Below are 60,948 nucleotides of genomic sequence, written 5' to 3' on the forward strand. Positions count from 1 at the left end.
ACATGGGTTAGAAAGAAATGAAATAGGAGCTAGAACTCAGCTGCAAGCAGCTACAGGAACACAAGAAGGATCTCAGCCTTCACATCTGGACAATTCTAAGTAGAAGACCATCTACAAAACTGGAGTCTGCTACATTCATCAGTGGAACAATGTTGATTGTGGGGATAATGGGAGCTCTTCACTGATGGGAGATGTCATTCTGTATATGTTTCTCATACTGGTTAATGAATAAAGCACTGTTGGCCAATAGGAAAGGAAGATAGGAGGGACTAGGAGACAAGGAGGAAGGAGGAAGTAGGAAGGAGAGTCTGGAGAGACTAGAACCACTAGCCGCCTCTCACTGGTAAGACCACGTGGAAATACATAGAAATGGGTTAATAATTAACACAGAGCTAGCTGATAAGAAACTAGTAACTGGCCAACAGAATTATATCATATACAGAGTCTCTGTGTGTTATTTGGGGCTGGCGCGGCGGCGGGACAAGACTGGGCGGCGGGTGGAAAAACCTTACTCCTTATACTTCACCTCTAGGTTTATAATATAAAACTGGTAGTTTTAATATCCTATACCAATGTCAGCCAGTATTTGGTTGAGGATAACTCTCTTAATAAGGATGGCTAGTGAAAGTTCCTTGGCAGCACACTCAGGTACTAGGATTTGGTGGATACCGTGCACTGCATTAATATAATAAAGCAAGAGAATATGGCTAGGATACAAATCTTATCTGTGATCTCCATTGACTTCTGTATCCCCTAGAAAACAGGAAGATGACACAACTAAGGGTACATTATTATCTCCAGTACCGCGTCCACCAGACCTCTCTGTGAGCCATTTCTAACCAACCTTAGTATTCCACATGGTTCTGGTGATCTGTGTGTTGAGAAACACAGCTCTATACAGTGTGTTGGGTAGTGTCTAGCAAACAACAAACACTGGCTAGATGGGTGGACACATGGTTTGTAGAACAAGCATGTGGAATAACCTTCCATACACTGTGTAAATTGTACTTGGTTTAATAGAGAAGCCGACTGGCCAATAGCTGGATAGAATAAGGTTGGGGGAGAACCAAACAGAGAATTCTGGGAAGAAGAAAGATGGAGTCAGAGGAGTAGCAAGCAGGAGCAGAGAGAGAAGCAACATGGACATGCGGTACTAAGAAAAGGTTCTAAGTCACGTGGTAAAGTGTAGATTTAAAATATGAGAATTGAAAATGTAAGGGTAGCTAGTAACAAGTCTGAGCTATTGGTTGGGCATTTATAATTAATATTATGCCTATGGTTACTTGGGAGTGACTTGCAGGACAGAAACTTCTGCCTACATGATAATGTTTTCTGTTGTGTCTTTTTTGTTTTACAGTTTCACTTTTTTTCCTATTAGCACTACACTTCCAGTTGAGAGGCTCTATTTTATTTTAGTGCATTATCATTGTAAGCTCTACTGCTCCCCCCTCAGTGTGTTGTTGACAACTGATCCAATTTGACAAATAGTTCCTGAGCACCCACTATATGTAAAGACCCTTGAGTGTTATGGGGTCCACACAGGTAACTAACTTGTACCCTTCCTTCACAAAACATTTCTATGGACCCCTTCTGATGTCACTGGAATTTTCCTTTAATCTTCTTATTAAATTCTTCTCTCTACCACCCCACTTAGAACCTTCTGCTTCTGAGACACAAACTTCCTAGATATATAGATTGTTACAATAGTTGAGACTCCAAATAAAACCCCTAGTGAACCTTAGGGTTGTACTCTTCTTCACTGAGCTCAAGCATGTTCATAAACTTGCTTTGCCAGTAGACACTGCTGACCGGATACAAGCCAGCTGAGGCTGGATACCCATCACACGATATATATCTCTCTCATGGGATGCTGCACTGCCAGGAGAAACTGCTCTACAATCTATGAAGGTGAAAAGTCATGGAAACATATCTCATTGTCTGTCTGGGATGAACTCTGCATTAGGTAGACATACATGCTGAATACAGCTGTGATAGGGCGCCAGACAAAACAACAATCCATCCCAGGCTACAGAATCATGCAATATAACTGTTGCTGAGATCACTGATGGTCTTGTGTACAGAGACAATGAAACATGCATCCTTTTTAAGGCTTTTCACGGGTCCATTCTACCAATGGGAAACACATGAGCCCTTCAGTTCACCTGATGCTGAAGACTTCTTGGCTTTGGAGCAATAATGCTTCCCTTCAAGTTCTCTGTGCTAAGAATAGTATTTGAATCTTGTCTTTCCCAGGGAGGTGAGTTTCTTGCTGACAGAAAACAGTTAGACCATTCTTTTGAATCTAATTAGCCAGCTCACATTTTAAAATAGAAAATTAAAGCCATTCACTTTTAGGGTTATTATTAAAAGGTATTTCTAACTTTTTCTACTTTGTCCTAGAAATTTGCTGGTTTACTGGGTTAATGATGTTTATTTCTGTCCTACTTCTCATTTTTAAAACCTACATTTCTATGAAAAATTTATTCTTTATCACCCTCTAATGCTTACAGATATATTCTCTCCACTCCCCTTAAAAATAATTTAGCTCCTTTTATTTTATGTGCATTGGTGTTTTGTATGTATGCATATCAGTATGAAGTTGTCAGATCTTGGAGTTATAGATGATTATTAGCTGCTAAGTGGATGGTTGGAATTGAAGCCAGGTCCTCTAGAAGAGCAGTCAGTGCTCTTAAGCAGTGAGCCATCTCTCCAGACCCCTATTTATTCTCTCTATATTATGTTAGTTAAAGGATGTAGTAGTCTCAGCAATTACTTGCTCCGGGTTTGAAAAACATCAGCTCATCTGACTGATACAACAGACAATGCAGGAAAACCAACCATGCCATCCCAACCAGAAAGGGAAATGACTAAGACTATGTGGCTCCTGTTTCATTTTGTTTTATCTTATTTTAATATCTAATTATTCTATTGCTGCATTTACGCTTGTATCTCCCTTAAGCATCTTCTGTGCAGTGATTTCTCCTCTATTTCTGATACCTAATCCATACCTTTTCCTTCTAACTCACACTTCACTTGCCATTTTCACTGTCCTCCATCCATTTCCCCCTGATTTCATTAGCTAATCACTGACACCCTTAGCCCTCAAAAGTCTATGTACACCATCAGTACCCTGTATCATGTCTGGGACACAAGTCCAGGCCACAAATGTCTTCCACTGCAAGTTAACCCCCCAAATCATTCAGACTGCTATTTCAGTCAACTTCCCTTTAAAAAGAACTAGGAAGGATGGCCACACGCATGACCCAGTTATATACTTTTGAGCACATCCTCAGAGAACTCTCAGCCCACCACGAAGACTTGCGCACATCAATGTTTATACCATGCTAATCACAGTATCTAGAAAAGGGAACCAGCCTAGATGACCATCAATGAAAGGATAAAGAAAAAGTGGCACATAAACCTAAGAGAATTTTATGCAGCCTTAAAGGAAAAGGGAAGTACTTCATAGGAAAATGGATGGAGCTGGAAATAATAATATAGTTGTATTATTACATTATTATACTTGGGGGGTTTTTTTTGTTTTGTTGTTTTGTTTTTGAGACAGGGTTTCTCTGTATAACAGCTCCTGGCTGTCCCAGAACTCACTTTGTAGACCAGGCTGACCCTGAACACACAGAGACCCACTTGCCTCTGCCTCCCTAGTGCTAGAGATTAAAGGCATGTGCCACCATTGCCTGGCCTTGGAAATTATCATATTAAGTGAAATAACCCAGACTTAGAAAGACACATACCTATTGTTTTCTCTAGATGTAGAATCCAAGCTTCTGGTTCTGTGTGTGTTTGTAGAAGGAGGATAAGTCATGAAACTAGGAAGGGGACCAAAGGAGGGGACAAACAGATCTGAGGAACACACCAAACAATAGTATGTGACCAAAAAAAAAAAAAAAAAACGGGAATGAAGGGCACGGACTGTATGAGAAAAGGGGCTAGGAGAACAGGGGTGGGGAGTGAGAGAGGACAGAAAAGTACATATAAAATATCATAATGAAGCCCATTACTCTATATACTAGTTTAAAAAATAATCAACAGTAAAATTAAATTAAATTAAAACAATCTTAAAGCTGGAAGATCCTCCAGTACACTTTCACTGCTCTAGACTCTAAGAGTTAAAGAGACAAGCAGACAAGAGACACACTGGCAGGCAGCTGCTCTGAGGAGAAAAGGGCTCCAAGGAGGAGGATGCGGCTTAACTGCAGCAGCACTGGAGAGACAATCACCTCACAGCACTCGCTCTCCTCACAGTTTCAAGGATGCAAGAGCACCTCTTGTCAGCTCCCCCAAATTCAGACTTGTGAGAGAATCCACTGCCCAAGAAAGCCCTTGACCAGAGAAGAATAGTTCCATAGTCGCTATGATAAACCCGTATGTTAGTTAGAGTTCCCCACTCATGTGAAGAGACACAATGACCATAGCAACTCTTATAAAGGGAAATGTTATTTAAGATGGCATACAGTTTTAAAGGTTTAGTCCATTATTATCATGGCGAGGTGCATGGCTGCATGTAGGCAGACATGGTGCTGGAGTAGTGGCTGAGAGTCCTCCATCTTGCAGGTAACAGGAAGTCAGCTGACACATAGTTGGTTCCCTGAGCATAGGAAACCTCAAAGCCCACCCACACAGTGACACACTTCCTCCACACCCACTCCAACAAAGCCATAGCTTCTGATAGTGCCATTCTCTATGGGGCCCAATTACATTCAAACTACCACACCCAGGCTGGCCTTAAGTTTGCAATCCCCCTGCCTCAGTCACCTGGTGTTGGGATTTCAGGCATAAACCACCATGCCTGGCTGAGTAACACTCTAACATGGATGTGTAAACTAATCACCATAGCAGTGATTAGTTCTCAGCATTTGGATGGAAAATTCTACAAAATATACAGTCTATCTTGCATATTGACACACAGAAAGCTGGCAAACAGAATGGACAAGTCATATGGTTTAAAGGTGACCAGAAGGGCTGATCCTCTCCTGTTTGTCTGTGTCCTCCACCTTTTGCCAAAGCTACTTTAACAATACTGCAATGAAGGTCCCTTTTACACCACTCCTTCCGAGGGCATTTGCCATGTGTTCTTTCTTTCTTCTCAGGTAAAGTGGGGAGGGCACTCAGTGCTTAAATCATCCTAGCCTGAATTATACAGGGGCTGGTTGAATTCTACATGCTCAACAGACAAAATTCAGGACTGCAAATAGTACCCACTTAGGCAGGAAAGCATTCCAAGAGTGAACACACAAACAGGAGCAAGTGTTTCGAGAAGCACCCATGAGAACTCTCCAGTTTAGAGAAGTCAGAGTAACCACCCAGGCTCTTTTCAGGAGAGCCCATCCAGAGAACAGGCTAGCAGCATTCACACCATGGGCTTGTTTTACATACAAGAGCATCTTTCCAGAAACCCTACTAACAAGGCCCAAGCTCTCTTTCCAATTCCCAGAAACCAGGTTATTTGTCCTGAAATATCTTTGCCAGGTTTGGTGGTGCAGATCTACCATCCCAACTACTTCAAACCTTTTCTGCATTACAGAGTACACTCAAAGACAGCTCCGGCTTAAGGACACACACGCATGCGCACACCCCCCCACACACACACACAAACACACACAGATAGACAGACAGACAGAGGACTAGAGATGTAGTTCAGTGGTAGAGCACTTGCCTAGCATGACCAGGAACACACACACACACACACACACACACACACACACACACAGAGAGAGAGAGAGATGTAGTTCATTGGTAGTGCACTTGTACTTGCCTATTGGTCCAGCTTTGTATGTCACTGACATGCAAACACGGAGCACTCGAGTCAGACTTCTCTAAAACACAGGCATTTGAAGGCTCAGACACAACCAAGTCAACCACAAACATACAGGGAGCCCTCCATTTCTCCAGGATCCCCTTCCCTAAGCTCTTCTGACCTCGTCTTGTCGAGGACTCAAAGTGGGCTCCAGGGGCACATTGAACCATTGGGATGAGGAGAACAGTGTGTGACTCGCAGAAAACTGGAGTCTTTGTAACAACCACATAACTAAAAAAGTCCCACCCTACCCAGCCATCTGAATTTTCTAAAAGCCCAGACAAGTGGCTATGGCTTGGGGCCTGACATAGTGGGCAGCCACTGATCTGAAACTCAGATTATGTGGATTGTCCATGTTATAGTCAGGGTGGGGATAAAGCCTGGCTTTTCCACCTTAAGACCTTCCATATTACTCAGTTTCTCAAAAATATTTCAGTCAAGAATGTGAGAGTTTATACTCACTGTGATGCATACCTATAGCACTAAGGGAGTCTGAAGCATGGAGATCATGAATTCAAGGCCAGCCTGGGCTTCGTAGTAAGACCTTGTCCCTAAAATTTCCCCTTCAGAATAAATCATTATGTGACATTGTCTAGTTATGGTTTCTAATGCTGTGATGAAACACCATGACCAAAAACAAGTTGTAGAGGAAAGGGTTTATTTGGCTTACACTTGCACGTTGTAGTCCATCATTGGAGGAAACCAGGATAGGAATTCAAACAGGGTTTGAACCTGGAGATAGGTCATGGAAGGGTGCTGCTTATTGACTTGCTCAGCCTACCTTCTTACAGAACACAGAATCACCAGCCCAGGGATGATCCCACTCACCCAGGGCTGGACCATCTCCCACCAATCACTAATTAGGAAAATTCCCTATGACCACAGCCCTATCTTATGGAGGCATTTTCTCATTTGAGGGTGCCCCCTCTCAGATGACTCTAGTTTGTGTCAAGTTGACAGAAAACTAGGCAACACAGACATTAACAATTTTATTTTTTCAGAATGGGGACAGGTTCCTGGGTCAAGTAATCTGAAGTGACAGGTTACATAGAGCATTTCAAGTGCACGACTATAAACCTGTGTGATATTAATGCACAGTGTGAGCCATTTCCAGAGTAGGGGTTTCAAAGTGTCCCAGGCATCCGTCTACAATAAGCCCTTTCCAGGGAAAGCCCAGCATGCCTCCATGGAATAACCTCTTGGAAATATTAGAGACCCTAAGTCAAGTCCTGTCTTCTAGTCTAGTACACTGCCACCAGGAAGCGAAAGCAAACCAGCAGGGCAATCCCTTGGCCACCATCACTGCATTAGCCCCCATGGAGCCCCTTTCCCAGGCTGCAGCTACTTCCCAGGTAAAGGACTTGTGTGGATTTTGTTTTGTTTCTTTGAGGGTGGGGCAAAATGGACTTTTAAATCTTAATTGCTGCCTAGTTTTTAGTATTAACTTGATACAAGCTAGAGTCAGCTGAATGGAGGGAACCTCAGTTGAGAACATTCTTTCATAAGATTCTGCTGTAGTTAAGTCTGTAGGGCATTTTCTTAATTAGTGAGTGATGAGAGAGGGTCCAGCCTATTGTGGATGGTGCCAGGCCTGGGCTGGTGGTTCTGGGAGCTACAAGGAAGCAGGCTAAGCAAGCCATGAGGAGCAAACCAGTAGGTAGCGCCCCTCCGTGGCCTCTGCATCAGCTCCTGCCTCCAGGTTCCGGCCCTGCTTGAGTTCCTATGCACCACCTTTGGTGAAGAACTGTGACAGGGGAGTGTAAGCAGAATAAATCCTCCCCACGTTGCTTTTGGTCATTGTGTTTCATAATAACAATAGCAACCCTCTCAAGAAAAGACACTTGTCAAAAAACTCTAAGAGTTGTACCTTAGATTCTCAATATAAAATAGCATTGTATAACATAACTAACTATAAAGCAAGATAGGTAAGATAGGACCAATTATTTGGAAATAAGAGCAACACTTCTCATAATCTTGTTCCAGTGCCTTATTGCTACTTGGTATCTCATTGCTTTTCTGTGGGTAGTTCACTGTCATTATCAAGACCGTTATATTCCAGGAAACCTTCCTCTGCTGCCCCTCCCTCTCTTAAATCGCTTCCCTGAAGTAGAGAATGAGAGAGCCACCATGGAAAGCATCAGCTGACATCTGTGTGAGTATGAGGATGCTCTCTTTCCTCCAGCCAGGTCCCACTTCCTCCTGGTCCACATTCCACATGATGCTCTCACATCCTGAATTGGTCATGGCCACTTCTTCATGTAGGTCACCATCCACACTGCTGCCCTCTTTCTAGACCAAGAATACTACTAGCTAAAATGGTCACAAAGCTTATGCAGTATGCGTCTGGGCATTAGCCTTCTGGATATAACCTTTTTGTTGGTTGTAAGTTGTTAAACTGGTGGCATTTTGTCCAACCAATTCCCTGCTATAGTTCTGGAAGATTCTGGATGAGGAAAACTGATCAGCTGGAAGTACTGTGGAGTATATTGAGGGGTGTGGCGATACAGATTACAACAGACAACTTGTTTCTGCCTTGCCTAAATCCTTTTTTTTTTTTTTTTTTTTTTTTTTTTTTTGGTAAAAGTTCTTTAGTCTTCCCTTGGGAATCATCTCTTCCTTTCCATTGATCCACACAAACTGGAAGAGAATAACATTACCATCCAGAGAGAACAGGATCCAGAAATAGTCCCAAGAATGCACTAGTCAGCAACTGGAAATGCAATTCTAAGGGAATTAAAACTAAACAAACATAAGCTAGAGAACAGAATACAAAGGCAATGTCTCCAGAGAAGGAAGATGTAGTAAGACTTTCTTTTCAGCCACCAGTCCCAAATAATGACACGGAGACTTACTATGAATTATCAAAGCTTGGCCTTAGCTTAGGCTTTTACCCAGCTAGCTCTTTAAATTTAAATTGATCTTTTTTAAAATTATTATTATTAACCTACATTCTGTCACATGGTTCAGTCACCTCTCCTCTATACTGTATGTTCAACTTCTTCAGTGTCTTGCTGGCATCTCTTGCTCAAGTTCCGCCCTCTGCTCAGAAGCCCCGTCTATTTCCTCCTGCTTAGCTATTGGCCAGTCACAGTGACACATCTTCGCACAGTGTAATCAAATATTCTACAATATTTCCACCTTTTTTTCTGAACAAAAAGAAAAGGGTTTAACTCTAACACAGTAAAACTAAGCATAATAAGAACAATTATCAGGTAAGAATTACATTCACAATGTTTAGCCCATTTCCATTCAGCAAATTCAGAGAAAATACCCTTATCTATCCTATCTTGGTAAGTCCAAAGTTTTGTAACCAATTTACTTTTTATCATAACTTGTATTATCAACCTAAAAATGTTTTTAGACCTTAAAGAGTTTTTATGTCTCTCAACTTTGTACATTTTATAAGTTTTTTAAAAAAAATTGTTACCAGGAATAGCAGTAAAACTTAGCTATTTATTCTTCAGACCATTTAGAGACCCAAGAAGGATATATTACCTGAATAAACAGGAAGTATAGAGCAAACAACCTCTAAAACTATAGAAAAAACAGAGCCATCTGACTGCCTGGACAGTCACCCTAGTTTCCTCTACAATGCTGGGGCATCCACCTTCAGCCTAAAGGCTTAGGCTATCTGACAGACTTTTCAGTGAAACAGGAAGTTTGAAGGACTGTCCTACCTTGCCTTGGCAAAGTTCAGCGGTTGCTCTCTTTTGTGTTTTGGCATGTGGATGGCATATCGTTAGCAGTCGAGGCAAGGGAAGTTTATGTAGGTCTCTGAAGTGTTTGAGGATCACTTACCTATCTAAAATATATTTCTGTTTTACCTTAAAAACATAACTAACATGGCCACTAATTTGATTGTTAGATGCCTAAGTAATATTCTATATTTCTTAATTATCCTAAATAGTTTGCAATAATAACTATCAAGGAATAGAAATTTACATTGCATTATTAAATGAGCTGCATTGGTACAATACCTCGGACAAGAGTGGAAACATATACAGTATAACAAAAATAATCTTAAATGTGTATCAGTATACAAAAATCCATACCAATGTAAAATATTAAGTTAGTAGTTGTTTTTTTAAATATATATTTTTTAATTTATTTACTTATATTTATTACATATACAGTGTTCTGTCTGCATATTTGCCTGCAAGCCAGAAGAGGGCACCAGATCTCATGATAGATGGTTGTGAGCCACCATGTGATTGCTGGAAATTGAACTCAGGGTCTCTGAGAGCAATCAGTGCTCTTAACCTCTGAGACATCTCTCCAGCTCCTAGTAGTTGCTTTTTTAGTTTAAAAGTAGATTCAATAATCTACCCTTTTATCCTGTCATTCCTATTTTCTTTTCAGAATGAGATCCCTGACTCTAACCTCCTTTGTTTAGGTTTTTTTTTCCCTGACCATGACCAGTAATAACTTGTAAGCAACCCTTCTAAACAATGACGAACATCTATAATCCACTGAAAGACCAAAAAAACACCTACCCCACCTCTTGGGAGTGTGGGTGTTGTGCTCTCTAGACTGTTTCCTGTTGTCTGGGGGCTACGGCACCTTTAGAGCCCCCGAGAAAATTGAGATAATGGTCAAGTCCTGAGAAAGCTAGCTGTTATTCAGTCTCCATGTGAAGGTGTAGCGCCCATGCTACAATCTGTCCCACTAATCCAGCAAAGGCCTAGAGATTTAAATAAAAGAGAAGACAGTGGGCTATTCGTTCAACAGGAATGCTGAATGTCGTTTATTGAGGGAAAGGAGCAGGCTTATATACTGACTCACAGCACAGAGGAAAAGGACCAAGGATCAAGTGTGCAAGTTCTCGGGCTTAGTTCCTCCCCAGCAGATGTGTGTTAACAAATCAGGCAGAGTACCAGTAATAACTCTGAGGCAAGATGTTCCAGCTAAAACTGCAGAATGTTCCAGCCAACAGCTCAGGCTTTCTCAAGGTGCCTCAGGAATCCATGCAGGACCCAACATGAAGGGAAAGTGCAGGGTTTAGCTGAAGACCTGGCTGGAGTGATCTGTGAGGGTGGACCATCTCAGCCAGCAGCTTTGAAGTTATTCTAGATGCAGATTTGTAAGGAAACTGCAACAGAGGCATTCTGAAAGGCTAGATCTAGATCACCTGGGCTACTTGCTTTCTTTAATGGTGTCTGGTCCTTTTTCCCCTGAAAACACACAAACCTGTAAAGGTAACATATATGACTGCATTAAGTATAGAATGTACAGTGTACACAAATCTGCTAAAGACGATTCGCTGCTCTATAGTTGAGCAGGTTAAAGGCATCTGACAACTTTATAAGTTCATTTGGACTGTATAACCAAACTGTAATATAAACCTTCATCTGTGTCACATGAAAGGATTGTAATAAGTCACGAGGACTCTGTAGCCAATATATATCATGTCTCACCCAGTCTTAGAGATGTTCCATTGAAAGACCAAAAAGTGAAGTTAAATGAAGGATGGTCTGACCTGGAAAGCTAACCAATATCTGTTCCTTGGAATTTGCTAGCTTCCTCTCACAAGGTCCTGAGATAAGAAGAATTCACACTGCCCCTCCTTTCCTGTGAGTCAACAGGTGGTAAATAGGGTCAAGAGATAGCTGTAACTCTGGTTTGCCCAGACAAGATTAATTAGCACACCTGAGACCATCCGGCCTCCAAGGGTCACATACTCAATGGACAGAGGGTCCCACCCCCCTCCCTAAGCTTGTGGGTTTGCCTTTAAAAACACCTGGGACCAGGGGAGGGGGCTTCTCTCTAGCCTGCATGCTGGAGGAGCCCGTTTGCCCAAACGTTTCCTGTTCATTAAAGCCTCTTGTGTTTTGCAGCAACTGGACTGGACATTGAGTTCTTGGGGTATCAACCGAACCTGGAAGACTACTCATTCTGAGGGTCTTACACCATGTAGAGGGATCAGCTTATACATCACCTGTCTTGTAGTTTTTCTTTTATGTCTGTAGCCAAGATTCCAGGAGGTCTCCCCCAGTCAAATCTGGTCTTTATTAACTTTGAAAAAAATTCATAGCTTTTTGTTTACTGTGGGAACAAAAGCACAACCTCTACCCCAACACAACCCATTTTCTGACTTCCATTCTAAAGTTAAGAATCCTTAAAATATACAGGCTAGGTTAATTCAGTAGTTTTGTTTTGTTTTGCCCCCTAAAATCCAATATCTCTCAACAGCTGTCATTTTGTTGTTGTTAGCATTTAAAAAATTTAAAGTCAACAAAACACCATACAGGATCTAGATATCCTGTGTATTTCCCATCTTCATGTGGCTTACTTTTGATACATTATTTTACTTTCTCTCTGACTATCTATACTCATTTTCTTTTCTTTCTTTAGTACCTAAGCACATCTTAAAACATTTTTAACCTGTTTGGAGATTTTTTTTTTTCCAGTCTGGACCTGACTTTTTGCATGCCTGCAGCCTTACACTTGCACGTTCTCTGATGGCAGGAGACAAATCTTAAACTGTCTGGCTACAATCTGGAGAGGTGCTGGTGGCTGCTCCCCCATTTTCTCCCCCCTTTTGCCCCGGTTCTGCGAGAGCCTAGCCTCATGCCAATGAGCATCAACCTCAGCTACATTCACCCTCCCCAGCTCTAGGAAGCTGCTGAACCTATTTTCTGGAATTCCAGCCGAGCAGCAGCCCACTGATATGAGCTCTTGCTGAGGGGCCAAGGTGGTCATTGTGGCAGCTCTGGCTGTTGTGACTTCTCTGTCCAGTAGACACCAAACATCGGCTGTCAGCCCCAAATAATGATACAGATACTTACATTAGCTATGAAAGTTTGGCCTTAGCTTAGGCTTTCCCTCACTGGCTCTTAAAACTTAAATTAACCTGTTTGATTTAGTCTACATTCTGCCTCGTGGCTTGGTTACCTCCTCCTCTGTACCATATGTCCAGCTTCTTCGGTGTCTGTGGCATCTCTTGAATGCCTAGATTCACCTAGAGTTCCACTCTGCCAGGAAGTCCTGCCTATTCTCTCCTGCCTAACTATTGGTCATTCAGCTCTTTATTTAACCAAATCAAAGTGATATATCCTCACACAGTGTAAACAAATACTCCTGCAACAGGGGGACAACAGTGAAGAAAGCAGAGCTAAGAACCGAAGAGAGTGAAATATGAAGACGTTTGAATCCTAGAATCCGCTATTCCTGAAGCTAAATGTCTGAGTGAATTTTTTAGGTAGAACTCACAAGTCTGAGTCAGTTTGTTGATTTCTCATTTGCAATTGCATTCTATCCAACTTCAAAGTCTGGGCAATGCAAGTTAACTTCCACAGTCCTGCCATGGTACTTCTGGATGCAAGACAGTCAATTGCCTACTCTACCATCCATGAAGTTGGCTCAATTTATCATGGCTAGTATGTGCCAGCTCAACTCATCAAGCCTGGGTATGTACCAGGGCTCGTGAAATATGAGTGCTTGGACCGTATTACATTTCATAATACACAGAACTAGGTTTTGTTCATCTCTCAATGAGCAAAATGAGGCTCAAGTGGACTTTGTAACTTGCTCAAATGCAGGCCTCAGCTATTAGATCCGACCTCACACTTGGGCTTGTCTGACTTTTTCTGCAACGCATTCCATGAGGCACCAGACTGGCTACAGAGAAAAAATATACGGGCATATGCAATCTCAAAATTAGACACAGATACTGTTTTCTTTCTTGGTGGGAATAGCTTTTCCTTACTGCTCTCTCTCTGGAAAATGAGCAGGGAGCATTGGCCCTGGCAGTTCTGACTCAGGCAGGGCTTTCATTCTGCCCTCACTGGCTAGAACACAGAGAACTTCACCCAGATGCCTGTAGGCCTCCTTTTAAACTCTGTCACCTTGTCACGGGGCAGTCTGACCTCAAGCTGTGTGCAGGTGCCATAGCTTGTATCCGGTCTGTTAGCTGAGCACATCCAAGGACTAGATGTAAAGATAAGCCCTGTGACTCACATTGACATTAACCTGTTAGATGAAAAGCTACTTTGAATCTACACGGAGAACTCAACAGAAAAAAAAAAAATCCAAATCTGAGGATATTGTTCAGTAAATGCTCTGAATACTGGTGTGGGGCACTCCATAGTCCCAGAAGAAACTAAGGGTCTGAGGGATGAGAGCCAGTCCAGTCTCAAGAAGCAAAAGGCTTCCCTCAAAACGACCTTTTAAAAAAGGCTTAAAAACAATGTGACCCTGAATAAGTACATGCATAGCCAGTACTTAATACTGTGAGTTAATTAATCAAGGTGAGACAATTACCAGCACGAATAATGCTAAATAAGGGATCCAGGGCATCTGTGAAAACAGGGCATAGAGGGTGTACAGGAGTCAGGGCCTCCCCCAGGAACTGCTAAAACTGAGGAAGCTCAAAATCAGAGGGGAAGGATGTGGCTTAAGTTCCCAGGCCTTCTGAGTGTCATCAAACAACACATTAAGGTACAGCCTTACTCCACATCTCTAAGACTTCACGGTCTTCCTTGATTGGTGGCCAGACATTGTCAAGAATTCCTTGACAATCAATGTCCTTATAGACCCAGTGAACACTCTCACTCATGTGGTTTCCAAGGCTTTTGACAATTAAGCCAGAAAGCATTTATTTTGCTTTCTGGGCATTTAAATATTTTTGCTCTTTGTAGTCTGCCACCAGTATCTCCCCCCCTCCACCGGTTTCCTGCAAACATTCTCATAGCTTATAAATCTTAGACACAATGCCTTCATTGCCTACTGTGCAAAACAGCAGTGACCCACAGAGCTCAAGCAAGTATCTAGGGAAGGAGTTCCAGGAACTAAACAACCTCAGGTTGCTTATCATAACTGAAGCTGGCTGGAACCCTTCGAACAGCAAGACAGGCAACCATCGCAAAATACACGGCCTCTCATATTCTTCCATGTAGACTAATGGAGAGTTTCAGGATGGCTGGGCACACCCAGACCCAGCAGCAGGAAACAGTACTGCCCTTACTCTTAGAATAACAGGCACCCTGCTACTCTGTCCTAGCCTTGGTGACTTGACACTCAAGAGAACAGATACGTAAGATCACCATGTGCCATCCTTAGGCCTAGAACCTTCATACTTAACATGGCATCTACCTTGGTCAGTTTGAGGACACCATTTCCATTTCCCCCCAGATGCAGCAGAGAAAAACTAACAATCCAATCAATCACAATAGTTTTTGAATGCAAGGTTCTTTAAAGGGTTGGAGATTGTGGGGAGAGGAGTAAAGTTATATCCTGAGCACGCTGAGAAACCCAGTGTCAGAGAAACCTAGGATGTGTTCAAACCAAGTACAGTCAGGACCTGTCTGGCCTCCAGGCTGGGTCAGACCATCTTGATAGGTAGAAGCCAAATATGACAAGGACCTAGAGTAGTCCTACATCCAGCACCCTGACAAAATGACAACTTCTGCTTGAGTAATGATGGCTTGATCTGTTTGATGTCAGACCCTGATAAGTCATTCCTCTCAAATGATTTCTTAGTTGTGACCAACAAAAGTAAATAAAGGCCTGGCTAGGGCCACCTGAATGTGGAACTCTAAGTCCTGGTTACTTGTCATTATTTGGACGGGTACATAGACCATAGAGTAGAACCCCCACTAAAACAACACGCTAAATACGCAAGTCCCCAACAGAGAGGAACTCTGTATCTTCTCACATCCTTGAATAAAGCCTAATAAGATAAATCCACTTATTCAGCCTAACTTGCTCCCTTCACAGATGAGTAAAGCCATTCCTACTATACACATCACCAAAACTCCAGAGTCCATTTCTCCCGCGCTTTAGTTTTCCCATCTGAAAACAGCAGCGCAATGCATAGCTGGACAGTTTTGTGTCAACTTGACAAAGGCCAGGCTCATCTAAGAAGAGGAAACTCCATGTGAGAAAAATCTCTTAGACTGGCCTATAGTCAAGTCTGTGGGGCATTTTCTAGACTACTGATTGACGAGAGCCCAGTTCACTGTGAATGGGACCACCCATGGACAGGTGGTTTAGAATCTTGTAAGGAAGGAGGCTGAGCAAGTCAGTAAGCAACACTCCCCCATGAGCTGTCTCTCCTTCAGTTTCTGCCTCCAGGTTCCTGCTTGAATTCCTGCCAACTTCATGATAAATGCATGTCCTTCATGTGCTTGGACCGTGTTCGTTAAAACAAAAACCCTTTTCTTCCGAGCTGCTTCTGGTCACGGTGCTTTATCACAGCAACAGAAACCAAAACAGGACGGGCGAAGACAGAAAGCCAAATTCCCACATCTGATCTGCCCAGACAGAACTCAAACACCTCCTGGTGAGTAGCTAGACCAAGGAGCAAAGCCAGGACCGGACTGCAGGAGCCCGAAGGTCTCCAGACTGCAGCTGGCAGATAGATGAGAGAAATTTTTAAGGATCAAGAATGTTTGTTTAAATAATATTGCATTTGTGAGGATGCAGTCTTGTGACCATAGTACCGTGGAAGCTGAGGCACTGTAAATTTGGACTATTTACTAAGATCTAGTCCAGGTGCGGGTAAAAACAACAAGCAAATCTAACCCACCCTTTGTTTTCAGGGTTATCTCCACCACCGTTCCCAGATGTTCCAGAGGACTGGAACTCACCAGACACTCCTGTGTTTACAGACAGACATGTCCTCTCGATGCTTGCAACAATCGGCTGGGGCTCCTACCAACAGTAGTACCATTTCCAAAGCACGTACAAAAGTCCAGGAGGCCCCTATCAGACAAACCCAGCAGCAGGTCCAAAGCAACAGGGCCACTTAGTTCTATGTGGGCAGGTCTGATATAGAACAACAGTGGTCTCAAACATACCGTAGACATGATTCTAGGATGACCAAACACTAATTCAGACAGTACCATAACTGCACAGGTAGGACCGCCGCTCCACAAACTGTTTCAAAGTAATGCTTTTTCTTGTCTTCCCAGTGTCCCAAGAAGAAGTCAAGTCAGATTCACCTTAAATGTCAAGAATTGGATACAGCCTTGCTAGCCTGAAGATGGAGGGGTCAAGTGAGTGGGAACGCTGGCAGACTCCAAAGATTTAAGTTGTTGGCAGCACCAGCCAAGAAAAAAAAAAAAAAAAAAAAAAAGGGACATCAGTTACACACCCTGAAATCTACACCTTCTTCTCTCAGAGCCTTCAAATGAGAGCCCAGGGGACTGTCACCTCGAAAGCAACCTTGTGAGGTGTCATGTAGAGACGCTATCCACCCCTGCCACACTTCTGGGATGGTGAGTACCGCTTTAAACTGGTACGCACCAGCAGCACACAACTATAACATGGAATGCTCTGGGCTCAGGGCCTCATCCAGAACATCAAGGTCAGCTATCCAGCTCTGCATCTTCAGGCAGCAGGAAATGGCACTGCCCTTTCATGAAAAGGAAAGGGATCAGAGGAAGATTAGTCAGGCAAAGGCCACTGTGACTCCCAAAGCCCGCCCCAGCAGGGACAACACCACTGTTTCTGTATGTCACATATAGAACCCACCGATGGGCAGGGGAATCTGCCATGGAGCCCCTGAACATTCTCCTGTCTCTGCCTAAGTCCCTTCTCAAAACTATGTTTGCAGTAAGTAAGCAGTCTTGAGGTGAAAAAGTCTTTCCAGTGGAACAAAGAACAAACTTGCTATGAAAATGAGGTGTCCGCAGCATCCATGGTTTTTTGCTTGTGATGCAAATTTTACTGTATGGCATGGCACCTACCCGAGACCCTCCCTTCCACAGCAGGGCCTGGCAGTAGGAGACATCCCTTTAAATATGTGTATGCTGCGTGCTATGCTACAAAGCTCTGTGTCTCTGGGGCAGGACTTTGATAGCTAGGATTCTTGCTAGCATCCATGAAACAGTAATATTACCTTACAAGCAGGTAAAATCCCAGACTCTGGTGTTACATCTTTAAGCCAGGAGATCTAATGGTTTTGCATTAAACATCAAACAAAATATCCATTTGAATTTTCTTATCGAAAAAATAATTTACACTATAGTGCTATTAGAATAAAAACAAAATTTATGCCATATCTGGGAGACAGAAAACATCTAAAGACACCCCATAACTGCCTCCTCATCCCAACCACCAGTCCCTCACAAACACAATTTACCATAGTAAGCTACAGCATGTGCCCATGCAACAACTCATTCATGAACAAGAGATATAACAAGTGCCCCAGCCCCCGGCATTTTCACAGTTTTCCATGATGAACAGATGGCTTACACACACACACACACACACAGAGAGAGAGAGAGAGAGAGAGAGAGAGAGAGAGAGAGAGAGAGAGAGAGAGAACCACATCAATTCCCACACATAACCACAGTCCAAAGACACAGACATGTTGCCAGGACACTGTTCTAACATCATGACTTCTTGAGAGCCTCTCCTCCAGGCAAGTTGGGAACCTCATAGTTTGGGCCTCCAAGGAATGTCACTGTCACTGGAGAAACAGCTAGAAGTCACATGGTAGAGATGACCTTTATTTACACATCAGTATTTTCAGTGGACAGTTAGTTAATAAAGTCCTTAATGTTAAGAGGATGTCCTGTCCTGGATGGACACATCTGGTCCCTTTGGTCCTTGGCAGCTTCTGCTTCGTCCATGCACAAAGGAGCCTTATGTTATGACAGTATCACTTGAGGGTCTTGCTGAGATTAGAGAAGCCAACACCAACACAGGTCATCAGCACCTTGTCCCCACCCTTGAGTTCTTCACCACATGGCTTGGTTTCAATTTTAAACATAACCTGGAAAAAGCTCTTCAAATGCCGCAAAAACTCTATCCTAAAAGAAAATAATGAAAACAGTCATTTTAAAAGAAGTTTTAAAAGAAACTCTGCCCTCTTAAAACCCAAGATTTTAATTTTCGAGATAAGAAGACTAAAATTAAAAATGTCTAATCAAAACTGCCAGTTTCCCAAGAGGACTGGAGCAGCCTGCAGAGACACACAACCCAGCAAGGTAAGTTTGGCTGGAAACAGACTGGAGATTGTAAGACACACAGCCACTTCGCCCTTCAGGCTTGTTAGCGAGAGGACATAAACATGGAGGTAACTAAGTGGTCCATACAATGTTTACCTCCATGAGTCACAGCATCACAGGGTAAAAAAGATGAACAAAGACTATTTCTGAAACTGAACTCCAGCAGCTGCCTTCCACTTACTAACAATATTTCCTGAGTGTCTCTATTAGATACAGGCACTGTTACTATGGACACTGCAGTCAAATGAAAGGATGAACAAAGGAGGGCTTCCCCCATGACAATCTCCATCTACTGGTACAAATTCCATAAGTATGTTCAGTAGTTTTACCTAAGAAAGCAACAGGGAAGGAGAAGGGAGGCTGGGATGTGGCTTGGTGGTAGAGCCCTTGCCTAGCAGGGGGGAGAAACCGCCTTGTAGGAGACAAATGGTAAATAAGATACCAGGGAGGCATTCACAGCAAACACTGAAAGATTCATGAGGCAGTTTCTTACCATTTCCTGTAAGAGAAATAATGGCATTCCTGCCAAGGGGACCCAAGGGAGCAGTTCTTCAGGTGGGCTGCACAGCGGCCTCGGGGCCTCAAGCTCAGTCTGACTCCAGTGTGACCAGAGGGCTCACTGGAAGCATTCACCAAACACACAGGTTCCTAAGGAGGAGGAAGTATCCCCTGGGAAAGCCTAGAATCAAGGCACATGCAAGCACACGTTCTCCATTTTCCTACACTCTGTTGTCAGAGCAAAGGGGCCAGGAATCTACTACCACAAGCATCCCTGGGGAGGTCTCATCAAGCAGGATGAAGAAACACCACTAAATGAAGAACCCTGTTCTGTTCATCTACAATAAAGCATTGCACAGACACAGTGGTGTCCTGTGTCCTGGCCTGGCCCATTTCCCTTCCAGCCACGTAGTTATTCTAAGCCTAAAGAGCACATGGATCGCCTGAGGAACTTGAAAAAATCCTGATTCTGGACATGCACATCAGTGGGACAGAACCGAGGGTCAAGAAATAAGCCCACATAGTTAAGGCTTGATGAGGACAGAATTACACAAATGATATGGGAATAACTGACTATTCACAAGGAAAGAATGGAGGAATCGGACCTCTTCCTCACATCACACACAAAAATGAACTCAAGCACTTCAAAGACCTCGGTAAGAGTTGAAACTATAGGGCGAACTTCACTATTTTTGGATACAGTTTCTTAAAAGATGCTGACACAGAAACACCAAGCTCCCAGCAGTAAGAGAAAATATAAAGAATTCTTACAACAATTTAGGAAAACAAAAAGGCAGTCAAGAGATCCAAGTAGAATCTTCTCAAAGAGACACACAGCAACCAGCGAGCACTTGAAAAGTGGCTCTGCATCTTTGGCTTGAGCGAAATGAAAAGGCAAAACCGCTGGAAGAAAGCACTTCATGCTCAACTGGATGGCGGCACTTAGAAAGTCAGCCAGTAACACGTGTGGGGGGAGGCAGGCGACAAGGTACTTCACATGCCTTGATAGCAATGTAAAGCACCATTGCTCAGGAAACAACCGGCCCCTCAAATGCAAGCAAGGAGTTAAAAGTATGACCCATCACTCTAGATGCACGCCTAAGAGAAGTGAAGACACACACACCCAGAAAAACATCTGCACACACACACACATTTGTAACAGCACTGTTCCCAAGCGTCAAAAGGTAGGAACAACCCAAATGCCCACCCACGGATGAAACGACAAAGGTGTCATTCAATGGGGTATTATCCAACTGTCTAAAGTGCTACGTGCCACATACATGCTGCAACATGGACAAGCTTTGTCAACTGTGCTAAGTGAAAGAAGTTGGTCACTAAGTGCCACATATTACATGGTCACAATAAGAACTCGATTATTGCAGAGCCTGGTGGCACATGCCTTTAATCCCAGCACTCAGCAGGCAGAGGCAGGCGGATCTCTAAGGTCAAGGCCAGCCTACAAATAAGAGTTTCAGCACAGCCAGAACTAAACAGAGAAACCCTGACTTGAAAACCAAAACAACAAGAACAAATTCTATGACTGAGACAGTGGCTGGGCGAGTGGAAAAAACGGGCAGAGACCACAAATGGGCACAGGGTTTCTTTCCGGGTGATAAAAATGTTCTAAAATTGGACTGTGGGTATTGAACTCTATGAATATACTAAAAACTGTTAAACTGTACACTGTAAATGGATGAACTGTAAGGTCATGTAAATTATATTTAGATGTGGTTGTTTAAATAAATGCAGATTTATGAGTTTAACAAATATACCTAATCCTGGTTCCCACCCCTAGTCATTACGTATGAAACTAAGGATAAAGCTTGCTGTGGTCCCTCCCCTGTGCTTCTGACCCAATCACAGGAGGGTAAAGACACTGAGCCTAAAGTGAACTCACTCGATGTCTGAGTTGCCTGGCATATCCGAAGAAAGGAACCAACCATTAAGCAACCTGATAGAACCAGACCTCAATGGAGATCTGCTTTGCTGTCCTTACATCTACGAACACACACCTTCACCTTTACAACACAAGCCCATCCTTAATGTCCTCCATGAAGCCTTTCTCAGTAGTGACAGCCGCAGTCTCTGCTTAGGGGCTACTTGAGTTACTGCCACAACTGTGCTGACCCCTGCCTAAGTCATCTATGCATCTCAGCAGTGATGGCCTCTGCACAGGACATTCTCTCCCTGCTATTGAAGGCGCTGAATAACAAGACACAAAAGAGAACTGAGGTATTGAGGGTAACTGAGCAATGACTTCAACATTCTTGATAATTATGGAAGTTACTTCTCCCCCTGCTGGCTTTCTAGTCTTACTGGCCATGGGAACCCTTTCTCCTTTTTTTCATTTCCCATCCCCTTTCTCCATCTATCCCTTCCCTCTCCTTGTCTTAGGGAAAATGGAAAACGAAAACATGAACTCCACAGACAAACACGCCCTGTCTGTGGCAAAGTGTCTAGCTGGGCACGGCACGGAATGCACTAGAACCTCAGCCGTCATCTGCAGCTGAGGAGAAGCCGGTCGGTCCCTCACTGCTGTGGTGTACACACAGGCCTGAGGCGAGAGTCCCACTGGCCTCACCCAGCTCCTCCACTCTGAATCACTTAACTGTGTTCAAAAACCCAGACACCCTCCCAAGCTGGCAGAACTCCTGGGGACGTCAGCTCGCTTGATGTCTTGGAGGGTGGGAGAGATGCAGAACTGTGTGGGCCTATGTGTATGTAGCCCTGAGGGATTTGTAGCTTTTGGAACAGTTAAGAAAAGCAAAGGCTGTTTGGACTTTCTACAAAGTGCCCTGCCAACCTCTTAAGCTGTCTGAGAAGGGCTGCAACAGATGGGACTGGGGGATGGATTGGAATGTCCTTTTCTCATGCCCAGCCTCCGCCCTACAGCTTCTGTAGCTGGGCTATTAAAAAGCAAAAATGAAGTTGAAAAATAACCAGGGAATCAGCTGTTGTTAACGCCAAACAAACAGCTTCCTTAAGAAAGGGGAAACTAAGGCCGGGTGGTGGCAGTGCATGCCTTTAATTCCAGCATTCGGGAGGCAAAGGCAGGTGGATCTTTGTGAGTTCAAGGCCAGCCTGGTCTACAGAAAGAGTTCTAAAACAGGTTCCAACAAAAAGGAAGGAAGGAAGAAAGGAAGGAAGGGACGGAGGGAGAGAGGGAGGGGGGAAGGGAGGGAGGAAGGAAGGAGAAAGGAAAGACAGGAAGGGGGGAGGGAGGGAGGGAGGGAGGGAGGGAGGGAGGAAGGAAGGAGAAAGGAAAGACAGGAAGGGGGGAGAGAGGGAGGGAGGGAGGGAAGGAGGGAGAAGAGAGAGAGGGAGAAAGGGAGGGAGGGAGGGAAAGGGGAAGCTGACCCAAGAGCAAGGGGCAGCTTTTCTTATAGGTAAGCTACTTGAGGCAACTGGAGTTTTATGCAACTTTTGAGTAAAGGATCTTAATCTCTCCCTTGATAAGTAACTGGATCTGCATTTTTTTTTCTAGAACAAAATGATTCACTGTCAAAATAAACAAGACTTTTCTATGAAAGCCTCCAGTCTATCTGACAAGCAGGTTTCAGAGAATTCTGGAAGCAAAGATAATGGTCTCTGTAGATTCCAAAGGTCAGTTGTTCCCACTGCCACTGTCAACAGGTAAGACCATCTCATCTGCCCACAGACTGCTGACAACCAGGACTGGACAGGCTCAGGCACAGCCCCTCCAAGTGCCCCTGGGCAGCACAGGAGAGGAGCAGTGAGGGTTAGATGCTTTCTAGTGACACAACAGAAAATCCTGCCTCCTGGTCCACAAATCCAGGTTTCTTTGTCACCTGGATGTGGGTCAGGGTAGCATTAGCAACATGTTAAGTGTAAGGAGTTCTATCTAGAGGCTGAGGGTCAAGATGTGAGAGTAGGAAAGACCGCTTCCCATGGTCTCCTGCAGTCAGCAGACGGCAGCTTTGGAGATCAGTGGTGTGTTTGGTGCCCACAACATTTAAACTCTACTACAAGAATGGTGTTATTATACTTGGTTACAGCCAACAGGAGACAGACCCAGGCGGGCTGCCCTGCTGGCACACAGGGGTCCAGACTGACTTTAGCTAACACTCCAAAAGCCGGTATCATTTTGTTTTACTATAATCCCAACACCTCCTAAGGTTGAAATGTAGAAAGTGTGACCAGATGTTGCAACTTTCACTGCACTTCACAAATGGAAGGCACGGGACACTGCAAATGCTCCCAGCAAGCAGCAAAGCCAATACCTAGGGTACGGTCACATGGGTGTGCTTGGCTGTGTGAGCCAAGGAGCCCTGAGCAGCTAGCTAAGGTTTAAGGCAAAGGCTTTTGTACCTCAGCACTCTCTACCTAAAGGAAAGAAGTCACTATTAAAGCAGAGTAGAGATGTCATGGGTCGTGGCAGATGCTGAGATAAGGGCCTCTGAAAGGTACAGCGTGATATTCTGTATCAGCAAAGCACTGGGAAGCCAGCGGCAGTGGATAGCACCCCAGCTCTTACATGTGCTGACAGTGGTAAGAGAAACAGCACCCCCAATAGAATTGTCCCAGCCTGAACCCCACATGCTTTCTGCTTTCTGTAGGACCTTGGCAAGTGACATGTCTCCTCACCTGAGATGAGGCACAGAATAGCAAGGGTCATGTTGAAAAGTACATGAGTTAAAAGGTGTAAAAAGACATCTTTCTGTTTGACAGGAGAGAACCCTTATCTAGTCCTCGAAACCCATCCAACTACTCAGGGCTAAGGAAGTTTTGGATCTTGGAGGAGAACTGACAACCACCATAATCCCTAATTACTTTCTAAATATTTGTCCCTATACTCAAACATAAGTAGAGTCCTTCCTCACACATCAAGGAAATTTCTCTTTGCAACAGATGGAGAGCATTACAGAAAACTATAACCAATCAAAATGCAGTTGTGGAGCCCATCCCAACTGACAGAGATATGCCTACAATTCCTGTATCTAAGAGGAGGACAGGGGACAGGGGTAGATTTTTAAGAGCCAAAGGATCAGGGAGTTTACTATAAGACTGTGTCTTCTAGAAATGTCAGAAGCTACAAATGTAAGAGTCTCACCAACGTGAGTGTCTATCCATGAGCTGAACGAGGAAAACAATAGCCGTGTGAAAGCGGAACGAGGTGGGGAAGCCCATAAGGCCTCTCAACTCCATACAAGAACTGAGGTATCTGAGGAATGCAGAGAACAGGAGAAACAGTCTTCCCCAGGGAAGAGCACATCTACTGGTTATCCAACACCAATAGTCAGCCTTGAAAACACACATACAAGTAATATTATACAGACTGAACAGACTACGTTTATGTATTTATGTGTGTATGTGTGCACACGTGTATGTAACAATTAATGAGAGAGAGCAAGGGAGGGTATATGGGAGAGTTTGGAGGGAGGAAGAAGCAGTTTTTAAAGAATTATCTGGGGGTTGAGGCTGTCTAGCCAAGTGGTAGAGAACTGCGTGGCTGAATAGCATATGGTACTGGGTTTGATCTCTAGTACCAGAGGCAGAAAAGAACAAAAACAAGAAGCAGTCAAACAAGTTCTGCTCTTAGTAAACACTGTGTCTGTTAAACGTTACCTACACAATTCCGGGGAAGAATAAATAAGAACATATGGTTTGTGAAGGTGTGTAACTAGAAGTCAGTGGTAAACTTTAAAGGTAATAGATTCAGATTTATGGACAGCTCAGTAGCCAATATACAGCTGACTTTACTTCCTGGTGCTCACGGTGACATGATGGGGAGAATGGCTAGGATGAGACCAGGGGTGTCCAGGCAAGATCTGAGTCCCTCACACATGATGTCACGAATGCTGCTCAGCACCTGACCATCCCTGCTTCAGTCCATCTTCCCACTGACGATTTCAGGACCATCCACATTATGCACAGAGGTTGGGAGATGCTCAATGTCAGCCTCCCTGGTGGCTGCAAGTCACATACTGAACTGAAATCCAGACAGGCTAGACCCCAAGGCCTATGAACAGGCAGATAACCCAAGCCTGCTAGCTCTGACACTGTCATGATTTCTGAGCATTCTAAGACACCTGATGATATACTGATTATGTATGTATATACATATGTGTGTATGTGTGTGTATATATATGTATACTTATATACATATACACACATGTTGATGTTACCCCAACATTTAAATGAAGTATATTTTCTGCCTAAACTGTAAAATTAAGCTTCTGAAACACAGGGTAGAAATACTGTCACCAACTAAAAGCAAACAATATTCACATTTAAAAGAAACAGAGATTCCCTCCACATGTCTATGGCATCCAATAATATTTATTCTACTGAGAAAAACTATCTGGCCTCAAAAAAGTTCAAACATGTAGACTTTTTTCAACCATGTAGACCATTTTCTCAAACAGAACAGAGGAACAGAACCAGCAATGAGGAGAGTAGGGCGGGGCGGGGTGGGGCAGGGAGGGACACAGCACCCCGACTTCCCAGTGAGGGCCAGAGAGAAAACACTCTGAGTTCTGGTGCTCCATACAGCCACACTTAAGCCACTGGCCCCTCTAACCAGACACGTGCAAACTGCCACAAGAGATACGCAAGCTCTTTTCAAAACAAGACACTTTTCGCTGCTTCCCTTGAGGAAAGTGAGGTTCAAAAATTGTATTTCTGTGACTTTCCTGGCACAAGAAAATGCACGAGATACGTCCCCACCCCCACGATGAGTCATGGAGTGTGACCCATTAAGAGACAGATGCAATTATGCCTGTGAGGTCCCATGGTCACCCTTCATCTTTCTGAGATGTTGGAGCCGTCCATGATTTTAAGGACAAAAGGGTCCCAATCACAGCCATGTCTCTACTGAACATAGCTCCTCTGTCCTCGCCTGTGCTTGTGGATACCAAAAGTGCTTGGGGCAGGTGGGGTATGTGTGTGGCGGGAGGGGTCTGGTGTGCACTTTCCCACACTGTGAGAAGCCCCTGCATAAAGCAGCAGAGGAAGGAGCACATGCCCAGCCTCAGGCCCAGCTCTTCAAGCACAGAGTGCTCCCATCTGGCCTACTCTTTTAAAGCCCCACTAGGAGCAGACTTCTGTTTTCCCAGGAGCTGAAGTAATTTTAGGTTTCTGGAAGAAGAAAGGAAACCTAAAAGGATTATGTGGTAAAGGATATGCTGAGGAGGGAGCAGTCACAACCTTGCCTTCTCCAGAGAGGCTATAGACATTAAAAGATTATACAAGGCCCTAAAGCCAAACTGAAACACTCTACAAAACCAACTTTTTAAAAAGGCATCAAGAAAAAGGAGAAAAAAAAAAAAAAAACAGATAAAAACACATATTCCACGCTCATATGATGTTCTGCCAAGGCCCAAGCCCTGGACCACACACATTTGGAGACACTGGCTCTTGCTGTCTCTAGGACAGGCCAGGCTCTACTGCCCTGGAGCAGAAGAAGCTGGACACAGGCCTGAGCAGCTAAGAACCCAGCGGCTCCTGGATGCTCATACAACCACAGTTGCTTCAGGCAACTCTGATGAGGGGGGGAATCCTGCACCTGGGGCACAGTGTTCACCTCCCGCCTCCCCTCTGAACAGCCCAGCGCTATTCTCTTTGAGCAATGTTGACAACTGAGGTTGGCAGGGCACTTGGATTACTCAACTCTCGGTTTCCTGTCCTGTGAAACACTTTACACACACTATCAGGAGAGAACATGTGACTCTTCAGGTCCTGCTTATCAGTCTGCCCTGCTGCTAACACAGTGTATTATTCTCTTTCATCTTCTGTTCCAGAAGACTCCCACTGACAACTCAAAAGTTAAAAGAATCTCTTCCTAGCTTCCGACTCCCAAAGCCCCCTCTCTCAACGTGATGGCACCACCATTCTTCAGTTATCACAGTACTGTACCTTTCAGATATACAGCATCGGTACCATGATAACCGAAAAAGGACAGTTCAGTCTCAGATCTACCTGTCCCCCCACCCAATTTACCACCCCCAGCTAACCATGCAGCTATCTTTAAGTCTGTAAACATGCAAGTATACATACATGCAAGTACACAAGCACGGGCGCGCGCGGGCGCGCACACACACACACACACACACACACACACACACACACACACACACACGCACGCACGCACGCACACGCGCGCCTGTTTTCACTTTGCGCTCTGTAAGTTAAGTCTTCTGGCTAACTACTGTTCTTGGAGTGTGCAAGTTTTTATGCCTTAGCAGTTAGTTTCTGCTCATATCCAACTGCCTAAAATCACCTCTGTAACTTCCCAATAGGTTGGATAACATTCCTATGAATTTTATATGTTATACCACTGGAAAAATAGCCCTTTTGGCACAGTAAGAACGCACACAGAAGATGGGATGGGAAAAACTGCAAACTATATAAAAGTTTATCTCCAGAATATTAACAAAACAAAGTACACACACAAGAACCGCCCAATGTATTTCTGATACAGCTCAGATAACATGAGGATAACAGCTGTATTGGAAAGAAGGGAAGGCCCAAAGCCATGTGTGAGCATAAATAAACACCAGACCGACAGTCACAACTGCTGTCTGGCTAAAGATCAATACAAGCAGGCACACCGCTGTGGTCACAGGCTACACACAGCACATCTTGTCATTCTGTACAATCAGAAAATCAAACTGCACAGAATAATAATGAGGTCAAATGAAAGCAGCTTACGTGTAGGGGGAGAGCGGTCCCAGAAGGACTTTGGAAACGTCCTGCTGTCCAAGGGTCATGAGTAGCAGAACTAGACTTTGGTTGGTTGAGTCCACACATCCGCCCTGTAAATACAAACACTCTAATGATTAATCATAATACAAACCAGAAAGGGGAACCAACCAGCCGGGAGGGAGAAAGGCAGAAACACTCAGAATACCGGAGGCTCCAGAACAGTGAACCAAGTTCAAACAGCAACAAACGGAACATGGGCCTCCTGAGAGCTGTTCTAGCAACCAACCTGAGGTTAAGCTAACAGCTAACCCAAGTAACAGCTGCAAACATGACTCACAAGAAATCAACATTTCTAGGCATACATCTAGTAGAAGGGTAAAAAATGAAGCTCTCTTTTTGTAACTGAGGCAATGGAGGGCACCATCTTAGTGAGTAAAAGAAAGGCATGCACATAGTTCCAAGACCAGAGAGTGCTCCCAAGGACGTGGAGGACCTATGCGTATTGAGTGTGTCACAGAGCAGTCAACCATACACAAAGGGACTACTCACTATATTCATCCCCCTACCCTCATCCCAACTGCTCTGAATGCTCTTAACTGCTCCTTACCTCTTCCCATGCCTTCACACTGCCAAGGGCCACGTGTTCTTATTGCTGACACATTATCTCTCCCCAAGATTCCCTGTCTTTTTTTCTTCCAGGCATAGACAAAACAATTTTCTTTCAAATTTTCGTTCTGAAGGGCAACTACTGGGATTGCTTCCTTTCTTCTTTATTTCTAACCAAGTCAGCTGAGTTGCTATTTAAATACGTATCTTTTTTTAAAAAATAAGCCTTTATTCCTGATTATTCTTTCTAGAGTAACTGTAACAATGTCAACTTACATACAAGCCGTACAGAGAAGCAGGATGTCATGAACTGTCTACCCATCTTACACTTCTAAAATCATCCAGTTAGTGACCATTGCTCACTGCTGTCCAAGGTTGGACCCTGGGTACAACAGGTAGCCAGCCAGATGCTTACTGGGTATAACTCCTTCCTTTTTGAATGCATGCAGCGCAGGAAGTAAACTAACTCCCAGATGCAAATAGTCCTCCAACTGTCTCAGCTCAGCAGACCTTCTGGAAACCCACTCCTCTCTTGAAGCAAACTTTAGGACAAAAGCTGCCTTCCCATACAAAACAGGAAATCCAATGAACAAAGCCAATTGTTTCACGGCTCTTATTCATTTTCCTGAGGCTGCCCAAAATGAAACCATTGTCTTCCATCTGCTTTCTACACGGAACTGTTGTTGCCCCATCCTCAGCTGACTTGCATTGCATACTGGAGTGAGATTTTAATGCAATAAATATGTCAGTCCGTGTACCAGACACCACGGAGAGGGAGGCTACAGGGTGTGAGGACACAGATGAGGGTGCTACTTGCCCAACAACAGAAGCAGGCATTGAGGAGCAGGCATTTGAAATGGCCTGGAGGCACAGGCAGGCCTTGGGAAGAGGAGCAGCACGGTGGAATGGCTCACAGCCAATGGGAAAGAGGCCAGGCTCTAGAGACACAAGCAGTCTCAGGGCTGGGGGGAGGGCAGTGCCTGAGGTGGCACTTTCCGAATTCTCACAAATATCAGCTGTGCTCTGGGAGGGTAAGTAGCCAGCACAGGGCTCTGTGTAGACGTGAAGAGATCAAGTCCAGGTTTGGAGCGAGAAACAGACTGAGAGGGAGGCTGAAAAGGATGAGGAAAGGACCTTCCCTCCCTCCGAAGACAGGAGAGCAGCTCCCAGAGGCGTGTGAGGTGAGGCGAGGCAGAAAGATTGCAGGGCAGTGGGCGGCACAGGACAAAACCAACAGGGCATGGTAACACACGTCGGGGAACTGGGTCAGACTCACAGATTTGATATTAAAAAAAAAAAAAAAAAAAAAAAAAAAGCACCTTTAAAAGTTTTTGATTAAAACAAAACAAAACACATTTTAAATAATTTACACATCACATCACAGACCTACAAAGAATTAGTCAAAAAAGCATTAGGTATTTTTATCCTTTTAGTAAATAAATACTAGAGACACACCGAGTTTTCTTAATGACTAAAACAAAGCAAACTTGGTTGAGGAACAATATGGTTTTGAAAAGATCTCAATTAAAGATAAAGATTCAATACCTAATCCAGGCTGTATGTTTTCCTCTGGAACTGGTAGGCCTTGCTTTTACCTCAGGGCTGGAGTCTGCTATTAATGAGATATGAAACCCAAACTCCAGCTGTGCCCATGGGCACCTACTGAACTTCTCTGGAACAGTTTTTCATTTTCCCATGGTCTAGTGTCCCCACAGTCAGAGAGAGGATGAATCAGCTAACAAAGTCAGGAAAAGAAGACCTACACAAGCCAACAAGGACCTTAGAGACAGACAGCTAGCTACCACCATACCCTTTATCCAACACAACATACAGACAGAAAATTTAATAAAACTTCAAGAAGTAGCTGGTGAATTGATGGCCTCATCCTTTACCCACAAACATCAATCAATACCTATCTTTCAAAACCACCTTTTAATCTATCCTCAAAAATGAGCTGACTTGGCACCAAAAACCCTGCACCAGACCTGGGCTACACGAGATTCCCGACAGACCACGTGTTGAGGAGGCCTCCACTTCCTGTCCCCACTACTCCCGGCAGCAAGCACAGTGGTTCTGTCATGGTCCCCAAGTCCTCAGGAGGCTCTCCTCGCTTGAATTAGGTTAGACACAGCCACTTAGGACCAATGTTTACTTAATTCTGAAACAGTTCAGCGTCCCTGATCCCACTATGAGAAAGCTGATTTTGTTACATGACCATTGAGCAGGTTTCAATGCCAGGCTTGGATCAGGGGAGCAGACTGCAATATTTAGCAGTCCTCCACAGAGGGGCCATTCTAGGGATCCTATCTGTACCGTGCTCTCTTAGGAACGTATTTTCCCCTCACCAGCATCTTCTTGCCCCTCAAAATCTCTTTACTTTTAGGTCTCAGCTGTGGCAAAGCAAAGTGTGTGCTCATTTGTGCCTCCTGCTCCTCTGATCATCAGTTTGTGGCCATGAGGAATGCATTCAACCCGAGCTACGTCTACCACCCTACCCACAGAACTGCAGAAGAGAAATGGAAACCGGCTGCGATCTCTCTTTAACACTGCCCAGTTCTCACATTTCCCAGAGCCGTCCATGCTGTGACAGCCTGGCCTACCCTAGGCAGTCTTCAGTCCTCTAGAACATACCGCAAACTATGCACATACAAATCCAGCCTCCTACCTTGAAAATCTAAAGGCGAGTCACTATCTCCACATAAGAACATCTGGAAGAGGGAACTAAGAGAGAGTAGTCTCAGGCTAAAGGGATGGCTTGGTGGGTAAAGACACCTGCTACTCTTGCCGAGAACCCAGATTCATCGCAGTACACGCACACTGGCTCACAGCCATGTGTTCCAGGGGATCTGACAACCTCTTCTGGCCTCTGCAGGCACCAGGTATGCATGTGGTACACATATATACATGCAAGCAAAACACCATACACATACAATAAAAACACATGGGGGAAGGGAGGGAGGGAGGGAGAGAGGGAGAGGGGGAGGGAGGGAGGGGAAGAGGGAGGGAGAGAGGGGAGAGAGAGAGAGAGAGAGAGAATGCTCTTTTTTTAGTCAGGTCAGTGTGCTAACCTCCATCTTACTTTGCCTGCCTCTGGGTTTTGTTTTGACGTCCACTCCCTTTTCTTATTACTCCATTTCTCTCCTCTGTCTCCATTAAAACCTATCTGTTCTATATGCCAACTGAGCTAGATCTCTGCCCATGGACTAATTCAATGAACCCATTAAACCAGTTAATTCTGAAGCGTGCTGCACTGCACAGGGTAGCTAGCTCTTTGGCTTAAGTGCTTAGAAAGGAATAAAGAAGGAAAGACCTCAATTGCTTTCTCCGGTAGGGGACGTACCCTGTAGATTTCTTCAAGCAGCAGCTTTGCACAGTCCCTGCCGAGGTCCTCAGGAAGCACGGCTGCTCCCTGGCCCTGGGGATTAGAGGCCAGTTCAGCGCTCAGGAAGGTACCGTTGGTAGTCTCTGCCACCAGCGACAGTCCAAAGCCTGGAGACCTAGTGATTCAAAGGCAGACCCTGCGTAAGTAAGGACACATCTGGCAGCATACAAAGAAGACGAGGATGTGTTCTTCATTAAGGAAACAGACCACTAAGGCACACCAAGCAGAACCAAGGCAAGAGGCAAGTGCACACTTCCATTAGTCCTCCGATCCCTTTTCTCCTTCCCTGATCTTACAAAGACTCTCAGTGTGTTTTTAACAACCACAGATGATGGCGTCAACAGGCTTCTAGGTACTGAGCATGTAAAGAACAACACCAGGCCTCTACTTCAGTCTTGTTGAGAAATTACCACTGCCTTCATTTTACAAATGAGAATATGCTGGGAATAAGCAGGCTGAACCACATCCACTCGCTTGAAAAGTGACAAAGGTGAGTCTCAAATGCAGGCCTTACAGATTTCAGAGTCTATGGAAACTCTCCAGTTCCCATTCGACACCGAACCACAGCCAATTCAGAACTCACTACAATGCTGGACACCATCTGATTTCAAGGCTGAGAAATACCAGATGGTTCCCCTAACGACAAGTATGCAACCAGAAAGGGCAAAAGAAGCTCCATCTTTGCACTTTTGTCTGGAGACTGCACTAACTACACTGAGAATTCACTTAACTATAGTCAATGAGCTGGCACTGTGGTCTCTGCCATGTTTCTACAATCTTTCAGCTAAAACCTAATCTTCCTGTCCAGGATCACAGCTGCCTTCCTCCTGTTTCCAACGAGCAAGCACCCGAGGGAAAGCTTCCACAGCCAGAAACTGGAAGTATGCTGGGCAAACACCTGAAGAGTCTGCCCTCACAAAACACGGTGACAACCAATATAGCCAGAAAGAAAATAACTAAATAAATAACAAGAAACAAGAAAAAGAAGCCACAAATTTGCCAGATTTGATGCCTCAAATGTACCTTGTCCACTGCAAAGTAAATCCCTCCCTTGGCAAGCTTTCCCAATGGCACTTTCAAACACAATGGCAACACAGAGCGGCTGCCTTTAACATCACTCAATGCTGTCCTAAAAAGGTCTTCTATACCCAGAACCCTGGTCAAACAGTTCCAGAAAAACTACTGGCATAATTATGATGTTTATTTCATTTTTATTTTTAGAGACATTATTGCACTATCGAAAATGGCTTCAGCTCACAATCCCACTGTCTTAGCCTACAAGGAGGACTGGGATTACAGACACACACCCCCAAAGCTGGCTAATGATGTTTTCTGTGCACTACATTGGCTCCCTGTGTGGAAGAATTCTATTGCCCAGCTTTTTGGGGTTTTTCCTTTTTTTATTTAAATTTGAAGCAAGGTTGTTTCTACATGTCAATATTGCCCAGTTTTTAACTTCTTTAAAACAATTACTTAGAAAAGATTAACCACCTGCCAAAGCCAAGGTTCCAAAACACCTGGTTCATGTTTAACAAGCATCACTCACCATTAGAGACACATAGCAATTTCTAGTGCAACGTAATGCCTTTGAGTCATGAGAAGAAAACTGCACCTAGCATGGTGGCAGCGTACACACATCACTAAGGACTTGCAAAGCATAGTCTTTCCAGCTTTCCAGCTTCTGTTTTTAAAAGCAGGGACTGTATGAGTCAGAATGCACCACATTGGACCAATGCACATGCTGGTCTAAGTGCTAACACGGGCCACCAAGAAGTGCGGGCTCCCAGGGTTCCAGGCCTTCCACACTACATCGCCACAACCCTCAATCATGTGGATCCACTACTAGATCAGATTGGAGGAGTAATCTAGACATGACTTCATTGATTTATTACGCATACTTGGGAGTTAAAAACTAAACACAAATATAAGTCACATATTGGTTTTAGACATGATTTTTAAATGGAGTTTGAAGCTCATGAACATCATGTCCATATCTTGACGTATGTAGTGCTGCTACTCACAAAATCTGACCCAGGTCAGCTGGGTCAATGGCACTATGAAAAGCAGACAGCATGGCTTCCAGACCTGCACTGTTCCTTTCCTGCCCATTCTGTTAAGCAGAGACCAGAGAATGAATATGCTGGAACATCCTGCTTCTGCCTCTACATGCCCTTCCCCAGCCCTCGGAAATCCCCTCCAGAAGAGAACTGACCCACAAATTCCAGACCTACAGCTAAGGTAGAAGGCAGAAAGGAAAAGCCAACATTGGGAGTCTCCACTTTTCACAGCGTGTACTGCATGCCAGACACACTGATGGTATACATGCATGCTCTTTTAACTTAATGTTTACAATTATCCTGGGACACATCATCATGTGTGAAGAATGTTCTGGTGGTTGAGTAATAAAAGGTATGGAAAGGTCGCTGACCTTTCCACCCCCAGTGGGAAGGGCTGACTCTGTGTACACAATACTTTCCAGCCCTAACCTCTGACACCATTACTTCCCACTGGGCTGTGTGGAGGCCAGACTTCTCACTCACACCAACCACCCCTTCCTCACCTTCACTCTTAGCTCAGGTCAGGAGAGACCTTCAAATGCTGTGAGGATCAGCCATGCTGCCCCTGAGAGATAAAGGGACGTCTTCACCTAAGTAGGTAATTGTAGAATCCAAGGTTTTTATTTTCAGAGACAAACCTGGAAACGTCAGATTCTAACCAATGAGATGGGAACTGAAGAAATAAAAACCAGAAAGGAGAGGTGCAGTATTCTCACTGGGGAATCTGTTCTAGAACACACTCACTTCCCAGAGTTGATGCCTTTCATGTGGTCTGTGTAAATATAGATGTCGGGGATGAACTTGTTGAGGATGCTCCTGGCAGAATCCACAATCCGGTTTGCCATCTGAGGAGACACTCGCACGGAGTACCTGCAGTCCAGGGTTAAGGAAGTCATGATTCTTGGACGACAGGGGAGAAAAGCCAGATAGTTAGAAAGCTACCAAGTTTTGTGTCATACTGGGGCATTTTCTTATTATATTTAAAAAAAAAAAAATGGTTAAAACAGTCATGTTGGAAAAGAACCTAGATTCCTATAATGGAACATATAAAGTCAAGCCAGTCCCACACACAGCCCAACCCTGACTTCCCAACCACTCTTTCCCAGTAACTGTTCCACTCTAGAGTGTGAAGATGCCTACTTCCTTCAAAGCCACAATCAGGGTCCGGTGAAGAATGTTCTAGCCTGACTGATATAAGAAGCCTCTTTAAGAATGTAAGGCCAGAGCCAGGCGGTGGTGGCGCACGCCTTTAATCCCAGTGCTCAGGAGGCAGAGACAGGCAGGCCAGGCCAGCTTTGTCTACAGAGTTACACAGAGAAACCCTGTCTCAAAAAAGAAAACAAGAAAAGAAAAAGAAAGAAAGAAAAGAAAGGGAGAGAGAGAGAGAGAGAGAATGTAAGGCCAGGCCAGATACCACACTGGGGTGGCCCTGGGTCAACCCCAGCCCACTTTTCCCAGGATATCAACAGCGGGACAGGGAAGCAGAAAATTTTGATCAAGGGGCCACTGTTTGAAAGATTGAAGGTTTTCCAAACACACAGAACACACGTTCTGTGATTTAAGAGTCAGTCACTGCATTTGTGAGGACTTGATACTCTGGTGAAAATGACTACCAAGCTCTCTACAACAAGGAACTCCCGAAATGGAGAAAAAAGCCAAAAGGGTTGGTACCTGAGGATGTGGAACCCATAGCCCCAAACTAAAACCGTGTAACAGACAGACTCACCCTGACCCCACTTCAAGATGCAGCAATCCCTCAAGAGCCGGAGGTATACAGATATAGATGCAGGACTAAGCACTGGGAACGAGACCATGCGGTCCTCTGCCTCCACCATAGCCCATGCGGACTCCAGCACTGTGTGAGCTGCCCATTCCCACAAGGCTGCTCAATAATCGCTGTCAATAACACATTTGATTTCCATAGAACTAAGAAACAGATGGGACCCTGGCCGGTCAGCTAGCCCCCTCCTTGTCTGACACAGCTGAAGAGCAACCTTCCTGGATCCTGCTGTCCAGACTCACCAGCCTGCCCCACCTAGAAGAGCTGCCTACCTCCATCCAGTCTTCCTTCCATCACTCTTCATTTCACAGATGCCTCCTGCATGAAACCCTCCAGCCAGCACCTGACCTGAACGTACCATGTTTTCCTTCAGACACATCTTGTCTTTGCTCCATGAGGACAGGGGCTTTCCTGCTGCAACCCCTCACAACTCTCCTCAGGGTCTTTACGTTGTACCCCTTACAACTCTCTGAAGCTCCACTTTTGTACTCAGAAAGGCTCAATAAATATTTGACTTGACTCAAAGGACAAGTCCGGGATGGGGAAAGAGCAGAAAAGGGATTTTTCAATACACAGCCCAGTTTCATCACCATCTCTTCTGCTCAAAATGTACTTTGAACAGTTTAGACAAACAGCCCCGGGATTGAGTGGGTGCCATCTTTCTGGAACCTGAGCCTATCCACTCTCCACAGGACAGCTCAGGAGATGCCCCCACCCTGAGACAACAACCCCATAGCACTCATGGACCCCAAAGTTCTTCACAGACATATCTCCTTATTTTATGCTCACGTCAAGCCTGTGGAGGGGGCCTTAAGTCCTGGCTCTCGGCTTCCTACAGGGTAAACCCTTGGGATGCAGAACTGAGACATTTGTTCAAAGCTAAATAGACCTGACTACAGAAAACAAAACAAACAAATAAAAACAGCCTCCTCTTACCCTCATGAGACAGGAGGTTGTGCTAGGGTGTTCCCTGCATGTATACACATGTGTGATACAATGTGTGTGTGAAAGCAAAACAGACCAAAAGATTCAAACTAGTTTCTCTATTGATGGGAATAGCCCCAGATTGCCCCAAAAGTCCCCCCAACCCACCTGGCTCTGCCTATCCCTGGCTTCTGTACCTAACTTCTCCATGCTGAACCATGAGCTCTGGATCAGCAGCATGAAACGAAGAGCACATGCGCCCTTGCTCCTGTCAATGTGGGTGGATTGCATGCAGTCAATAAAAGGAGACTACTCTCTAGTCACAGCTGCTGGCCACCGTCAAGGTGGCATGGGCCAGTCACCCAGCTACACAGCAAGATACAGAGTAAGAAGTAAAAAAAAAAAAAAAACATACAGAAATAGAGAAGGGTAAGAGCCCAGAGGGGAAAGACAGACTGGATAACTTTAAAAAAAAAAAAAAAAAAAGCTGGCCAGAAATAAGCCAAGCTAAGGCTGGACATGCATAAGAAAGAATAATACTCCATGTATTTATTTGGGAGCCCCCTCCCAAAGAGCAAAGAGCTATACCCAGGATCCTCTCTGCAGAACTATACATATGCCACTACAACACCTGGCTTTTAAAAGTAGGTTCTGAGAAATCAAACTCAGGACATATTTACAAGGCAAGGGCTTTACAGCCTAACTGACCTGACTAGCCACAATCTGTCTCAAAGAGGAGTAGATTCTGAACCCTTTCTTCATCGAGCCACGACCTCATCTTTCTCCTCTTTCCAATGTCGATTCTGCAAAGAACAACTTGAACACACCTACTTCCCCCTCTTTCAACCCATAATCCAGAACTGGTCACGTGTGTTCTGCCTCCATCACTGCTTTAAAAAAAGCTCTTTCCAGGCCTTCCACTTAGCAGGTACCGAGTAGCCTGGGCTTCCAGGGGGCCCAGTGGTTATACTACTCCTCACTCTGTCTTCACTTTCCAGTTCTGAAGGCCTCTCGCGGTTCAAGCCTCCCTCTTTGCATTCTTCGTGACTGCTGACTTCAAAGCATTCCCTTCTAGCCCTCATCTTGCCCCAGAGCTACAGATCCTCAATCCCAATGTCCTTTTCTATAGGCTATTTCACTGAAGCCATCAAATTGAGCATGTGTAACACTGAACTCAGCCTCACCCCTATCCCACCTGCGGGAGTGGCACTGTTAGGAGACGTGGCTTTGTTGGAGGAAATACGCCACTGTGGGGGGCGGGCTTTGAGGTTTCCTATACTCAGGGTACTACCTGAGTCTTAGTTGACTTCCGGTTGCCTGCAAGATGTGGAACTGCTCTCAGCTCCAGCACCACATCTGCCTGCACGCTGCCATGCTCCCCCATCATGATGATGATGATGGGCTGAACCTCTGAAACTGTAAGCGAGCAACACCAAATAAATGTTTTCTTTATGAGCTGCCATGGTCATGGCATCTCTTCACAGCTGTGAAAACCCTAAGACACTACCCTACCCCTCTTTGGTAGCTATAGTCAGAGCAAACATCCCTACCAGCAAGCCTTGGTGAGAGGCTTCAAAACCAGCTCCAATGACTCCCAATCCTCTTCCGCGTGTACCCTCCCTCTACAGCCTCTCTCACAGCGGCTCTCACCAATCCTCTAACGAACACCTCCTTGCCTCTCTGTAGGGCAATAATTCTGCTACCACTGCCTCTAAGGGCTGCCATTAGGTGATTTTCTTCCACAGCCATACTTTCCAAGTGCTTCACAAAAGCTTGTATGTAAGCTGTCCTCCTAACATGCAAATTTGCTCTCCAGATGAAAATCACTGACTTTTAAATAAAGGCCAACTGCTCAAAATGGCCATCAGGTCTTCGCCCGCTCCTGCTCAATTCAGACCTCACTGCGTTCATCAGCTGTCAATGACCACCTGAGTCCTGCGGCTGGCATTGTCAGCCACTCCCCGGGAGGCTGGTGTGACACTTCCTCAGCAAAGGCCCACTTTTCCCACGGAATCATCCTCCTGTCTTGCCCTGCTTCACAAGCCTCCAGCCTTTAAGGCTCAGTCAAATGCCCCATCTTTGTTCCATCCAGGGAAAAAAACAGAGGGTAAAGCCCGGGGTTACTGACAAGGTTTAAGTCCCAGTTGTGCCAATTAGCTATGGGACATTATTAGCAAACAGAGCTTTTATACCTGTTTCCCTTATGTGAAGCTTAACAGGGGTGCATTGTGATCGCCCCCCCAAGGACGCAGGAGAACCACTTCTTAAGAGTCCAGCCTCCCAAACAAGTGGCCCCCTTCCTTGCCCCAGATCCCCCCAGCCACCGCCCCTACCCCGGCACCATTTTACAAGCCAGACCAGAGCTCTACTTTACAGAATTGTTTCCACCCTCAGATAGTGTAGCAGGCAGTGAGGAAAAATGATGAGTCAGCCTTGTCACTGTGAGGCATAGAATGAATAAACAGATCCCAACCCCGACAATTTCACCACTGGCTTTTATGAGACTGTTGTCTAAAACGCAAATAGTGGAGGCAAGAAAAGAAACAGATCTGCTGCAAAGGATACGCCATTCCTCTGATACGCTTGATTTTTCCTGGGTCTGTGAGCTGGACGGGCTTCAGGACCTTCCTTACAGGGCATGAGAAAAGCACTTCGCCTCCTCCTCCAGGGGGCATTCCCCGCCGCAGGATCTGCACAAATGGTGAGGGGCACACAGGGGATAAAGCACACAGGAAACATGGCCTCCCACACCCCAGCCCAGGAAGGTTAAATCATTCCCACCAGGCTTTGAAGACACTGTGGATTCTCAGAGGCCCCTGACACAAATTATACCAGGGTGATTCAGACCAGAGAGGCAAAGGGCTAGACTCCATGTAGTCCTATTCCTCGGCTAACCAACAGGTGGTGGGGTGGGAAGGCGCAATACCTCTAAAGTGTTTATAACAGCACCTACCACAGAGTAAGTACCACATGACTGCTGGCTACTATTGCCACTATTAAAGGATCTCTTTCAGTTTGAGGCCTAAAACATCAGTGAATAAGCCCTGTAAATCATTGTTGATATATGATTATTTAAAATGTGGCACATGTTTCTTCTAATAAGTTAAATTTTAAAAATGTCTTAGATTCTTACCTTTAGCTCAAATGACTCCCCATCAATTCCAAACTGTTTCAATAAAGGGAGTGCCGTTGCCTTAAGAACATCAACCTGTAAGTTTATTCAAAGTAGAATTTTTAATTAACTTTTGGACATGTAGATAGAGTTCAAGAAGCAAACAAGAATTAAGAGACTGCTGGACTCACACAGAAAACGAACTGTAACCTCTGTTCATTTTCATAGGTGTCACATGGCATCATTTTATTTATTAATAAATAAATATTATTATAACACTAATCTTTTCCATATATATTATATTATAAATACATATATTATATGTATCACTATGCAAACTCTTTAGCACTTAGAGCTGCTATCTGTCCAGGTCAGAGTATACCAAACAAACTGCTCAAAGTTGACCTAAGAATCTTGATACAGGTGCCCAATCCATGTGCTGGGGGCTTAGGGGCTGATGCCCTCAAAGCATATGACAGTTCGTGGCAGGGTTTTCCCAGATTACTGTTATCTCTTCCATACCCAGAGCTCCCGGAAGGCCCTGGGGAGGCTGTACTAGGAGAGGAAGCAAACGTGGTAGCTACATGAGCACAAGAGACCAGAAGCCCTGGTCCTAGTCCCAAACTCAGCCTCTGATGAGCTACAGGGCTCCAGCCAAAAATACCACAGCAATCTAAGTTTCCCTCCCTAAGACAGGTGTCAAGCCTGCAGAAATGATGTAGAACTAGACAGGATGTAGAAGGCCAAGAGCACCTTCAGAATGGACTGGGTGTGGCAGGGTAGGATCCAGCAAACTATTACAGATTAGCTAATTTAATCATTTACATGACCCTCAACCACATTATAGTATATACCACCATCTCTTGAACTTCCCAGCTTCCAGAAGAGAAAAAAGTTTTAATGGACCAACAGCCTAGTCTCAGGAACTTTGTTATAGCAATGTTATCAGAATAAGATACAGAATCTGCACGATGCATATCTCTCTATCAGGGCCAGCTTCTGCCTTTCGGTTTCCAGTTATACAGCCCAAAATAACGAGAGTTTTTTAAGGGAAGAACTAATGACTCATGACATCCATTCTTATGAAGAGAGCAGCAGCACAGAAAACACAGAAGATGGCTGAAGATCCCATAGGCTGAAGAAGTTACTCTTTAATTAGGCACTGTGCTGATAATTTGTTTATGATCTAACAAATAGAGCTTGCCTGAAGATCAGGCACTTGCCCTAGAAGCCAGGCAGTGGTGGTATACACCTTTAATCCCAGCCCTAGGGAGACAGAGGCAGACTGATCTCTGGGAGTTCAAGGCGGTCCAGGGCTACACAAGACTGAGTTTGTCTAAAAGAGAAACAGAGCTCACACAAAGGTGATCCCAGCATTTGGAGTGACATGCCTTTAATCCCAATACTAAGGAGGTAGAGACAGGAAGGGATATGGCTGGGTGGAGAGAGGAATATAAGGCAGGAGGAGACAAGAGAGAGATGCAGCCTGAGCATTCAGTCTGAGGATTTGTAGGGACAGGATGGTCCCTTTGGTCTGAGGATTCAGTAGATGGTAGAGGTCTCTCTTGCGGCTGCTCCTTTATGTCTCTGACCTTTCAGCATATACCCCTATATCTGACTCTGGGTTTTTATTATTAAGACCTATCACAACAAGGCACTTTTGTGTTAACCTAGGTTAAACAAGGATATTTTAGCCATAGCTAGCAAACATAAAGCATCTCCTAACTGTGAGGACAGATGTGCTTTAAGCACACTGCAACAAGAATTCATCAACTGATTATTGTTACTAATACATAGTGTTTAAAAAAATTTTAATCAGTGCTTATGAGCATTAGCAATTATAGAAAAAGTATGAAACAGAGGGCAAGTGCTAAAACCCCAAGCCTGAGTTCCCACATTATTTGAGACACTTCACCTACCTACAATCTAAAGGTGCATGCACCTCCTCTCCTATTTTAACCAAAGGAACCATTTCCTAGAATCTCCAGACAATGTGGGGGAGATGGAGCAAGAAGCAGCTCTAATTTAAAATTCTAAACAGGTTGCACAGCATTCTTTCACCCACAGCTGAAAACTGCAAATCTTGCACTGTACTTGGCATCCTATGTAGAGTCCATGTAGTTAAATTTCCAAGAACTGAGGAATAAGTCCTCAACTGCCCAGAAACACATTACATAATGGGACCACAGTGCGAACCTTGGTAAGTATGAGCAGTCGCCATTAACTGTTCCTTCCCAGTCAGGAAACTTGCAACGCCCCGCAGCTACCCCTGGAAGCTGCAATGGTCTATCTGCAGTGAAGGTAAGATGCCTCTTCAGTGCATGGCCACCAGTTGTCCAAAGTTTCTTCTGGACAGTGAAGTGTCCTCATGTGGACTCCCTTCCTCCCCATAAGATGTTAACACAGACACTGATAACTATGGTGAATAAAATGAACATTTTTGTTGGGTGTTAAACCATTAACACGCTTAGCGAGAAGCTTGCTGTTTCCCACAACTACCAACACTCACACATTCCTTCCCTGCCTTCATGCCCACTTTGTCGAAAACCTCTTTAAGTGAAAAGTCCTTGAGTTTATGGCGGAGGCCTGGATAGGACATGATTATACTGTGGCAATGCCCAGAGATATCATTTCCTGCTGCCTATAACTTTGATCCGCTGCCCTCTAGCCTCAGTGCTCACACAATCTTACCAAAACCCCACCCACACTGCAGTCAAGCAGGATGAGACAGCCAGCATCAGTTCTGAAGGTTCATAGACACAACAGAGACAGGTTCTCTTTGACGAATGTTAGCCATCCTCTCAACTTGATAATCATGGGTCTTAACTCACCTGTGTCTTGGAGTAAATTAACTAACTCCATGTCTCAGGGTAAGTAAGCAGCAAACAAAATGCACGTGAAAACAAAACTGTACTTATAAGAAACTTTTTTCTAAGAAATTGGGCTGTGACAACACTAAGAAAAATCACACTATGATTTGACCCCATACTCACCGAAGGGTCAACTTGGTCATTGGTCACTCCTCGTAGAATGATTTTTAATGGGTGCTTCATAAACGGAGCCAGGCAAAGCAGGGCCTCCAGGTAATAGCCAATGCTGCGGAGAACACTACAGTCATGCTCCACAGACCCCCCATACAGGAGGCCAGGCTGGTAATACAAGGTTGTTCCTTAAACCAAGAGGAAAAAAATAACAAACGATGCAGCAGGAACAAAATTAAGTACCAAGACAACAAACGTAGTGAGTTCCAAAGGGAATCTGACTAAAGCATCCAGGAAGCTCAAAATGTCATTCCTCAGAGTCCACATCTCACATCAAAAGCTGACTCACCACCACTAAGCCTCTAACAGTAATAAGCTATGGGTACAATTCAGTAACAGTCATATGGAAACTCCTCCAAGCTATGTAAGAGAACACAGAAGGCTCCTAACAGACACCAAGCTTCCAGCACACTCAGATGCTGGCTGTAGGTCTGTGGACCAATATCTCAGCACACCAGTGGCCCGCATCCTGTACACTCCCCTCAAATGAGGTCTCTCACGCATACCACTTCCCAAACATGATACCCACACAAACCAGATTCTTGTAACATCAAATACCATCAGTGACAGCTATTTTAATTTGATATTAGCTAGTGAAATATCTCAACTTATTTTGTCAGCTGATCCTCATTATTATCCTAGTTCAGTTTTTCACATATTCATGCAATCCAAAAATATTCACACTGCACATATCAAGGGAAGCACAGACAGAAAGGGACAGATGAACAACTCATTCCTGGACCTGTTCTTCATTCGTGTGGCTCAATGCAGAGACCAGCACATCTTCATGGTACAATGCCCCATGTGACTCCAAATTCCCCTTCTTTCTTAAGAGTGTCAGCATACTGTAAAGGCTGAAGAACCCTTTGTGGAATACAGGTGGCTTATTCATGGTGCCACACATGTGTGCCCTATTTCCTAGTCAATATAGATAACGGCTCTAGTAGCAACAACAAGAAAAACTACCAAGGAACTCAAATGATTATCAACTGGGTAGTTAAATAATGCCTGCCCAACTATATAGTAAAAGAACTAAACTGTAACCCACAGAAAGACACAGAGAGCCCAGCATAGGAAAGCAACCAGCAACAGAACAGAGAAAGCACAGGCCTGCTGAGCTGTGACCCGGGTACCTGAAGGAGGAAGAGGCTAGAAGAGGAAGAGGCTGAGGGGATTATCAAATTTCTTGAAATGTATTTATATAAACTTGAATCAAATCTTTAAAATAAAATAGGTTTCAGTATCCACAACAATACAGTGTATCTGGGATTTTGTTGCAAGAATTCAACATGGGCGTTAGTGGTACACGCCTTTAATTCCAGCACTCAGGAGCGGAGGCAGAGGCAGGCTGATCTCTGTGAGTTTGAGGCCAGCCTGGTCTGCAGAGCTAGTTCCAGGACAGGCTCCAAAGCAATACAGAGAAACCCTGTCTTGAAAAGCAAAACAAAAACAAACAAACAAAAAAAGAATTCAACATGGTTGCTATGCTGAATATAGGAAGTTTACATATGTGCTAAGTATATGAAGAACTGAATGCTCCCATTTATATGAAATGACCACTTGTCTATTTCTCTAAACCAAAGTGCATTTCCCTTATTTCTTTTCTTCCAGTGTTAAGGAAGCCTTGAGCAAGCTGGGCACACACTGTACCATTAATCTACAGCCTTAGTTCTATTACGCCTCTTAAACACTGGGAGAACTCATATATTTATGCTTGTGTGTACATATATACATGGTCATAACATAAACACACTGGGTCTTTCCAGTTGAAAGTACTGTAGTTATGATCCAGCACAATGAACTATCTTATAATCTCCACTTAGCAGTTTCAAAAGGTCCTCTCCAAACACTCATGCTGATGGCTTAGACAACACAAAAGTTAGTAAAGTTTGTTGTTTTAACATAACACAGTATTACCACCCAAATAAGAAGCAGAGGAATAACTGCACAGTACAGGTAGGTGCTTTTAGGAACAGAGAGAAGAAGCCTACCTGTTTGGTTGATTTCAATTCGAGAACCATTAGTGATTTTGTCCAACAGCCTTATAAAGCTTGCTTCAAAATCTGTGAGGAGAAAAAAAGGTAAAATCTTCAGGCACCATTTCTAAAAAGCACATGTCATCCAAGTCCTGAAGTAACCTTTGCTTCTAGCATCTCATCTGGGGTTCCCTCTGGAACTGGCTGACAGATCAATCATAGGCTGAGGGGCCTGAGGCGGTAAAGAACACTGAGGAGGACAATTCAGTTCTCATATCCAACAATAATGACAACAACACCAACAACGTACGCGCGCGCGCACACACACACACACACATACACACATACACACAGCAGATGGGAGATGTCATTTTGTAAATATGTTTCAAATACAGAGTCTCTGTGTGCTAATTGGGGCTGGCGCGGTGGTGGGACAAGACCAGGCGGCGGGCGGAAAAACCTTACTCCTTACATACGGCACTCTAGCAATCTAATAAGAATGCTACTTTTACCCACACAGGACCTATTAAAAAGCCCGGTGTGGCAGCACACAACTTTAACCCCTGCTCATGAGAGGCTAGGACAAGAGGATCTGAGTTCAAGGCCCTCCAACACAACATAGTGAGACTCTGCCTCAAAACAAATAAGCAAAACTACCCAACCTATAAAGAACTTCCAAAGGTGGTAGTTTGAATGAGAAACGTCCACATACTCCACACTCTCAGATATTTGCATGCTTGTGGTCCTGCATGGCAAGGTTTGAGATGTGTGGCCTTGTTGGAGAAACAAATCTCTGGAAAAGGGCTGTAAGGGTTTAAACTTGTACCAAATCTAGTCCACTTTCTCTGCTTCCAGCTTGGATCGAAGTGTGAGCTCTCAGCTTTCTGCTCCAGCTGTCATAGGCAAACACACTCTGCAGAACTAAGGAATTTTTTTTTAAAATTCTGCTTGAATATAAAATATTACTACCATCGATTTAAAATGCATGCAAAAATTAACTAACGGATTTCTACTGATAGGAGTGGGTAGAATTTAACTTTTTATATAATGTTTACATTTTATGCTCAAATTTTCTTTAATTCCTTTCTAAATATTTATTCTTGCTTTTTATGTATGTGTGGCTTTGCCTGCATGTACGTACAAGCATCAAGTACGTGCTGTGTGTCCTTGGAGCTGGAAGCAGACGGCAGATCCCCTGTAATTGGGGTTAAAGACACTTGTGAGCCACCATGTGATGTGGGTGCTCAGAACCAAACCCCAGTTCTCTACAGGAGCAGCAATCCCCTTAACTCCTGATCCATCAGTCTAGCCTCCAATATTTGCCTTAATAAATATTATCTAAAATCTAGTAACTTGTCAAAAACCAGGCATGGTGGGTTCACACCTGCAGTCCCAGCACTTGGGAGGCTAAGGCAGGAGAACTGTTATGAGGTTGGAACCAGCCTAAGTACATTGTGAGTTCCAGGCAAGCCAACTGTCCTCAATGAGACCAAACAAACAAAGCCACGAGCAAGTCTTTAAAAGAGAAAGGGATGTAGGGAAGAGTGGAAGACAGGAGGAACTTAAGCATGAAAGGGGATCAGGTTCTCTAGCCTTTCACCCTGCCTCTCCAAATATCTTCAGCCACATCAGGATGAGTCTGCCTTTCTACTTATAACACCTCAAAACCAAGCCCTACCCCTAGGAAACCCAAACACAATGAAAGATTCTGCAAGTGGCTGAAAGGCCCTCAATCAACACTCCTTTTTTGTTTTTGTTTTGTTTTTAAGACCAGATTTCTAGGTAGTTTTGGAGCCTGTCCTGGAAGGCGCCTGTAGACGAGGCAGAGGGATAGTCAGATCTCTGTGAGTTCAAAATCAGCCTGGAGTACATAGTGAGTTCCAGAACAGCCAGGGATACAAAGAGAAACCCTGTCTAGAAAATCAAAATAAACAACCAACACTCCTTTAGAGTACAAACAATATGGACTATAGCAGACCCCAACCAATCAGTAATTTGTTTCCAGTTTTTTTTTTGTTTGTTTGTTTGTTTGTTTTTGTTTTTCAAGCTAAGGTTTTATGTACTCTAACTGTCTTGAACTCGCTCTGTAGACTAGGCTGGCCTTGAACTGGAACTCCCAAATGTTGGGATTAAATGAGTGTGTCACCACGCCAGCTTATGTTCCCAGTTTTAATTACTATCAGGCAGGCCTGTGGAATCTAAGAAGATAAAGGCACTACCACAAAGGCTGAGGGCCTGAGGTTGATCCCTGGGCCCCACATGATGCAAGGAAAGGGTTGACCAGTTGTCTTCTGACCTCCACATGCACACACTAAATAAATGTTTTTAAGAATTACTACGTCAATGACAGTGAAAATATTAAAAGGAAAGGTCTAGAGATAAACAATTCTCTTCAGGTCTTCCAGGATATGAATCCTACCTTTATCCAGGACATTAAAATCATATATGCTTAGAAGCATATGCCTATCATATATAATATGCACTTATGTATAGTGAAAAAAGGGTTTGCAAGGAATGGTTGTGCATGCTGGCAATCCTAGAACTAAAGAGATTGGGGTAGAAGGATCAAGAGTTCAAGTTCAGTGTGGGAACAAAGCAAACACCAGGCCATCCGACCTACACAGTGAGACCCTGATTAAAATAAAAACTAAACTATGCAAAACTAGAGTTCAATACTATGTGTAGGTCAGGCATCAACCAGAATGGGGGGCTTGGTGGGGAATGGGGCATATCTTAGAAGAAATGCCTCAAAGAGAAAGAGTATAGCAAGGGTATTCAAGAATCTTTAGCTGTAGTAAGTTCTTCTATGGATATCATCACAAAAATCTGAAAGTAACTGAAGGATGTAATTCATTGCTTCTATAGAACATTCTACTTCTAAAAACAGGCACAATTTGAATGACAATGTGATTTTCTAGTTAGGAAATGACTCTGAAAGAAGCAAGCTTTTGATCTGCTCAAGCTTTCTAGATTCAAGAATGAAGCCTAAAATTAAAGCCCCATAAATCTTACAGATTAAGAAAGAGAAGGAAGAGAAGAAAAAAGTAGAGCTGGAGGGAGAAAGGAAGGGAGGGACTTTAAAATCATTTTGTTTTGCAATCCACGGGTGCTCTTAATCATGACCTCAGTCAGAAGCCATCATTTGGCAGGAACATGAGTAGGAAGAGAACAGCACCTCAAAGGACCTCCAGGCAGATCAGCCAGGGTCACTGCAAACATGCACTTCAGAAAGCTAGACTCCAAGCTAGCTCCAGAGGCCTTCCACCAGTGAAGGTACAGCTCCATCATCTGGTACAAAAGACCACCTCAAATTTGCCCAACACTAGAGCCAGATCCCCAGCCTCATAAGTCAAGAAGCACAGGAGCGCCACCCATTCAGCTTCCTACCTGAAATCTTCCCTTCTGGATTACTCCTCTGTGTCTAAAACTTCAGATGGCCAAAAAACTTAGGGGTAAGCGTTTCAAAACTAAGCACAATGCTACTGCACTGTGTGGGAATACATAGTATAACTCAGATGTGGCTGCCGTCTGAGACACAGCAGACAGCTGTGAATGGTTACAAGTACACAGGCACAGACAAGGTTCTACTTCTTGACCTGGCTGGAGGATCACACAGGTTCAGGGTACAATCTCTTATGCACTGTTTTGTGTCTTAAAGGATCTCTTGGGTTCTTTTAAATGTCAAATCTGTCTACCTTTTTGAGTATTCCAGGGATAGGACTTGGGTTGACAGGCTTGCTCCACAAACACCTTTGGCCACAGAGTCATCTTGAAGATCCATATTTACACTTTAAAAACAAGGGTCATATGCATTATCATCTGAGCAGGAGGACCAGAACTTTCAGGCCAATCTGAGACACACAGACAACCCTTGTCTCAAAAAGGAAAATAAATAAAGGATAACAAGAAGAAGCTAATCCAACCCCACTCCTTTTTTTTTTTTTTTTTTTTTTTTTTGGGAGATAGCATATGTGTATGTGTACATATGAACATACATACATATCCTAGCTGCTATGGAATTTACACCAGGCTGACTTCACACTCTGAGAACCACCTGAAAAGAGCAAATTTCAATGAACTAACTATACTTAAGAGTTCAATTAAGCAGGGTGTTGGTGGTACATGCCTTTAATCCCAGCACTCGGGAGGCAGAGGCAGGCAGATCTGTGAGTTCAAGGCCAGCCTGGTCTACAGAGCTAGTTCTAGGACAGGCTCCAAAGCAATAAAGAGAAACTCTGTCTCTGAAAGAAAAAAAAAAAAAAAAAAGGAAGGAAGGAAGAAAGAAGAAATGAAGGAAGGAAGGAAGGAAGGAAGGAAGAAAGAAAGAAAGAAAGAAAGAAAGAAAGAAAGAAAGAAAGAAAGAAAGAGTTCAATTAAGAGGTATTCTAACTCAAATGTCTACAAATAGCTAACTGGCTAGCTCACAGCAAATCCACAGCAAAACACTGCAGCCTTGGAATCAATGACATTTTTGATGTATGTATTCAACTAGTATGAGTCACTGCCAAGGTATAAAAAAAGAAAAAAAAAACTGTACAAACCATACAGATGACTATGTAAAAACAATGTGTGTGTGTGTGTGTGTGTGTGTGTGTGTGTGTGTGTGTGTGTGTGTGTAAGAAAGAGGGGGTGATAAAGAGAGTGGTGGGAGAGAAAAGGAGCAGTTAGACACAAATTGGTAACACTGTTTCATAGTGGAGACTAGAAGTCAGACTCTAAATTCCTTTCTTCTCTCTAAAGGGAACCATGCGCATGTATTTTTAAATGCATAAAATTTCACATAAAATCTAAGTTCTTTTTCACACACTTTAAAAGTTAAATAATGACTTCATCAAACTTTGCAATACTATGTATTTGTTAAGAATGTTTTAAAGCCTGACCTGCAGGATGTGATTGTAGTCTTAGAACTCAAGAGGCTGAAGCAGGAAGAAATGAGTTCCGATTCAGCATGGGCTTTAAGGAATAAGGATTAAAGGAATTATTCAATTTCACAAAGAAAGGCTCATACTATATTAAAAGAAGGGTTTCAAGTTCTTTAGAAAAAAATGGGGAAACAGGACAATAAACGGTTAAGTAAAGTGAGTGTCATACTTTCTGCACTGAATCCCAAAGGCAGATATTACAAACATACCCAATTCTCAGTTAAGAGTTGTCCAATCACTTAGAAAAAAATATTTCCTTTATATATGAGATTCCACAACATTTTATAATTTCTTGACCTGCATAATTCTTAAAGAAACTTGACATCCTTCCTAGATTGTGAACAGAAGAAAAACTACAGGACACAATAAAACACCTTCAACAGAGCCACAAATCATGAGAGTACGTGGAGGGTTTATTTACTAAAGCAAAAGCCACTCTAAACTTTCATGAATTAGAAGAAGGAAAAACGAGAAAAAAGATGAACTGAGAGTTCAGAGACAGTAAAGGAAAGATAGCACTCATGAAAAGCCAGGAAGATTGCTTCCTGGGAAAGGGGGATGCTCTGTGGTCTAGGAATTAAGGCCCACCATCTACACCAATTATTTAAAAGTTTGAACAATAAGAGTTTCCCCAAAGAAGTATTACTTTTATAAAATAAAGATAAAAGCACAATTTTTGTCTCATACATGCAAATTGTGTATGTATTTTGGCTTTCTTATATGAACACCAAAGAAATAAAAACCAGATAAATAAAAGGAGAGATATAAAACACGGATGCTGGGGATCCAAACTCATGTTCTCATGCTTGCAAGCACTTCATCAACCTAGCTAGCTCCAAGTTCCCTAGAATTAAGAACTTTTACAATAAGCCAGTCTCTATTACTGCATTTATAATGAAGCTAGCACCCAAAACAAAGCAGAAGACACAGAAAGAGCCAAAGTAAAAAGAGAATGAGAAAATGCATCAATAGCAAAGAACAGTGGTGAAGGCTTTGGAAACTTCAACATTCAAAGAAAAATCAAATTATTGGTAATTGCATCCTCCAAAGTACAAAAAAAAAAAAAAAAAAGAACATATAAAGAGAACTCCTACAAGACAATAATGAACATTAATTTTCAAAAATAAGCTAAAGTACAAGCTAATCTCACTTAATGAAAGCAGGTCAAAAAAAAAAAAAAAAAAAAAAAAAACAAATAACACCTAAGAAATGCACATCACCATGTATTTTTTTTTTAATTTCCCAGTCTGACTAAGAAGAATGCATCTTAGTCAGTTTGGATGGAAATGTCTCTCTTTCCTAATAAGAAAGAAACCCTGTAGATGAAATATAAGAATGCCTATGTCACTAGTAATTACAGCACTAAACACATAAATAAGGGGGAAATCAAGTAGCCTACTAGTGAAAAAGACCTGCACATTCTGTTTCAAAAGGTATGACGAGTTTACTAATTTTAACAAAAGGTTTAATAGAAGCCTTAGTTCAAGAACTGAGAAATCTTCCTTAGTCATGGGGGAATCAGCAAAAAACACCCAGGCCATGCTAAGTTCTGAACACGATAGACTTCTCCTCTATATATTATGTATCTACATTTAATTTGCAAACTAAGAGACCAATAATAACTACTCATAAAACAACTACTTCAAGAAAATACTGAAAGTTACACAAATGTGCTCTGTCTCTCAACATGTCTTACTGTACCACCTTCACCTTTCTGACAGTCCGCTGCTTCCGTGGGAAGATGGAGTAAGTAATGGGTAAGTAATGAAGAGTGTGGAGTAGCACATGTCTGTGCTGCAAGGGTTACCAGAAGGCAAGTACAATGACACCTTTGTTACTGAACTTGGGGGCGGGGCCACGACTGCTGACCCAAGTCAAGTCCAGCCACCCATCCTCAATAAGCCACTTAAAAGAGCCAAATTAGCCTGGTGGTTGTATGGCACAAATGCCAGGACTTGGAGGCAGAGGCAGGTGGATCTCTTTGAGTTCCAGACCAACTTGATCTACAGAGTGAGTTCCAGCATAGCCAGGGCTACACAGAAAGCCTGCCTAAAAAAACAAAACAAACAAAAAGAGCCAAATTAAAAGTGGAAAGCAGAAAAAAGGAGAAAAGTAAGAAAAGAGAAGGCCAAGGATATGGGCATCCAGACATTCCTGGTCAAGGTGTGTTCCAACTAGCATTGACCTGCCACTATAGAAAGTCTACCCAACAGAATATACACTTGTTCTAAGTGATAATGAATTTATACCAAAATAGATTTAAAAATTTAAGAGTTGAAATCATAGTGATATCCTCATACCATAATGAAGTTAAAATCAGTACCACAAAGAAAGCAAGAAATAATCCAAACACTAGGAAATTAAACATGATAATTAATAATCCATGGGTCAAAGAAAATCTCTAAGGAATAGTTTTAAATCACACTGAATTGAAATAAAACAAAACTACAATGTACCAAAATGTATGGGACACAGCTTAAAGTACTATTGAGTGGGACTTTTTTTGTGTACTTCATGCTTTTATTAGAAAAAGAGACATCTTCATCAAAACTCCATCTCAAGATGCTAGAAAAACAAAAGCAAAATAAAGCCAAACCCAGAGAATGAAATAATAAAGATGTAAGCAGAAATTAAAACAAAGAGAAACCAAAACAAAGACGTACTCCTCTTATGACCATGGGGCGTGGAGGGGAGGCATAGACCAGAACATCGAGTATTCTGGGCAAATGCTCTACCACTGAGCTATATATATAAAAAAAAAAAAAAAAAAAAAAAAAAAAAAAAAAACCAACTCAAGAATACAAACAATTATATTTTAAAATTGGCAATGACATGAAAAGACACTTTACAGAAAACATTAGATATATGGTGACATCTGCAAATTAATACAATGAAAAATGACTACATAATAAGCATGGCCCAGAATGACTAAAAAGCATTTCAAATGCTGATGAAGATGGAGAGACTTGCACATTGCTGATGAGGATATAAAACGATACCCACCTGACACCACCTTAAAAGAATGACAGTGGCAATGACCATGCAACCAGAAAAAGGAAGACTGTGGTCCTCATAAAATCAGCCCACATGGGGCTAGAGAGATGGCTCAGTGGTTAAGAGTACTGGCTGTTCTTCTAGAGGACCCCGGTTCAATTCTCATCACCCACATAAATATTCACAACCATTTGTAACTCCAGTTCCAAATCTGACCTCTGAAGGCACCAGGCATGCATCCAATACACAGACATACATGCAGACAAACATCCTCATGTTAGAAAAAAAAAAAATCTACCAATTATGTAGAATAGTTCAAAATTAGAAATGAGACAGCTTGTCTCCAAATTATTTTAAAAAGACAAGACAGCGGTACTTTCATTTCATTTTCATACTCAGGAACTTTTTTAAAAGGATCAAATTTGATTAAAAAATAAACACTTAAAATAATTTTTACTCTACAATCCACAAGCTGTATACTGTCAAGGATAATTCTGAACACAGCTCTACAAACTCCTAAACTTAAATATCACATTTTTGTTTTAGTAACTCAACTCTAACAAGATTTTAAGGTATGAACTTTGTATATAACATTGTTGTATCAAAGACACCCCTGAGATTGTTGCTGAATGAAATATCTAACCTGTATACTCTATAGATTCACTCCTATAACCTATCTTTTTTTTCTTCCTTCCTCCCTCTCCCCCTCCCCCCCCTCTCGGTTTTTAGAGACAGAGCTTCTCTGTGTAGTTCTGGCTGTCCTGGAACTCACTTTGTAGACCAGGCCAGCCTCGAACTCAGAGATCCAGCTGCCACCGCCTAGTTTATATCACATTTCTTAATGACATAACTAGAAATAGAGAACAGATTAGAAGGAATGAGTGAAGGAAGACAATGGATGTGAGTAGAAAGGAACAATATGAGCAACTTTCCCCCTTCTGCCTTTGATTTGTTAGTTTTCTTGGGGGTTAGAGGGGGAAATCAAGATACATCAGGTAGGTAAGGAGAAGAATATATTCTTTAGTGTATAGTATAGTGAAATGGGAACCAAGAGGATAAAGTCTCAAGAGGAGGGAAGGGAGTTTCACTCAGGGCAGTAAAATAGTCTTTGTAAGAAGCTGATGAAGTACCCATGGCTTCGGGGGAAGGCAGAATTGTCTTCTCAATGGGACTCACTGCACTCAAGCGTTGGGAAGGAAGAAGGGTAGCCATTCCACTGACTCTGGACTGCCTTCCTTTAGATTATGTCAGTGAGGCCTGGCTAAGGGGGCAAAGGTCTGACTGGGCGTTAAGAGTCTATATTTCCAGGTATTGCCACAGCAGCTAGGCAGGCCTCCGACCCTTCCAGCTCTACCAACGACTACACTGGCAAAGGTCCCCCAGGGGTAAAGCTCTAGGAGCAAAGAAACATCTCAAGGCTAGTCATCTTTTAGATACAGTCTGATCAGATCAAAGATTCTGTGCAACAGGTCAGCTTCAGTTTGTAAAGGAAGGGTTGTCTGCCATAGTGCTGTCCCAGGTGCTGGCCGCATGAGCAGCGGGCAGAATTCTAGCTTGCTGCCATCATGAACCACAGGTGCCTGACAGCCACTTGGCAGCTTCTGGCCAAACTAAAGTCAGCCAGTTTGACTGTCCCACTTTCTCGTAATGTTCCTTGGTTTCAATTCTCAGTGAACCAACCATGTAATTGACATAAAGGAATGAATCTAAGCTTTTAAAAACAGGTGCACGAGATTCTTAATGGTCTCAGCCTGATGGGGTTGCTAGTCTGGTCAAATATTCCTTAGGTCTTGGTCTATGTGCCTCAGAAATACCACCTCATGAACTGTGCTGAGGGGAAAGACCCCTCTAGCTCTCACTCATTAAGGATTCTATTATTATTATTATTATTATTATTATTATTATTATTATTATTATACCCCCTTTTTTTTAATTGGTGGAGGTAGAGTCTCACACTCTTGGTCCATGAAATAGCTGCTGTGTGAATAACTGACCTCTCATGACCTCTTGTACCAAATTCAGACACTGGCTCATATGAAGAAGTGCCCATTCTCATATCAGAACACACCTTCACACCAGGTCAACAGCTCTCAGGTGGTCTGCATAGACACATGAAAACTAGGTAATGTGGGGAAGATTTATAGTAGTAAAGATATTCTGTAGCTTCCTGTGTCAGTGTGGATACCCTAGTTGTGATACTATTGGACTATGGATAGACCAGATGGTCCCATTAGGGATGTGGGTAGGGTATAAACAAGACTCTTCTATTTATTCCAACTGTCAATAAAGCTACAGTGATCTCAAAAAGATTCAGTTAAAAAAAAATAATGGATGGTGCATAATTCCAACAAAATAGCATTCTTACAGCATCTAAGCAAGAGCAGAAAACAGGTCGTTCAGATTCTTGACATGTTTGGCATGTCTTGTTTGGGGGCAGCCAAAGATCACCTGGGAGCACATATTAACAGTCAACAGAAGCACAAGGCAACTCCTAACTAACAGGACAACATGAAACCTCTACATGTCATTATCTGTTCTCTGGCTCCCTCCAATCCAGTTAACAATTCCAATTACCAACTCGTAACAGAAAAAAAATTATAAAAAAGTATAGGTTCACCTTCCTTTTAGAAAATCTAATTTACAAGCAGCAGATATGGTTACCACCAGCTAACCAAAAGCTGTTTTCCTATTCAAGGAACCTCATGTAGCATTTCCACAGCGCATCTTAAAGGATTCTTTTGTTGTCTAATGTTTCCACTTCAGGACATCTACTCAAACCATATACAGTGTTCCCATAGACCCAAGTAGCTTTTCCAATTTTGCAGAAGTCAACTCTGAAGCTGAGCACATGAGCAACCGGGTAAAAGCAATCTTATTATCAGGCTCCTAAACTTAATAATTTTACGAAAATCAAGTCCGATACCATTTGGATTATTCAAACAATTACCTAGCGTGTGGACTTCTCCATTTAGCCCTCACATAACATAGAAATTGTTAGACCAACTGAACTCCTTAAGCCCGTGTGAAATCCAGAGGTAATGATACCAAGCCATGTGCAGTGGTTCACAAATTTAATCCCAGCACGAGGAGGCAGTTAGGCAGATCTCTGGCTCTCTCTGAGTTTGAGGCCAGCCTGGTCTATAGAATGAGTTCCAGGACAGCCAGGGACACACAGAGAAAGATGAGGGTGGCCGGGGGGTGGGGTGGGGGTACCTGGAATGGGTGCTGTATCATGCCAAGTCTGTAACAGGAGAAGAAGCCCCTCAGGCTGGAGCCACCTGAACACTGCAGCCCTCATGAAACAAGACACTTAAACCCACTTAACTATCCTGGTGATTTTACTTTCAATAAAAAGAAACAACAACAGAAATATTATTCCTTCTCTAACATGAAGAATACAATGGGGCAGTATAATTGGTTGTGTTCAAGAGTAAAACTATAAATTGCATATGATTATATTTGTGTTGCTTTTGTTTTGTTTAGGGTTTTGAGAAAAGTTTCAGACTACTTTGCCTAGCTCAGTGGTTCACAACCCTCCCAATACTGTGACCCTTTAATACAGTTCCTCATGTTGTGGTGACCCCCAACCATAAATTTATTTTCCTTGCTACTTCATAACTGTAACTTTACTACTGTTGTAAACTGTAATGTAAATATCTGTATTTTCCAATGAATTTAGGCATATTTACCCCCCCAACCCCACCCTATGGGGATTCCACCTACAGGTTGAAGAGAGCTGGCCTAGCTGATCCCCTAACCTCCTGCTTCATTTCTAAGTGCTAGGGTTACAGCAGGGGTGTGTCACCGTACCAGGTATGTCTGTAGAGTTAATTGGAACCAATCTAGGACCATCTTTTTTTTAAGAGTCTAATTTCTTTTCATTATTTAAATCTCTCTGCACAGAAAAAGGGCAATTTTATTTAACATATCAGTTTCTTTGCCTGATGTTCCAGGGCTTGGGCATGACCTGAGTTTCATCTACTTCCTTTGCAGCCCAGACTGGCTGCAAACTCAGCCTTTTCTATGGGAGGTTACAGGTATAGATACTACCATGTCCAGTTCCTTGGGCAGTTCTAACAATACCTGTTGCTATTCTTAAGAATTTGGGACATTAAAAAAAAAAAAAAAAAAAAAAAAAAAAAAGCTTTAATTAAACACCAGTACTGACATTTCAATTCTCGACTGTGAGGGCCACCCTGTATATTGTAGAGTATTAGTAATTTCTTGGGCTCTCCTACTTGACAATTTCCCCAGTGACATCCAAAAAGTCTCTAAATACTGTCAGCATCCCAGAGAGCAAAACTACCAATAATATGCTAATATGTAGATCTGATCACCTAAAGGGGAAACTTCAAAGGGACATCAGAATTCTCTTTTAATATCTGAACAGTTTCCAATGGCAGCAGAGAAAGACTCCAGACACCAGACAGCACAGCTTTACCCAATGCTCAGGACAACCAACATAATAAACCAACTGGCACCTGTTCCTCCTGCTCCCTTTGCCCTGCTCATGCCATCTAAGTATTATTAGTCCCCATAACAAATAATCCCACAAAGCAGGTCTACTTGACCCCACTTTCCTGATGGAAAAACCTGAGGCTCAGAAATGGATGGGTCTTCTTTTGACATTTATTTATGTGTGTAAGAGATGGGTATGTATGCACGCCCACATGCATACAGAGGTCAAAGGGCAACCAGGCAGAGCACCCTGTCTTAGACACAGAGAGACTCAAACTGTTTAAAAAGAATGGTTTCTTTCGCCTACAGTGATCCTCACAGCCATCGTCCCAAGCGTCACAACAGGAGGACATCCAGAATGTCTTCCTTACAACTGCCAGGTTACTATTCTCCGCTCCGGGCTCCACTAGTCCCTCTCCCGCACTAGACTCTTGATACTTCCCCCATGCCATTCCACTCAGGTTCTTCCTGCTAGACAACAAGTTCCCTGAGAGCAAGGGCAACCAACTTCTAGCTATAGTCCCCTCCCCCAAATCCTTGCACATTATGAGGCTCAATAAACTTCTGAATGGTCCTGAGTCAGGATTCCGCCAAAGTGCACTCCCTTTGGGATGTTTAAACAAGCATCTTTGGGGGATGTGACAGATTTTTGCATTTCAGCTGGAGACTGTTCTGGGTATTCTAGAGTCTTTTCCAAACAAATCCCATAATCTAGGTCAAGAAGAGGCAGACAGAGATGGATGAAGTTTCCACAGATTTGACTACCCAAATCATGTGTCCAAGGCTACATACATGTGTTTATATGTATGTATATATTATGCATACTTAACCTGTGTACGTACTCACATACATGGTAAGTCTACAAATGAAAGTAGAGATGTGTATCTGGGTCCCTCTGTAAGTAAACCAGACAAGCACTCACTAGAAGGTTCCTAAGCCCTTAAATCAGCACAAGGTCTTAAGCAGCAGACTCTATTATTAGTACATTGAGGAGGTAGCTGGTTAGGTTTGTCTGTCCAACCTGACACAAACCAGAGTCATCTGTGAAGAGGGAATCTCAATTCAGAAAGTGCACCCATCAGATGGGCCTATCTGTAAGCCTGTGGGACATTTACTCAATTAATAAAAGCGTAAGCACCCACCCCACTGTGGATGATGGCACCCTGGGCAGGTAGTCCTGTGGTGTATAAGAAAGCAAAGTGGGCAAGCCACGAGGGGCAAGCCAGTAAGCAGCATTCTTCCCTGGTCTCTGGTTCGAGCTCCTGCCTTGACTTCTCTTCCTGATGGACTACAACTTAAGCTGCAATAAACCCTTTCCTCCCCAAGCTGCTTTTGGTTATAGTCTGTTATCACAACAACAGACCCCAAGACATGAGGTAAAGCAAATAATGTTCCATATCAAAGCATCCCATAAAATAACTACCTCCCAGGTACCAGAACACCCTGCCCTTTCAGAAAATCCAAGTGTCAAGTCCTGTTTTTCAAAGAAACAGGCGTTCCTGTGTGAGTTCCATTCAAGTTCTTGGAAACATAAAACACTATATTAGAAAGCACAGATTACGAGTCAACTCTGATATAAGTAATATACTTGTGAAAGGAAGCCCAGGGTCTCCAGGCTAAAGCACTTCTGGTAAAAAATAATAATTAAAAAACAAAACTGTGTCAGTGGTCATAGCAGAAGCAAGGTCTCCAGGATGGGGCTGAAAAACAACAAAGCCAACCAAGCAATAACTTTTCCCAAGGACCAGATTTAAAACTGGAGTATTTGAGGAAAAGAGCACCAACTATTCACTGGCCTCTCCTCAACTTTGAGGTTGACAGCTTTCCTGACTATGTTGCCCTGGCCAGCCTGGAACTCACTATGTAGATCAGGCTGGCCTTGAACTTGGGACCCTCCTGCCTCAGCCTCCTGAGTGCAGAATTACAGGTGTATGTCCCCAAGCCCAGTGTTCTCTCCAGCACAGTCAGGAGGACAGGAACTTAATCTTAACCTTACTTACTAAGCCTTCTAGTTTCTTCCTTTCTAGCCTTGTTTCCATCACCACGCACAAAACTTCAAGAGTGGTAGAAATGAAACTACCAAAAATCAAATTCAGACAGATGATGAAATGGTCTAGCCATCTATTCTGGGAGCCTCGACAGAGTTAAATACATCAACCTGACCCAGGAAATTTCCTGAAGCAACTACAGCCCCTCTCTACCTTCAGGCTACAGGAAGATTTGATTCAGTTGTCTCAATTTGGAGAGATCAGAGAGTCACTTTTAAACATTTACCTAAATTACGGGGTAACAGCTGAAAGCCAAAGCCATTTAATAAGATGTGGGTTCGGATGATGGGTTCAAGCCATCTGCCTTTGTGGGGCAAATAAATAAAAGAGATCTAAAGCCTATAGCTTACTGTTTGGTGCTCCTCCTGAAGTCAAGACAATTAGGTCTATGAATTAAAAATTATCTCCACTGAGCATAATGTGGCATGCCTGTAACCCCCCCCCCCTGTAATCCCAACACCGGGGAGGTGGAGGCAGAAGGAACAGGAGTTGAAGGTCAGCATCAGCTATAACCCAAGTTTGAGCCTAGCCTGGGCAACATGAGACCCCCCCGTTTCAAAACAAAAACCCATCTCAAATCTTCTTGAATGCGCACGTCAATGACTAATAGAAACAAGCACACCATTTAAAAATAAAATTTCGTAATTCACTCCCGAAGAGATGGGGTGGGGAGGCGAGAAACAATGGCCACAAGAACTGGCGTCCAAGCGGGGCAGCGGTTTCGGAGACCTGCTTTTTCAGAGAGCGGGGAGCCAACCAGTGGTACCTTCCTCTCCAAATGTCTGCCCGTCCACTCACTCACTACTACATGTTGGTCCAATGAACTATTTTTCTCCTTTGAGAGGTCTGTGGCGAAAGCGAAGTCTCAAGAGAGGGAAGTTGTGTGGGTGACGCCTACGATTCGTAGCAACACGCCTGCCAGGAAAACGTGTAGCTGTTTACTACCCGCGCCCAGGAGCCGCAGGGAATCATTCGTTCCACGCGTGGCGCAGCTCCGGACCAGATCCGCCTCCCGCGCCGCCCGACCGCCAGCCCTCCCACGCACCCCGCGGCGGCTCGGGACTGCCACCACGGATCCCCGCCCCCCACGCCCCCTCCCGAGTCACCTCGGAGGCCCGGGTTGTCGTCCCTGGCCCGAATCCTGCGGATCTTCACCGGGCGCCCGCTCAGGGTGGACAGGACCAGCCGCTGGCGCAAGAAGTTGCACCCCGCGTAGCTGAGGGAGTGCGCCTGGGTCGCCATGTGCGTGCTGCGCGCCGAGGGCCCGGGAGCTGGGAACGCGACAGGGACCACCGCGGCCCCCGACGCGTCCACGTGGTTTGGAACAGGAAGACAGAGCGACTAGACACCGGGTCAGAGGGGAGCGGGGCGGAGCCAGCGGCCGCCTGCCCGCCTCCTCGCCTGGCTGGGGCGGCCCGGGCGCCGGGGCACACTGCCATTGGTCCATGGGGGAGCAGGGCGTTGCCCTTTCTGCGTCGCCATTGGTCCGCTCTGTAGATGGGCGGTGCCCTTTCTGCGTCGCCATTGGCCGCTAGTGAAAGGGGCGGTGCCCGAGCCCCAGCAACAGCGCGGGGCTGCAGGACGCGTAACGCTGCGGGGAAACCTCAGCGCCCAGACGGTGGTGGGGTCTGTCTGTGTGCGGCTTCCCGGCCCTGGGAGCTACAAGACGCAATGGCTCCGCCTGGGTGCCGCAGCTGCCTGGTACTTAGCCTCGCTTC

General features: G+C 43.8%; 1 protein-coding gene across 1 annotated transcript; it reads right to left on the reverse strand.

Moving 5' to 3' along the window:
- Positions 1–17,788: 17,788 nt before the first annotated feature.
- Rcl1 (RNA terminal phosphate cyclase like 1) lies at positions 17,789–60,595 on the reverse strand. Its single transcript, XM_051199957.1, has 9 exons — positions 60,337–60,595; positions 44,824–44,895; positions 42,785–42,960; positions 39,813–39,887; positions 39,245–39,369; positions 34,720–34,845; positions 31,877–32,033; positions 27,937–28,040; positions 17,789–18,570 (listed from the first exon to the last, which is right to left on the reverse strand). The coding sequence occupies exons 1-9, from the start codon at positions 60,470–60,472 to the stop codon at positions 18,420–18,422; spliced, it is 1,122 nt and encodes a 373-aa protein (XP_051055914.1). The 5' UTR covers positions 60,473–60,595; the 3' UTR covers positions 17,789–18,419.
- Between the last annotated feature and the right edge of the window lie 353 nt (positions 60,596–60,948).

The sequence above is a fragment of the Phodopus roborovskii genome, unplaced genomic scaffold (genome assembly GCF_943737965.1).
Source record: "Phodopus roborovskii unplaced genomic scaffold, PHOROB, whole genome shotgun sequence".
Classification (NCBI taxonomy): domain Eukaryota; kingdom Metazoa; phylum Chordata; class Mammalia; order Rodentia; family Cricetidae; genus Phodopus; species Phodopus roborovskii.

Coding starts and splice junctions, on each gene's coding strand:
- Rcl1 (XM_051199957.1), bottom strand. CDS start 60,472: ATGGCGACCCAGGCGCACTCCCTCAGCTACGCGGGGTGCAACTTCTTG. Junction 39,888..42,784: donor ATGACCAAGTTGACCCTTCG/GTGAGTATGGGG, acceptor ATAAACTTACAG/GTTGATGTTCTTAAGGCAAC. Junction 39,370..39,812: donor GGGAGTCATTTGAGCTAAAG/GTAAGAATCTAA, acceptor CCATTTGTGCAG/ATCCTGCGGCGGGGAATGCC.